The 72089-nt window shown below is 36.2% G+C and overlaps 4 protein-coding genes across 4 annotated transcripts; all 4 read left to right on the top strand.

Annotated features, from left to right (window-relative positions):
* Positions 1 to 30164: 30164 nt before the first annotated feature.
* LOC142349865 (CDP-diacylglycerol--inositol 3-phosphatidyltransferase-like) lies at positions 30165 to 31248 on the top strand. The gene has a single exon (XM_075401685.1). It carries the CDS (start codon positions 30513 to 30515, stop codon positions 31167 to 31169), a length of 657 nt encoding a protein of 218 aa, XP_075257800.1. The 5' UTR covers positions 30165 to 30512; the 3' UTR covers positions 31170 to 31248.
* A 3845-nt stretch (positions 31249 to 35093) lies between these two features.
* LOC142349140 (uncharacterized) lies at positions 35094 to 36226 on the top strand. The gene is made up of 2 exons (XM_075400555.1): positions 35094 to 35612; positions 36131 to 36226. The coding sequence occupies exons 1-2, from the start codon at positions 35094 to 35096 to the stop codon at positions 36224 to 36226; spliced, it is 615 nt and encodes a 204-aa protein (XP_075256670.1).
* An 11409-nt stretch (positions 36227 to 47635) lies between these two features.
* Positions 47636 to 49684, top strand: LOC142349182 (protein CFAP20DC-like). The gene has a single exon (XM_075400595.1). The coding sequence runs from the start codon at positions 47704 to 47706 to the stop codon at positions 49555 to 49557; it is 1854 nt and encodes a 617-aa protein (XP_075256710.1). The 5' UTR covers positions 47636 to 47703; the 3' UTR covers positions 49558 to 49684.
* Positions 49685 to 53632: 3948 nt separating this feature from the next.
* On the top strand, positions 53633 to 66245 carry LOC142349843 (serine dehydratase-like). The gene is made up of 7 exons (XM_075401651.1): positions 53633 to 54089; positions 54460 to 54484; positions 54561 to 54703; positions 58773 to 58861; positions 59396 to 59632; positions 64960 to 65090; positions 66028 to 66245. The coding sequence occupies exons 1-7, from the start codon at positions 53898 to 53900 to the stop codon at positions 66186 to 66188; spliced, it is 978 nt and encodes a 325-aa protein (XP_075257766.1). The 5' UTR covers positions 53633 to 53897; the 3' UTR covers positions 66189 to 66245.
* Positions 66246 to 72089: the final 5844 nt, after the last annotated feature.

The following is a 72089-nucleotide window of genomic DNA, read 5'->3' as shown; positions in this document are numbered from 1 at the left end:
ACCCACAAAACTCCCTATCTGCTTTCCCCATTTTTTTACTCGATCAAACTAATCTTGAAGGCAACTGGGAAGTTTCTTTGCTCAAAATAACATATCCAAATCTGATAAACAACATTACAAGGGTAAAATTCTGGTACATTCATAAGAATGAGAAGTAACAGAAGACAAACAATTTTATTACACAAACAGAATTTGAACAATTTATTCCTTGTAGGATTGAACCGGGTCTCTATCAATCGACAGACCAGATTTTTATGGCTTTGAATGAAAAATTGAAGAAAAATTGGAAAGGAAATAAAAAAATTTTTAATCTCAATTGTTGTTAATCAAGTGAGCAGAATAATCGATTTTGAGCTTCCTCACAAAGATTCGCTATTGGTTCTTGAAGCCCCGATTTTAGCGCGACATTAGGTTTCCCAGTGAATTATTGTCTGAAAAAACGGTCACAAAAATCTTGTTTCCAACGGACGTCCTGAGATTCCATTCTATCATGGTTTACACTGACATTATAGAAAACTCGGTAATTGGAGACACCAAAGCTCCAATTTTACGAGGTTTCCTTTTGTAGCAACGGCTTTCTCATGACGAATTTCCGTCACAAAAGTCTTGAACAACTCGCGATTTGATAACTTACAGTTTAGAAGATTACTCAAAAGCTCAATCAATTCCATTAGATTTGAATTGAGATCACAAACTGGGGAACTCATTCCCTTTTTATCTGTAGGAGTAACGAGGTTAACTTTAGTGCTTCGTCAACAATAAAATCGTTAACTTGAAACGAAAATTTTGAAATGGTTGTTTACAACGCTTTGCCACATTTAAGTGGTGGATCCCACCAACGGGCTGATGATTTGGAGCATTTGCTGTTACAGTCACGCAAACAGTTCGGCCGCTCTGATATTTTTCGAAACTTAGAAGATTGATTATGTTGGCTTCTCACACTTGTCTTAACTTATTCGAAAAATTTCCAGTTTTGGAACCATTTTTCTTGTCAAACGCTCAACAAACATTTCCAGTAAACTCTCTTAATGAAGCAAGTATCGACTTTCAAATCGAAACCAATCGGAAAGTTTTTTCAGACCTCTGCGATACGTTTCTCTCTTTAAAGTTCAAACTCTTTAAAGATGCTAATCAACCTATTGTGGATGGAGACAACACATATATGGTGAACACCATAACGGATTCTTTGTTTTCAAACCTCGAAGTCCATTTTAATAATATTACACATCAATTGGACAATACGCTCACAAATCTTTTTTATCGAATGAGTTTTCTGGTACTCAAGGTACAAAAGATTCAATATCAGTTTGCCAAGGCTATCCTTATGAAAAAAATCCACATGATGTTGACGATGAAGCTTTCCAGGAACGGAAAAAAGTTTGACTGACTAAGAAATTGTTTGCTACGGAAGACTTCATGCGGAAGTCTTTACATGTGATAAGTTACTACTACCGAACGTGAATGTTAGAATGAAACTCATTCGATCGAGACCATCTTTCTATTTAGTCTCTGGCTTGGATAACGTACAGGCAAAATTAATTGAATTTTCAATTTTCACTCGACAAGTGGCAGTTGATGATGCTTATTTCGGAAAAAAATCAATTTTAGCCGTTGAACCCGCCCGATATAATTATTTTCAACAAATTCCAAAAACCTAATTTATTCCACGTAGACAGAATCAATTTATTCAAGAAAATGTTTTAAAAACGGTCCAATTTGATCCCTTGGAATTGTTATGAATGAAAACAGTGCACTCACTGAAGATAAGAAGGAAAATCTTTTTTTATTTTCAAAAGTTCGGTCTTAGAAAAACTCGCATGTGCGGGGTAACAAAACAATTGTAGAGATGAATTGTGTTAATGATTTCTGTCCCTACGTTATGACAATGGAAGCTTTAAAGTTTAAGGGAGATGGTCCCAACCTTAAACTGGAGGATTATCAAAATCACTACCTTCCTTTCTTTGATTTGACATCAATGCAGGAATCTAATGTTGAGTTATACTATCCAGATATTGATGCTTTCGGATTACGTTTAAAGTTGTATTTCAGTGACAACTTGAAAGAAACAGTTGAGCTTGTGATTACTGGTGAAAAGCTGAGTACAAATTTGATCAAAAAGACGGAAGAAATAACTAAACATGATAGTACTCAACTCGCAAAAATTACTTCACAAAATGGTCAAATCAACTTCAAATTTCTAGGATTTTTCCCTGCTGATATGGTTCCAAAAACTATTCCTTGAAACAGGTTTTGCATAGTTAATTCCGATAAGTTGACTAGTTCAGGAATCCAATGGATCATACTTGCTAACCTAAACGATAACCTATACTTCGGAGAAAGTCTGGGGAACAAGATTTCTACATATAAAAAAATTCGAATATCTCAACGGTTTCTTCAAACTAATCATCAAACTCTTCAACAATCAGACTTGTGTGGTTTATATTGTATTTATTTTGCATATATATTGTACTGTGGTATTGAAAACATTGTTGTAAAAGATAATATTATTATGAGATGTTTTGCTTGTTATTTATAAGTACTTGTAATTTAATTATTTTGAAAAAAAAACATTGTTTTACTTAAAGAAACAAACTTATGGTTAAATCCAGAAGTAGAAATCACAGAAGAAACTTATCTACTTATCACATAGACACATACATAATTCAAATATGTAGTTCCTTCAGTTTATCAACACTCGCTGTCTGAATCAAAGGTGAGTACTCTTCACAGTTTTGGTCGCTTAGCAAATAATTTTTCTTCGTTTTTTCCCATCTTTGTCGTCTTCATCCGCGCCGTAGGAGGAGTTCAACTGTTGCGTTCGATATTTTCTCTTGAAAAATCTTTTTTAGGGGCATTGAGTAGTGAAAACGGAACATTGTTTTCTGCATCAATTGAGCCAGAAAAATATGGCTCTAAAATCAGTTTAATTGTCAAAACCTCGCATTTGAAGGAGTGGATTCATTGTGGTTTGGACTAGCAAGTGTTTGCTCTTGAGATATCTCGATGTCGTCCTGCGTATAATTAGGATGGTGATTTTTTTCTCTGAGTCTGCACTCAATGTAACGACTGTTACAACATCGGTGTTCGGCAATGTACTGTGCGTAGTGGTTTTTGTATCAACCTCGTCCTCCTCTTCACTATCACCAGTCAAATCATTGACAACAGGTTCCGTTTTCTCAACTACTTCAGCGTTTTTATCCAATTTTAGATCTAACCATAGCCTGTCTAAATCGTTTACGCTATCAAAACTCAGACAGCGTTGAACCAGTCCAAAAGAAGCATTTGAAATTTGATCTCCAAGTAACTTTTTTGGAGCACTGGTAAGAGGTCTTTCGGAATAACTACTAGGAGTTTCCTTTGCTTCACATAAGTTTCCTTCGTGTTCTACTTCTTCGTGAACATTTAGGTTAGCAAAGAGACTAGGCGATAAGAATCGTCAGCCCAACGATTATCCATGTCTTCACCTTCTTCTTCATTAAGACGCCAGCAATACCTAATGAATTTGGCATCTCGGAAAAATCCTTCCTGGTTCTCTTATAAGTGGTGACAACTGAGCTGATAATCGCAGAAGTGAGCTGTGAGCTTATACGGCTCTACTAAGAGGTATCTTGTCCGATACCTGCAGTTGAAGATCAGTCTGCCTATTCTGGTTGAAGTCTACCACAAACTGCTTATAATCGAGAGAGACTTCATCTGTCAGGCATACGGCTGTGACATTCTCCAACAGAATACGTGGTAATGCAATCATTGGTTCCACTTTCCACATTCTCTCCGTTTTCCTCTCCTTGATGATTGCTACATCCTCATTTAAATCGGGAAAAAAAGTGGATGCGTTCGATCTCGTTGACTTGGACTGATCTAGTTGCTATTTCTGTAAACAGAGCCAAAAAATATAGCCAGATTTTAGTAGTTTTCAATAGCTTAAGATCGAATAGTTGTCGTTCTTTAGTTCCTTATTTACTTCATACGACGGAAATTTGGGTATTTTGCACTCAAAATTGAGAACAGTAGATGAGATTCAAGAATTCGTTTTAATTTCAAAAGGGATTAAAAACAGAACTTTTCGTTTGTTTTTACACGAACTTCTTCTTTGAGATTAAGTTTATTAACAATACTCATGAGAACCTATAAAGCTAACCTACCCGCCTACCAGCTAACAAATTAAATTTTTTGGAGTAATTGAAAGGATCTTAATTAAATCTTAATACTACTTTTCCTAGGAAGTAGGAAGAAAGAAAGAAGTTATTCCTCCAAAGAAATATTATACATAGACAAATTAACAGATTATCTCGGAGAAGTCAGCCGATGTTGCACTCTAGATTCCTATTCTAGCTAAGTTGAAAGCAATTCGATAAGTTGAAAGCAGTTCGATGTGACAATATCGATTTTTTTTGTTTAAGCTGAAGTTTTAAAAGTTCCCTAACTTCTTCAGTTTTGAGAAAAAAAGTTTCTTGATAATTTTTTGAGGGTGAGGACCCTTCAATCTGTTCATTGTAAGCAAAAATTCACATGGTATCTGAGTGCATTCCATAACATGCACATCGCTGCCTTAAAAATGAAATAAAAGTTTGTTTAAAAATAGAATTCGCCATGCACACAATATCCCGGATGACCGATTCTCTTAATTTTTTATAAAAGCCGAGAAATCAACAAAGTACGCTTTATCCAGGAGAACCGGATCTCAGCTTTTGATAGTATACACGGTAGGGAAATAAGACTAGCAATTTTTGTGTGAATCAGCAGTATGAATCAGAGCAAAAAGAACTTACTACTGAAAATGAGCTGACAGTGAAGTTGGAGCTGATGAGATATCTGACTCTGTTCACGTAATCGCTGATCTGAAGAGTACAATTAAAGTCCTTTTTTAAAGGAGTAATCTGATAATCTATCGTAACCAAAATTGTTTGTAAGAATTGACAGAGAAAAGAACTAAACAAAGGTTGAAGTTGCTGTTTGTTGCTGAGATTAAACATGAAGTAAAAAATTTCGAATCATGTTTACTGAGAAACGACGTTTAATGAAAAATCAAAAACTGAGATTTTCCGAAACAATAAATTACCAGAGTCAGATTTCTTCAGTTAAACTAGAAAGTGAATCAGATATCCAAATTTGAGATAATAAAACTGGGAAAGGAAAATGACGAAAAACTAGTGAGTTATGTGAAAGTTTTTTAGTTTATCAGAAAACCTTAATAAAATAGGAAATAAGCAAATTCTACAATAAGAAAACTTAAGCACAAAAATCTGTATTAGAAACATGAACTGATGTAAACTAATTTCCACTCAGGAATTTTTTTCAGGTTCAAAAATTCGAATAGAAGAACGAGTCAATGTCCAATGTCGTTTTTCAATTGTGCAAGCAACTGTCTGTTCGAGAACAATCAAATTTGAAAAACAATTGTGAATTCAAAAGAAGTTTGGATCAACAAAAATCGGAAAAAATTAAGTTTTAGGAAATTTTCAATTTTGGGAAAAATTGTTAAATTCAAGGTTTTGTTAGAAGTTTGCTAATTCAGAGAGAACTTTGTCAGTAAAGAGTAAGCAACTGGAAGAAAGAAGCAAAAGTGATTCAATGAAAATTACTAAGCAGGAAATACTTCTAATCTAAAAGTAATCAATTCCTTTCACATTCCTACCCCCTAGGGAAGCAATTATCCTTTTACAATTTTCATTCCATTCAATCCTTTTTCAGTCTCATTGACAGCTCTTGTCACATACTTCAGCTTTTTTTAACAGTTCAATTATTATTAGGGATTCAGATCATCTTCCTGTGTAAAAATCTACAATAAATATCCATTATGAAATTAGGTTAATTACCGGCTCCAAAAATGGGGCCTGATCTGCTCAAATTATACCACTAGTAGGTAACACTCTCTTTGAGATCCACATATCCAAGGAACGCGGTCTTTTGGAAACCTTCAACATGATCTTGAAAGTTGGATCTCGAGAGTCACCTTTTTCCGTGTTAAACACAAGTTTTGAGCAAGTACTTAACTTGGTTTGTTTTCTTCAGTCTCTATTACACTTGCAAGTTCAAAAAATGTAAACTAAAATGTCCCCAAAAATACATACGCAATGTGAAGAGAAACTTACACTCAGGTATTTGTCCAGTCCAAAGAAAGAAAAAAGTTGAATGCAAAACTATCAAAAAACTAGTGGGGGTCTAATGTAGGTCCCGCTCTCCAGTGCAGGCAGAAACTAGCCGGTTTAATGTGCACTTCGCTACATCAATCACGCACTGTTCCTGTTTTAATTTAATTAATATAGACTTACCACACCTTTGAGCATCTGGCAAGCTCTTCGGACAGGATCCTACCAGCCGGTTGAAGGTTTATAATCGGAAAGTTCGGAGAAGGGAGTTCTCCCATGGACATGTGGCTTTGATGTCAAACAAGGATCAAATTTGGACTCTACAGGTCCTTAACTTTTTGAGTGATTTTGTATGGTTTCGTTTGCAAGAACTGAGCTAAAGCAGCTTGAGAGTTTGCAGAAGAAATCTGTCAAGTGGATCACTTGACTCAGAGATATCAGTCATGAAAACGAACTTAGACTGCTAAATACCCTCCAACTGCCGAGGTTTCTGCAACAAAAAAATCTCTTGCTTCTTTCAAAGATGATGAACAAACATTCAAACTGCATTCAGCTGCCGGAAATTCTGAAAGAAAAAGGAAAAAACGACATCATTACGCTCGATAAAAAAAGTATCGAAGAATCCCGAGGAGTTTGTCTTATCGTATCGAAGAAGCTCGAGGAAAACTGTGGACTTGTGAACAGAATTGACATTTACGTTGAATCACAGAACAAGCAGGACTGAAAACTAGAAGAATCGCTGCAGAGAAGGGATTGTTATATTAAAATTAAAATGATTTTAAAAAAACGAACTTTTTCTAACATTACGTTACGTTCGTTGTCAGGTTTAACAATCGAATAAAAGTCGTTTATAAAGTATTTAACCTTGTCGTTGTCTCTTCCTATTGAAGTCTGAGAGATGAGTTAACATAGCAACAAATTTTTGAAATTTTTAACAGTTGAAAACACATTTACAACACATCATTTCCATTGATTACAACAAAATTATTTCAATCACTATTCCGGAATTTTGAAATTCACGTGTATATCGTTTTCTATTCTGGACAAGAAGTTTTTTCTTTTAGTCCTATCTGTTGTTATCCTTTAATTGTTGCGGTTAACAAAATTTTGAATTAAAATGTACAAGAATAATTTTTGAATTTCAAAAGTCAATTTTTTTGCATTTGAAGAAAACTTAAAATTTTCTGGAATTTTACAAAATTGATGATACATATTTTAGCAGCGAGTTCACTCCATCATGCGGAAAAGAGTGTTCAATATAGTGAAGAGAAGAAATTTTCATCATGCGGTGAAGAGAGTTCAAAATAGTGAAGAGAAGAAACTTCTGACAAAGATAACAACAGTCCGTTGACTTATTTTTAACCCCAATAGTAAAAATTGGCTGAAAAGTGCACAGAATCTTCTGGTCAAACGCCAATTGAAAAAAAGGACTGACTTAATTTGGTGGCATGATCTAATCAACAACATCATTTCAAGCGACAAATAAAAAACTAAAGACCAAGTAACGTTCAAGAGCTGACAAACTACTTGATCACGATTTTTAACAATATTAAACCGCCGCTAAACTGCTAGCGCAAAGGACCCCTTGTTAATTTAAAAGAATTTTTGAGCAGTAGGATAGCCATGGGTGCCTTGCTGGCGGCATTTTCAGGCAAAATTATGGATAAAAACTATTGAAAAATTTTTGCAGAACGGAAATGAAGGAAGGGAAAACAAAGCTCTTGACACGAAGGGAATGTGCATTGGTTTTAACCGATGTGTTACTTTCCGAGGGAATGGAGTCAAGCGCGAATCATGCAACAAACTGATTTTAAGTAAAATGCCAAGGTATCATTGACCCGGAGCACAAAAAATTTGCAGTGAATTGTATTGAGCCGCTCAAATTGTGCAGAAAAGTGTACAACACAGGACACACGGGAATTAAAATTACTATCTGTACCATTTGATGATGGGTGTGGTTTTTGTGTTATAAAAGAATTCACTCTTGAGACACGCAATGGTAATGAAAGCTTGGAAACTATAGGCGCACAAAGGCGAGACGTTTTCGAGTAAGGCAGCCAGTGTTGTTGTTGTTGTTGTTTTTGTTTTCGTTTCGCGACTTTCTACGCAGGATTTTTGGTCCCAGTCATCAATCTTCAAAATATTGACCACTTATTTCTACAGAGATGGCAATAACTGAACAGTTGCCATGTTCAGACCTCCCTTTCAGAGTAACTTACTTTTGTAAACGAAACGCCACATGATTGCTTTTATTCTGTCTATTGAACTTTACGAAATGAGTTCAAGTAACAACGAAGGTTCAAAATTTTATACATTTAAACTACAATTGAAAAGCTTCGTTCTCAATTAATACACCAAACTTATTTCAATTTTTATTCTGGAGGTTTTGAATTTCCCGAATACATTATTTTCTATTCCTGAAAAAAATTTTTACTTTCATTCCTATTTTTTGTTATTTTTACTCTCTGGGATTAACAAAAGTTTGTATGAACATGTACCAGAAAAATTTTTGAACTTCGGAAGTTATTTTATTGCATTTGAATCAATACTTCAATATCAATCCCGCCCCCACTACTCGTCGCGCTTATTTAGTTGCTGATTCAGCTTTTTAATGTGGATCGTTTCTAATGTTTCTAAATTTTTAACCTCGGGACATTGATCTACACTTTCCCATTCAACTTTTTGTGCTATACCTCAACACTCAACGAGCTCTTGTCCCACAGGGGAACCAGATGCTCCAAAACTCCAGTGGTAACGTGTTGATTGCTTTGGCCAACATAGGTGGAACTGCATCCATTACATATAAATTTACACACCACATGCGATTTCAGATTTTTATGAAAAGATGATTACAGGGTGGTCAAGCAAGTTCTTAGTTTTCTCGTTGTATAAAAGATCTGAATATCACAAAATTTGTCAGTCCACTTGCAAAGATTTTTTTAATTTTCCTGTGTTTTGAACAAAAACATTGTTTTAAGCTCATTTTTGTGAAATCTTTGCCTTGTTTTGAGGTGTTGTTCATCTTTGAGAGATTTTGTTGTCATTTTTTCCTTTTTGGCTATTTTATCCAATGTCACTTTAACAATACTGGAAGACCACTCAATTGGATACTGATTTTCAGTCTAGATCTCCCGATTTTCCTTAGGACTACATCATAGGACTGCCAATCTTTAGTTGCATTAAAAATCTTATGTATCAAATTATTATTATGTTATAACGGTGCACAATAACGAAAAAATAACATTTCGCCAGGATCTGTCAGTTTTTGATATCAACTACAATTAATTTTTTCTTGCATCGTTTACGCTTATGATCAGATATAGAAACGCCAAGCTTTCATTACCATTGCGTGTCTCAAGAGTGAATTTTTTTTAACTCATAAACCACACCAACCATCAAATGGTACAGATAGTAAATTTAATTCCCGTGTGTCCCGTGTTGTACACTTTTCTGCACAATTTGAGCGGCTCAATACAATTCACTGCATGTTTTTTGTTCTCCGGGTCAATGATACCTTGCCATTTTACTTAAAATCTATTTGTTGCAAGATTTGCGCTTGACGCTTTTCCCTCGGAAAGTAACGCATCGGTTAAAACCAATGCACATTCCCTTCGTGTCAAGAGCTTTGTTTTCCCTTCCTTCATTTCCGTTCTGCAAAAATTTTTCAATAGTTTTTATCCATAATTTTGCCTGAAAATGCCGCCAGCAAGGCACCCATGGCTATCCTACTGCTCAAAAATTCTTTTAAATTAACAAGGGGTCCTTTGCGCTAGCAGTTTAGCGGCGGTTTAATATTGTTAAAAATCGTGATCAAGTAGTTTGTCAGCTCTTGAACGTTACTTGGTCTTTAGTTTTTTATTTGTCGCTTGAAATGATGTTGTTGATTAGATCATGCCACAAAAAAGTCAGTCCTTTTGTTCAATTGGCGTTTGACCAGAAGATTCTGTGCACTTTTCGGCCAATTTTTACTATTGCGGTTAAAAATAAGTCAAGGGACTGTTGTTATCTTTGTCAGAAATTTCTTCTCTTCACTATATTGAATACTCTTCACCGTATCATGAAGTGAACTCGCTGCTAAAATATGTATCATCGATTTTGTCAAATTTCAGAAAATTTTAAGTTTTCTTCAAATGCAAAAAAATTGACTTTTGAAATTCAAAAATTATTCTTGTACATGTTAATTCAAAATTTTGTTAACCGCAACAATTAAAGGATAACAACAGATAGGACTGAAAGAAAGAATTTCTTTTCCGGAATAGAAAACGATATACACGTGAATTTCAAAACTCCGCAATAGTGATTGCAATAATTTTGTTGTAATCAATGGAAATAATGTGTTGTAAATGTGTTTTCAACTGTTAAAAATTTCAAAAATTTGTTGCTATGTTAACTCATCTCTCAGACTTCAATAGGAAGAGACAACGACAAGGTAAAATACTTTATAAACGACTTTTATTCGATTGTTAAACCTGACAACGAACGTAACGTAATGTTAGAAAAAGTTCGTTTTTTTAAATCATTTTAATTTTAATATGACAATCCCTTCTCTGCAGCGATTCTTCTAGTTTTCAGTCCTGCTTGTTCTGTGATTCAACGTAAATGTCAATTCTGTTCACAAGTCCACAGTTTTCCTCGAGCTTCTTCGATACGATAAGACAAACTCCTCGGGATTCTTCGATACTTTTTTTTATCGAGCGTAATGATGTCGTTTTTTCCTTTTTCTTTCAGAATTTCCGGCAGCTGAATGCAGTTTGAATGTTTGTTCATCATCTTTGAAAGAAGCAAGAGATTTTTTTGTTGCAGAAACCTCGGCAGTTGGAGGGTATTTAGCAGTCTAAGTTCGTTTTCATGACTGATATCTCTGAGTCAAGTGATCCACTTGACAGATTTCTTCTGCAAACTCTCAAGCTGCTTTAGCTCAGTTCTTGCAAACGAAACCATACAAAATCACTCGAAAAGTTAAGGACCTGTAGAGTCCAAGTTTGATCCTTGTTTGACATCAAAGCCACATGTCCATGGGAGAACTCCCTTCTCCGAACTTTCCGATTATAAACCTTCAACCGGCTGGCAGGGTCCTGTCCGAAGAGCTTGCCAGATGCTCAAAGGTATCGTAAGTCTATATTAAAAAAATTATAACAGGAACAGTGCGTGATTGACGTAGCGAAGGGCACATTAAACCGGCTAGTTTTTGCCTGCACTGGGAGAGCGGGACCTACATTAGACCCCCACTAGTTTTTTGATAGTTTTGCATTCAACTTTTTTCTTTCTTTGGACTGGACAAATACCTGAGTGTAAGTTTCTCTTCACATTGCGTATGTATTTTTGCGGACATTTTAATTTACATTTTTTGAACTTGCAAGTGTAATACAGACTGAAGAAAACAAACCAAGTTGTGTACTTGCTCAAAACTCGTGTTTAACACAGAAAAAGGTGACTCTCGAGATCCAACTTTCAAGATCATGTTGAAGATTTCCAAAAGACCGCGTTCCTTGGATATGTGGATCTCAAAGAGAGTGTTACCTACTAGTAGAATAGTTTGAGCAGATCAGGCCCCATTTTCGGAGCCGGTAATTAACCTAATTTCATAATGGATATTTATTGTAGACTTTTACAAAAGAAGATTATCTGAATCCTTAAAAATAATTGAGCTGTTAAAAAAAGCTGAAGTATGTGACAAGAGCTGTCAATGAGATTGAAAAAGGTTGAATGGAATGAAAATTGTAAGAATATAATTGCTTCCCTAGGGGGTAGGGATGTGAAAGGAATTGATTACTTTTAGATTAGAAGTATTTCTTGCTGAGTAATTTTCATTAAATCATTTTCGCTTCTTTCTTCCAGTTGCTTACTATTTACTGACAAATTTCTCTCTGAATTAGCAAACTTCTAACAAAACTTTGATTTTAACAACTTTCCCAAAATTGAAAACTGTTTAAAATTTAAATTTTTCCGGTTTTGTTGATCCAAACTTCTTTTCAATTCACAATTGTTTTTCAAATTTGATTGTTCTCAAACAAACCGTTGCTTGCACAATTGAAAAACGACATTGACTCGTTCTTCCAATCGAATTTCTGAACCTGAAAAAAATTCCTGAGTGGAAATCAGTTTACATAAGTTCATGTTTCTAAAACAGATTTTTTGTGCTTAAGTTTTATTATTTTAGAATTTGCTTATTTCTTATTTTAGTAAGGTTTTCTGATAAGCTAAAAAAACTTTCTCATACTTCACTAGTTTTTCTTCATTTTCCTTTCCCAGTTTTATTATCTGAAATTTTGATATCTGATTCACTTTCTAGTTTAACGGAAGAAATCTGTCTCTGGTAATTTATTGTTTCGTAAAATCTCAGTTTTTGATTTTTCCTTAAACGTCGTTTCTCAGTAAACACGATTCGAAGTTTTTTATTTCATGTTTAATCTCAGCAACAAACTGCAACTTCAACTTTTGTTTTGTTCTTTTCTCTGTCAATTCTAACAAACAACTTTGGTTAGGCTAGATTATCCGATTAGTCCTTTAAAAAAGGACTTTAATTGTACTCTTCAGATCAGCAATCATATCATTTTTGTGCTGATTTATACTGCTGATTCAGAGAAAAATTGCTAGTTTTATTTCCTTACCGTGTATACTATCAAAAGCTGAGATCCGGTTCTCCTGGATAACGCGTACTTTGTTGATTTCTCGGCTTTTGTAAAAAATTAATAGAATCGGTCATCCGGGATATTGTGTGCATGGTCAATTCTATTTTTAAACGAACTTTTATTTCATTTTTAAGGCATCGATGTGAATGTTATGAAATGCACTCAGATATCATGTGAATTTTTGCTTAAAATGAACAGATTGAAAAATTGTAGCGTCCCCGGCTTCGCAGGGTCCGCACCCTCAAAAAATTATCAAAAAACTTTTTTTTCTCGAAACTGAAGAAGTTAGGGAACTTTTGAAATTTCAGCTTAATTAAGAAAATCGATTTTGTCACATCGAACTGCTTTCAACTTATCGAATTGCTTTCAACTTGCTTATCGAATTATATTGCAGCTAGAATAGGAATCTAGAGTGCAACATTGGCTCGTCCTCCTGACCTCTCCGATATAACCTGTTAAATTGTCTATGTATAATATTTCTTTGGAGAAATAACTTCTTTCTTTCTTCTAACTTCCTAGGAAAAGTAGTATTAGGATTTAATTAGGATGCTTTCAATTACTGCAAAAATTTTAGTTGTTAGCTGGTAGGCTGGTAGATTAGCTTTATAGGTTCTCTTGAGTATTGTTAATAAACTTAGTCTCAAAGAAGTAGTTCGTGTAAAAACAAACGAAATGTTCTTTTTTTAAATCCCTTTTGAATTTAAAACGAGTTCTTGAATCTCATCTACTGTTCTCAATTTTGAGTGCAAAATACCCAATATTCCGTCGTCTGAAGTAAATAGGGAACTAAAAAACGACAACTATTCGATCTTAAGCTATTGAAAACAACTAAAATCTGGCTTTAATTTTCGGCTTTGTGTACAGAAATGGTAACTAGATAAGTCCAAGTCAACGAGACCGAACGCATCCACTTTTTTTCCCGATTTAATTGAGGGTGTAGCAATCATCAAGGAGAAGAAAATGGAGAGAGTGTGGAAAGTGGAACCAATGACGGTATTACCACGTATTCTGTTGGCGAATGTCACAGCCGTACGCCTGACAGATGAAGTCTCTCTCGATTATAAGCAGTTTGTGGTAGACTTCAACCAGAATCGGCAGACTGATCTTCAACTGCAGGTATCGGACAAGATACCTCTTTGTAGAGCCGTATAAGCTCACAGCTCACTTCTGCGATTATCAGCTCAGTTGTCACCACTTATAAGAGAACCAGGAAGGATTTTTCCGAGATGCCAAATTCATTAGGTTTTGCTGGCGTCCTAATGAAGAAGAAGATGAAGACATGGATAATCGTGGGCTGACGATTCTTTATCGCCTATTCTCTTTGCTAATTTAAATGTTCACGAAGAAGTAGAACACGAAGGAAACTTATGTGAAGCAAAGGAAACTCCAAGTAGTTATTCCGAAAGACCTCGTACTAGTGCTCCAAAAAAGTTACTTGGAGATCAAATTTCAAATGCTTCTTTTGGAGTGGCTCAACGCTGTCTGAGTTTTGATAGCGTAAACGATTTAGACAGGCTATGGTTAGATCTAGAATTGGATAAAAACGCTGAAGTAGTTGAGAAAACGGAACCAGTTGTCAATGACTTGACAGGTGATAGAGAAGAGGAGGACGAGGTTGATACAAAAACCACTACGCACAGTACATTGCCGAACACCGATGTTGTAACAGTCGTTAAATTGAGTGCAGACTTAGAGAAAGAAAATCACAATCCTAATTATACGCAGGACGACATCGAGATATCTCAAGAGCAAACACTTGCTAGTCCAAACCACAATGAATCAACTCCTTCAAATGCGAGGTGTTGACAATTAAACTGATTTCAGAGCCATTTTTTTCTGACTCAATTGATGCAGAAAACTATGTTCCGTTTTCACTACTCAATGCCCCTAAGAAAAGAGCTTTCAAGAGAAAATATCGAACGCAACAGTTGAACACCTCCTACGGCAGGGATGAAGACGACAAAGATGGAAAAAAACGAAGAAAAACCATTTTGCTAAGCGACCAAAACTGTGAAGAGTACTCACCTTTGATTCTGACAGCGAGTGTTGATAAACTGGAGGAACTACATATTTGAATTATGTATGTGTGTATGTGATAACTAGATAAGTTTCTTCTGTGATTTCTACTTCTGGATTTCACCATAAGTTTGTTTCTTTGAGTAAAACAATGTTTTGTTCAAAATAATTAAATTACAAATACTTATAGACAACAAGCAAAACATCTCATAATAATATTATCGTTTACAACAATGTTTTCAATACCACAGGACAATTTATATGCAAAATGAATACAATATAAACCACACAAGCCTGATTGTTGAAGAATTTGATGATTAGTTTGAGGAATCCGTTGAGATATTCGAATTTTTTATATGTAGAAATCTTGTTCCCCAGACTTTCTCCGAAGTATAGATTATCGTTTAGGTTAGCAAGCATGACCGATTGGATTCCTGAACTACTCAACTTGTCGGAATTAACTATGCAAAACTTGTTTCATGGAATAGTTTTTGGAACCATATCAGCAGGAAAAAATCCTAGAAATTTGAAATTGATTTGACTATTTTGTGCAATATTTTTTTTGAGTTGAGTACTATCCATGTTTAGTTATTTCTCCCGTCTTTTTGATCAAAACTGTACTCAGCTTTTCACCAAGAATCATAAGCTCAACTGTTTCTTTCAAGTTGTCACTGAAATACAACTTTAAACGTAATCCGAAAGCATCAATATCTGGATAGTATAACTCAACATAGTTCCTGCCTTGATGTCAAATCAAGGAAAGGAAGGTAGTGATTTTGATAACCCTCCAGTTTAACGTTTGGACCATCTTCCTTAAACTTAAAAGCTTCCATTGTCATAATGTAGGGACGGAAATCATTAACACAGTTCATCTCTATAATTGTTTTGTTGCCCCGCGCAATGCGAATTTCTCTAAGACCGAACTTTTGAAAATAAAAAAGATTTTCCTTCTTATCTTCAGTGAATGCACTGTTTTCATTCATAACAATTCCAAGGGAACGAATTGGACCGTTTTTAAAACATTTTCTTGAATAAATTGATTCTGTCTACGTGGAATAAATTAGGTTTTTGGAATTTGTTGAAAATAATTATATCGGGCGGGTTCAACGGCTAAAATCGGTTTTATTTTTCCAAAACTATTTCGGGCGGGTTCAACGGCTAAAATTGATTTTATTTTTCCGAAACTATCATCAACTGCCACTTGTTGAGTGAAAATTGAAAATTCAATTATTTTTGCCTGTACGTTATCCAAAGGAGAGATTAAATAGAAAGATGGTCTCGATCGAATGAGTTTCATTCTAACATTCACGTTCGGTAGGAGTAACTTATCACATGTAAAGACTTCCGCATGAAGTCTTCCGTAGCAAACAATTTCTTCGTCAGTCCAACTTTTTTCCGTTCCTGGAAAGCTTCATCGTCAAAATCATGTGGAGTTTTTTCATAAGGATAGCTTAGGCAAACTGATATTGAATCTTTTGTACCTTGATTACCAGAAAATTCTTTCGATAAAAAAGATTTGTGAGCGTATAGTCCATTTGATGTGTAATATTATTAAAATAGACTTCGAGGTTTGAAAACAAAGAATGCGTTATGTTGTTCACCATATAGGTATTGTCTCCATCCACAATAGGCTGATTACCATCTTTAAAGAGTTTGAACTTTAAGGAGAGGAACGTATCGTAGAGGTCTAAAAATCGTTCCGATCGGTTTCGATTTGAAAGTCGATACTTGCTTCCTTAAGAGAGTTTAATTGAATTGTTTGTTGAGCTTTTGACCACAAAAATGGTTCCAAAACTGGAGCTTTTTTGAATAAGTTAAGACAAGTGTAAGAAGCCGACATAATCAATCTTCTAAATTTCGAAAAATATCAGAGCGGTTGAACTGTTTGCGTGACTGTAACAGGAAAAGCTCCAAATCATCTGCCCGTTGGTGGGATCTACCACTGAAATGTGGCAAAGCGTTGTAAACAACCATTTCAAAATTTCTGTTTCAAGTAAACGATTTTATTGTTGACGAAGCACTAAAGTTAACCTCGTTACTCCTACAGATAAAAAGGGAATGAGTTCCCCAGTTTGTGATCTCAATTCAAATCTAATGGAATTGATTGAGCTTTTGAGTAATCTTCTAAACTGTAAGTTATCAAATCGCGAGTTGTTCAAGACTTTTTTGACGGAAATTCGTCATGAGAAAGCCATTGCTCCAAAGCGAAACCTCGTAAATTTGGAGCTTTGGCGTCTCCAATTACCGAGTTTTCTATAATGTCTGTGTAAACCATAAAAGAATGAAATCTCAGGACGTCCGTTGGAAACAAACTTTTTGTGACCGTATTGTCTAGACAATAATTCACTGGGAAATCTAATATCGCGCTGAGGTCGGGGCTTCAAGAACCAATACCGAATCTTTGCGAGGAAGTTCAAAATCGATTACTCTGCTCACTTGATTAACGCTCCAATTAAGATTAAAATTCTTTTTGTTTCCTTTCCAATTTTTTTTCAATTTTTGATTCAAAGCCATAAAATTCTGGTCTATCGATTGATAGAGACCCGGTTCAATCCTACAAGGAATTAATTGTTCAAGTTCTTTTTGTGTAATAAAATTGTTTGTCTTCTGGTACTTCTCATTTTTATGAATGTACCAGAATTTTACTCTTGTAATGTTGTTTATCAGGGGTGGATATGATATTTTGAGCAAAGAAACTTCCCAGTCGCCTCCAAGATTAATCGTTCAAGTAAAAAAAAATGGTGAACGCTGATAGTGAGTTTTGTGGGTAAATTTCAGACGAAGTTGAAGACATCAACTCGACTATTGAACTACTCATTTGTAATGACTCTTTGCACTTCTTCCTCGTAGTACTTTCCTTTCATTTGTTCACATGATTGTAAATTTTCCAAAAAGCAGGTAAGAATCGGACGAAGTGTAGCTGTTTTGATCACTCTAAAAATATCATCTGTGTACTGAGATTTGTAGCTTTTTCTGAATTAAAAATTCTCAAAATCGAGCCTCACTTTCTCTCCTTTTTTAAACTTAGGTTTCCTGTTTTTCAGAGGTTTTTGACTATTATAAAGAAATTGCAGGAAATTTTCCTTTTTGACCGATTCTGGTCGTAATCCCGTACTGGTGTTTTTACGCTGACTCCTAGCTTTTACAAAATTTTCTGAAACCGGAAGATACCTTTCTGTTTTCTTCTCTTCCCTGTAACGATACAAAAAATTTTTCAATGATCTGATGTATCGTTCGGCTAAGAGTGCTTTCTTCTCACCATGTATACTGTACACTTTTATACTGTCACCTTCACAAAAACCTCTGCAATCAGCTAAAAACTATTTTCCCTGATCGATCCAGAGTTTTTTGAGAAACACAAGACTAATTTTATCTGAGCGCAGTTTTATAAAACATGCTTTGGAAGCCTCTGCGCTTTTATTTCTCATTGGTCCAACCCGAACAATCTGAGAAAAAAAATCCACCACTACAATGAGATACTTTATCCCTGATTTATCCCTTGAGAGTTTGTCTTTTTTGGGCTTTATCCAAACACCAAATTTCCTTTACATAGCGTGAGTGAAATGAAAGTCTTTTGTGTCGACGCTTAGCTTCCTTGTGCTCAGTCTAGGTGTCTTTTGAACTCAAGAAAAACTCAACTTTTGCTCGAAAAACTCAACTTTCGAGAAAAACTCAACTTGAGAATCCGCTCTCTTTCTGTAGGTTTCGAGCTAATCCAAACACTGCCTTACCGTCTTTATAAAGTTTTGTTAGGTGAATTTGTTCAGAAAGAGAAGGATATCCATTTTTCTCTCTTCTGTTTTTCATTTTTGTTCGTGATAAGAGAAGTTGGCAGATTTAATTCTTTCAATATAGTTTCGTGTAGAGATGTGATGTCCTTTGTCTGAGATCGTATTGCTTTGATGAATGAGATCACTCCAATCGCTGTATCCACGTTGTTTTCAATAATTGTTCGGGCATTAGATATTTCTATAATTGGACACTTCAAGATTAGAATAAGGATCTGTTTTTTGTAGTAATTTTTTCCAATTTGGGATCCAAAGAACGATTCAATGTTGTTTGAGTTTTTTGTATAATTCGAAGAATAATTTCCAAGTGCGTCAACTTTTTCACTCTCGGCTTTTGTTTGAATTGTTTCACCCTGTTTAAACGCTAAACAATCCCTCCGTTGGAAAAGTGGTTGTTTTTTGTTCAATTTTTTCTCTATTATCTCGAATATTTTCCCAATAATTTTAGGGTATTAGTACAAACTTCTGGATTTTTCTATACATTAACTGAAAGTGTTCATCAAAATTACAGATCAGCTGATTTGTAATAAGAACAATGAGCTGCAGTCCTTAAGCGGATGCTAATAAGAACCTTCTTTCAGTCAACAAAGTTGTTTTTTATAAGAGTCTTTGCAAGATCTTCTCGTAGTTTTTTAAATCAAATTTGCGAATTTATGGGCAATGACCTCGGACATAGTTCGCACAACACTCACAAAAGATCCTAATTCGTTCCTTGGAACAATTCTGTAGGACAATGTTCTGGAGTTTGAGTTTGAATTCTAAAAAGGGCTTCAGAGTAAAGTAATTTTGTTTTTTGGTCATTGATCTCAGTGATTCGAGCGCTATTATTCCGTAGGAAAAACGTAGCAGGAGATGGTCAACTATTAGTGCAAAAGCGCAAGGTTTCTGGTGTTCTGAGACTATGATCAATTATCAAATGTCCGTATGCTTGGCGTGTTGACTCAGTATACCATTCTACTAATTGCTTTCCCAACCCTAAATGCTTTGCTAGAAACCCAATCTGTTGCACATCGCGAGGTAATTTTAAAAAAATTATGTGAGTGGTTTGCAGCTCGGCATCTCTTTCTAAAGGACTTTTGTGAAATAACTTATGCTTCACATAAATACAGCTTATTTTTTGTGTCTTCCGGCCGTTGCTGTTTTGTCAAAACCCTTGCTGTTAGTAATCTCTTTTGCAAGAGTCCTCGAATATAATCAAGTAGTTTGTTCCATCTTTTGGTAAGGAGTTTATCATTTCAAAGTCTAAGCAGGCAGCAAAATTCAGCTGTCTTCTGGTCATAGAGTGTTTGATACTGTTGGTAGAAATAAAAAATTTTGTTAAATGCAGGATAAAAGGATTCATTTTTCAGCAACTGATAAATAAAGTAGCTCTTTCCAGATCCACTGGGACCCAACAAAGTCAAAAAACTCTTTCTTTGTGAGAAATTACATTGTTCATTGTTCACACTGTCGCCGGCCATACTTCAAAACCGGTTTGGATTCAAATTAATGACGTCGGTGGTACCGCCGTAGTTAAATCAACATTGGACGGATTTTAACTTTTAGGGTCTTGGTTGTGGAATCAAGTATCCAGTACACCATGTTAAAACTGAATACCACATGGTTCGCTCGTCATAACTATCTGCTAAGATTAATCTCGTTGTGCTAGTAGTACAGAGGCCGGTGACTAGAGGACAGTTGAACAAAATATACAGAACAGATCGCTGAAAATTTTGGCCTATTATCGTCCGAGGTTTTCGCTCTTTTGCGTCGTAATCAGAGACAATTTATTGCACTCCACCAATATCGGGAGCATCAGACATTTTATTTAAGCAACTGTATAAAAACATTCAAAGAGTAAGAATGAATTAATTTGTTTCGCTAATACATAAGAAAGTTTATGAAGTTTCTTTACAGTTACGAGTTTATTTTTTTATATTGATGTTTTAACCACAATCCATACAGGTGGGCTCTCTTTTGTGCACATTGATCTATGATGCGGAATTTTCTTGAGGATAGGACGAACATTCTCCAATATAGTCGAATGTTTTCGAGAGTTCTTTTGCAATTTCTTTGGCTTCTGGACATTTGATAATAATGAGATCGTAAAACTGTCTGTTGAAAATTGTTTCGAGTAGGGTACAGTTTTCACTTCCTTTTGCGGAGAATTCCAATTGGTTTTATGGAAAAGGTACTCATTTTTTTTTTGCTTACTTACATCTAAATAAATTATTATTAAAATAACCCGAGCTGCGTTAAAGAATTTCTGCACATCGTAACTTCTGTACTCGCAAATTAAATCCAGGGTATGAGGAAGATAATTGTACGGTACTGTCGCTGAGTTCCATTCAAGCATATGAACCTTCTCAGTCAAATATTTGCAACTTTTTGTCCCATGATATGATATTGGAAAAAGAATACGGTGGTTTGAATGCAATTCCGATGCATATCCCGATTCCATATAATCCAATTAGCTTAACAACACCGCTGGTAAACTTTTCAATTTCCACAGCAACAACTTGACTCATTGTTTAAAATAAAATGAATACTTCAGTTTGAAACTTTCATATACTTTCTTGTAGACAAAACTAAGGTAAATGAAGTAAATGATCCCACTCACGTGAACGAGTAAGCATGAATTCAAGCGATGGAATTGGTTCGAGAATTATACATATCCAGGTCCCTTAGAGTAATTCGTTTTCATAACACCAGCTGCATTGTGCAGGAGAGCATGCAGCTTGATTACTTTAATTTTTCCAATTACTTTTTCCAATTTTGAATCTCCAATACATATGATTCCTCCAAAGGGCGCCTTTTCGTTAATTAATTTAAGGTCAACGCTCGGATAATGAAAATAACACACTGCTAGAAAAGAATTCTTTCCCTCAGTTTCATCTTCAAAATCTTTTTTCAACCTTATGTTGTTTTGTATTTCAGATATTTTTTCAAGATTCATTTTCAGATAAATTTTCTGTTACAGGGGGTGATAATTTAACGTCCGAAGTTGGAATTTTCAAGAATTTGACAAATTCAGTCAGTTGGTTGTACTCAATTGTTTTAAGTACCAAGGATTGTTTGAGCTCGAATTTATTGTTTCTACATTCAAAGAGTAAGAATGGATTAATTTGTTTCACTAATACATAAGAAAGTTTATGAAGTTTCTCCACAGTTACGAGTTTATTTTTTCAATTTGATGTTGTAACCACAGTCCATACAGGAGGGCTCTCCTTTGTGCACAATGATCTATGACGCGGAATGTTCTTGAGGATAGGACGAACATTCTCCAATATAGTCGAATGTTTTCGAGAGTTCTTTTGCAATTTCTTTGGCTTCTGGACATTTGATAATAATGAGATCGTAAAACTGTCTGTTGAAAATTGTTTCGAGTAGGGTACAGTTTTCACTTCCTTTTGCGGAGAATTCTAATTGGTTTTATGGAAATGGTACTCAGCTCTTTTTTGCTTACTTACATCTAAAAAATTTATTATTAAAATAACCCGAGCTGCGTTAAAGAATTTCTGCACCTCGTAACTTCTGTACTTGCAAATTAAATCCAGGATACGAGGAAGATAATTGTACGGTACTGTCCCTGAGTTCCATTCAAGCATATGAACCTTCTCAGTCGAATATTTGCATTTTTTGTCCCATGATATGATATTGGAAAAAGAATACGGTGGTTTGAATGCAATTCCGATGCATATCCCGATTCCATATAATCCAATTTCCTTAACAACACCGTTTGTAAACTTTTCAATTTCCACAGCTACAGCTTGACTCATTATTTAAAATAAAATGAATACTTCAGTTTGAAACTTTCATACACTTTCTTGTAGACAAAACTAAGGTAATTGCAGTAAATGATCCCACTCACGTGAACGAATAAGCATGAATTCAAACGATGGAATTGTTTCGAGAAATATACATATCCAGGTTCCTTAGAGTAATTCGTTTTCATAAAACCAGCTGCATTGTGCAGGACAGCATGCAGCTTGATTACTTTTATTTTTCCAAATATTTTTTTCTATTTTGAATCTCCAATACCTATGATTCCTCCAAAGGGCGCCTTTTCGTTAATTAATTTAAGGTCAACGCTTGGATAAAGAAAACAACACACTACTAGAAAAAAATTCTTTCTCTCAGTGTCCTCTTCAAAAACTTTTTTCAACCTTATGTTGTTTTGTATTTCAGATATTTTTTCAAGATTCATTTTCAGATAAATTTTCTGTTACATGGGGTGATAATTTAACGTCCGAAGTTGGAATTTTCAAGAACTTGACAAATTCAGTCAGTTGGTTGTACTCAATTGTTTTAAGTACCAAGGATTGTTTGAGCTCGAAATTATTGTTTCTACATTCAAAGAGTAAGAATGAATTAATTTGTTTCACTAATACATAAGAAAGTTTATGAAGTTTCTCTACAGTTACGAGTTTATTTTTTCAATTTGATGTTGTAACCACAGTCCATACAGGAGGGCTCTCCTTTGTGCACAATTATCTATGACGCGGAATGTTCTTGAGGATAGGACGAACATTCTCCAATATAGTCGAATGTTTTTGAGAGTTCTTTTGCAATTTCTTTGGCTTCTGGACATTTGATAATTATGAGATGGTAAAACTGTCTGTTGAAAATTGTTTCGAGTAAGGTACAGTTTTCACTTCCTCTTGCGAAAAATTCCATTTGGTTTTATGGAAAAGGTACTCAGCTCTTTTTATGCTTACTTGCATCTAAAAAATTTATTATAAAAATAACCCGAGCTGCGTTAACGAATTTCTGCACGTCGTAATTCTGTCCTCGAAAATTAAATCAAGGATATGACGAAGATAATTGTACGGTACTGTCGCTGAGTTCCATTCAAGCATAAGAACCTTTTCAGTCGAATATTTGCACCTTTATTGTCCCATGATATGATATTGGAAAAAGAGTACAGCGGTTTGAACGCAATTCTGATGCATATCCCGATTCCACATAATTAAATTTCCTTAACAACCCCGTTTGTAAACTTTTCAATTTCCACCGCAACAGCTTGACTCATTATTTAAAATAAAAAGAATACTGCAGGTTGAAACTTTCATATACTTTCTTGCAGACAAAATTAAGGTAAATGCAGTAAATTTTTCCACTCACTTGAACGAGTAAGCATGAATTCAAGCAATGGAATTGGTTCGGGAAATAGACATATCCAGGTTCCTTAGAGTAATTCGTTTTCATAAAACCAGCTGCATTGTGCAGGACAGCATGCAGCTTGATTACTTTAATTTTTCCAAATATTTTTTTCTATTTTGAATCTCCAATACCTATGATTCCTCCAAAGGGCGCCTTTTCGTTAATTAATTTAAGGTCAACGCTTGGATAATGAAAACAACACACTACTAGAAAAAAATTCTTTCTCTCAGTGTCCTCTTCAAAAACTTTTTTCAACCTTATGTTGTTTTGTATTTCAGATATTTTTTCAAGATTCATTTTCAGATAAATTTTCTGTTACATGGGGTGATAATTTAACGTCCGAAGTTGGAATTTTCAAGAATTTGACAAATTCAGTTAGTTGGTTGTACTCAATTGTTTTAAATACCAATGATTGTTTGAGCTCAAAATGATAGTTTCTACATTCAAAGAGTAAGAATGAATTAATTTGTTTCACTAATACATAAGAAAGTTTATGAAGTTTCTCTACAGTTACGAGTTTATTTTTTCAAATTGATGTTGTAACCACAGTCCATACAGGTGGGCTCTCTTTTGTGCACAATGATCTATGACGCGGAATGTTCTTGAAGATAGGACGAACCTTCTCCAATATAGTCGAATGTTTTTTGAGAGCTCTTTTGCAATTTCTTTGGCTTCTGGACATTTGATAATAATGAGATCGTAAAGGTGTCTGTTGAAAATTGTTTCGAGCAGGGTACAGTTTTCGCTTCCTTTTGCAAAGAATTCCGTTTGGTTTTATGGAAAAGGTACTCAGCTCTTTTTATGCTTACTTACATCTAAAAATTTTATTAAAAAAATAACCCGAGCTGCGTTAAAGATTTTCTGCACCTCGTAACTTCTGTACTCGCAAATTAAATCCAGAATATGATGAAGATAGTTGCACGGTACTGTCCCTGAGTTCCATTCAAGCATAAGAACCTTTTCAGTCGAATATTTGCACCTTTATTGTCCCATGATATGATATTGGAAAAAGAGTACAGTGGTTTGAACGCAATTCTGATGCATATCCCGATTCCACATAATTAAATTTCCTTAACAACACCGTTTGTAAACTTTTCAATTTCCACAGCAACAGCTTGACTCATTATTTAAAATAAAAAGAATACTGCAGGTTGAAACTTTCATATACTTTCTTGCAGACAAAATTAAGGTAAATGCAGTAAATTTTCCCACTCACTTGAACGAGTAAGCATGAATTCAAGCAGTGGAATTGGTTCGGGAAATAGACATATCCAGGTCCCTTAGAACAATTCGTTTTCATAAAACCAGCAGAGTTGTGCAGAACAGCATGCAGCTTGATTACTTTAATTTTTCCAAATACTGTTTCCAATTTTGAATCTCCAATACCTATGATACCTCCAAAGGGCGCCTTTTCGTTAATTAATTTAAGGTCAACGCTCGGATCATGAAAATAACAAACTGCTAGAAAAAAATTTTCAGTGTCATCTTCAAAATCTTCTTTCACCCTGATGTTGTTTTGTATTTCAAATAGTTTTTCAAGATTCATTTTTAGATAAATTTTCTGTTACAGAGGGTGATAATGTAACGTCCGAAGTTGGAATTTTCAAGGATTTGACAAATTCAGTCAGTTGGTTGTACTCAATTGTTTTAAGTACCGAGGATTGTTTGAGCTCGAAATGATTGTTTCTATGTAGAGAAAATAACCTTTCTTTTTTGCAGCTGTAGTATCTTTCCAATTTTCAGAAGTCTCCTGCTTTTGAAATAGAAAAGTCTTCTGTTGGGAGTAAAGTTACTGGTAAAAATTTTCCCTCGATTAAATTTATTTGTAACTTTTTGTACTTTCTCAGTGTTCCAAAAAACGTTATATGGGTAGTATAGTATGAGCAGATAAGACGCAATTTTCGGAGCCGGTCATTAAGATATTTTCCTAATGGATATTTATTGTAAATTTTACAAAAGAAGGTTATCTGAATCCTTAAAAATAATTGAACTGTTAAAAAAAGCAAGAAAGCAAAAAAGCTGAGGTATGTGACAAGAGCTGTCAATGAAATTGATAAAGAGTGGATGCAATTTCATGTGGAGACGAAACTTGTTTTCCAGATTTTTATCAAAAACATAATTGCAATTCAGTTCTTATTTGTTTTGAAGCAAGTCCGAATTCAAAAACTTTGGCGTCTTTCGAAAACATCGTTGTATCGAGAAAAAAAATGATTTACCTAATCTTCCAGACGGAAGCCGTTATCAATTACTTATAATCGACAGTAGATTGCTATTACTTGTTTCCAAAAATTTTATAAACATAAATTACTATTTTCAACGAATAGACTGTCTTCTTACTACAGTTCCATTTATTTCAGAGACTCAGTTTACGACTCTGGACCAGTGAGTAGTCAACTACTATCGGCAACGCAGTTCCATCAACAACTCCTTTTCCAATTTTACAACGACCAAGTGTAGCTAGGAAACTTTTACTGAGAAAACGATTCAAATTTGTAAAACAATCCCAACAAACAGAAGAAAGACATTGCTAGGAAACTTTGTTTAATCCTCATCTTCTGCTCCGAATCGAATCTATTTTACATTCTTCCATAGGTAGAGATTTCTTCTATTTGGTGCTTTCGTTGATTGAGCGGAATCTATAGTTTTGTCCAAAATCGATGGAGTTGCAAGTTTTTGACAATGAAGACTCAAAACTGTCCGAAGTTCATCAGAAGAAATTAAAGAAACATATATTCAACAAACATAAGTTCCAGTGTTCAAGGTGTTCAATATGACGAGTTACATTGTTCTGTTAAAATCAATTTGGCGCTTAAATTTGTTCATCAGAGCAGTCAAGTCGGCTCCACGTTTCAATAATTTTATCCGGCAAATAACAACACAGTTTTTGAAACCCCAAAAATTCTTTCAGATGAAAGAGATTTACACAATATTCTGAATAGTCTCGAAAAGACAGTGAAATATGGGGACAAAGTTTCACTCGGGGCGTTAACAAGAAGGTCGCCCAAAAATTATGAAAAAATAATCAATTTGTTTTAGTATGACAGACATATAAGCTGGACTTCTGACATTAATCAAGTTCTCAAGAAATTTTGTTTTAATAATTCTAACCAGTTCATCACCCGAACGTTTAACCTCAAACGCCATATCAAAACCTGTAATGAACTAATTAAACACCGCTATCCTAATGGGCCTTACTTTCTAAGAACAAAAATATTTGATAAGTTAACAGAACTGGACATATCCTTTGATGAAAGTTTACGTTTATATTCCAACCTGGTAGTATTTGATATTGAATCTATCACTGTACGTGATGAGACGCTAAGTGATTCATATTTAGTTTCTTGTGTCGGGAAGCATGTTCGAATTAGTGTTTCATTGACTTCAAATCACTCAGCCGAAGCAATTTTTCTGTGTGGTCCTGATCCCATGCAATTGACAAGAAGTTTTCTGGATAAACTTCTGGATAAACTATCGCAACAATCTTCAATTCAAATTAGATCATGGTGCGAAAATGTCTTCAATGATTTCGACAAAAAGTTAAATCTGATTACTCAAACACTACCAGATATCCAGCCAGTTGATCAAATAGAGGCATTAAGCATCTTATTTTTAGAAGCTGAAGCAAACCTTGAATTCTCAGAAGATGGCGAGATTGATTACGACTCCAAAATACGAAAACCTAAATTACGAAAATTCAGTCAGATCAAAGAGGAAGTCTCAAAATACTGTGATGATTTACCCGTTTTCGGATTCAACAGTTCCAGATATGACTTGAATCTGAATAAAGAATTTCTACTCAAAATTCTGCTAATTGAGCAAAACTGTTCACCATCCGTGATCCGCAGGAGTAACAGTTTTATTCGAATGAATTTTTTGGGGTTGCAGTTTCTCGATATTTTGAACTTCTTAGGAAGATCTGTGAGACAAGTTTCGAAAGGCATATGGGATGGAAGAACAAATTGAATTTTTTCCATACGAATGGCTCAACAGCTCGGAAAAACTGAGTTATACATTGTTGTTTCACATCAATAGATTCTTCCGTAAGCTGAACAACTGCAACATTCTCTGCAAAGATTTTGAAGATTACCAGAGTTTATTAGAAATTGGAATAAGTGAAGACGTTGATCAGAAAAAACTAAAACTAAAATGTCGACATAATACGGCAGAAGAAAACTACGAAGATCTTAAAATTGTATGAAACAGAAATGGAGTGCAAACCTTTCAAGATTTATTGTGGTACTATAAAAACAAAGACGTGGTTCCTACTTTGAAGGCCTTAAAAATTTGGTAAAATTTTATCATGACAGAAAATTGATATGCTCAAGCTGTGTTTGACACTTCCGAATTTAGTCACAAGAATACTGCTTTCTTCAACTTCTACAAAAATTTTCTCCTTCACTAATGAAGATGCGCATTAAGATACTTATCTACGAAGTTGGCTCACGGATGGATCTTCAATAACGCTAACGGATCGATCTTCAATAACTTTTACTAGATACGCAAAAGTTGATACCACCTTCGTTGGCAGGTCACTGAATGTTTGTAATGTTATTGTAGAGTTTGATGCTAGCCAGCTCTATCCGTTTTTCATGACAACGTCTATGCCAGGTGGACCATATACAAAATGGGAGTGGTCCAATAGTTCTGAAAAGTTTCGATCTAGAAGAAACACAAAGAGCTTCTTCGAATTGATGGTTACTTCTTATCTTCATGGCACGGGAGTTGACTTTCAATACAAACCCAATTTACTCATGGTAAGCAGAAACAGTTCAGTCCAGTTTTCGTGGACGGTTATTGTGCACATTGTCAGAGCGTATTTGAGGCCATGGGTTGTTTTTTCCACTTCCATTGTTGTCAAGACATAACAGTACGAGAAAACACTCTTGAAGAAGGACTGAAACGACGTGAGAGAAGTGTACGTCGACGTACTTGGAGCAACAAGGCTTATCTATTATCGAAATCTGGGAGTGTCAGTGGGAAGAGTGCACGTACCCAAATCAATTTGGCATTAGAGATTTTCTTAGGGTACATTTCCCTTACTGCCCACCTCTTAGTCGCAATAAGTTACTGCAAAAATATTAGATGGAACATTGTTCGGAGATGTTGTCTGTGAGCTGCAGGTACCTCCTCATCTTGAGAAAAAGTTTGAGAAAATTCCGCCAATCTTCAAAAACTGCAAAGTGAGTAAGAATGACATTGGAGAACATATGAGGAAGAAAACGATCTGCTTCGTATGCCACAAAAATTGTTGATCTCTAGTATGAAACTGGAAAGAGGTCCAATAATTAGGCCACTGCTGATTTTCTATTTGACTGAAGAAGTGATCATTAGAAGAAATCACTTTTTCTTCTATACATTGCGGAGACATCTTTCAAACACTTCGTACATTCATTCGTGGAAGCACGTCGACAAAGAGATCTGAATTATCAATCTACTGTTGTTGATGAAATCATAAACTGGTAGAAAACAGCTCATACGGCTATCAGGTCATGGACAACACTCGCCACACGGAAAAAATACGCTATTGTGCCTTCAGTATCGAAATTAGTGAACAACAAATTCAATGAATTAGGTGATAAAATTTTCGAAAATGATCTTCAAAATAGCACTGTTCACAACAAAAAACCTTAATTGTTGGGTTTTTTATATTACAAAATGCTAAGCTTACGATGCTTGAATTAGTATACAACTCTTTTGATCGATTTTGCTTTTCCGAAAAATTCGAGTTCCTTGAAATGGACACCGACATTCTATACATTGCTATGAGCAAAAAATCCATTAGGGAAATTATCAAACCGAGCATGAAAGAGGTGAAGAATTCACTGCGTTCTAGCGACTGTAAAGATACTTTCCAAGCAGACAATATTGTAATTTTTTTCCACGGAAATGGTGTACTTCTCACAATAAACACGATCAAAGAACTCAAGGGTTACTCAAGGAAGAGTTGCGTTATGTTCGAAAAATACTGCTGTTTTAACGAATCATACAAAAACGTTAAAATCAGCTGCAAGGGTTTGAATCAGTGTAGTCTCCTCAATGACAATCCTTTGGGTCCGGGGAAGGTTTTTTCCATTTTCAACAACTTTATTAGGTGGGGTAAATGAGACAACTGATTTTTCCTCTGAACGTACCTTTGAATCAAGTTATCATTATAACAATGAAGTGGCGGGAATTATTTCTTGCGTCCATTCATTTCTCCAATTGAATAGTCTATTCAGTACTTAATGGAATCTTTTGTTTGTATACAGACAGACAGTCTCTACAATCTGTCAACAAAAATCAATTTAATCCCGTCAAGTTAAGTCCTTAAAAACAATATAGGTTAATGACCGGCTCCGAAAATGGGGCCTGATGTGCTCACACTATACTACTCCTACTAGTGTAATTGTGATTGACATCTCACATCTGCCTCTCTTCATTCAAGCCAACAACACCTTCACTCCACTCTCATGTCTGTGAATTCGAGACAATCAAGTGATTTCGTGAGATAAAATCTGTGCGATCCCCAGGATCAAGGAACTTTCATTTTCCGAAATATCTAAAGAATCATGAGATCAAAGATTAAGTTTGTTGAAAAAAAATTATCTCAAATCAATGTCTGCTTTTGGCCGCTACTGTGTGAATGTTCCAAATTCAGAAACAAATGGACAATTTTCTAGGAAACTGCCAGGAAAAAACCCCTTGGAAAATGGCTTTAAATCCTCAGCTACAACAAACTAGCATGTGCGTGCATAAATGCAGTAGTTTTTAAACTATTTGCAACGTATATAAGAACTTTTAGCATTGAAAAACCTGGAACTGTGTTGTGCTGCTTTGGATTATACACATTTTTTCAGGAGTACGTTATGGCCGCCTGCACAGAATATAATATTCTTTTGTTTGTCCCTAATTTGATTGGGTACGTGCGAGTTATTTTGCTCGTTATTGCGTGCTATACTATGCTGAGTGATCATGTTACCACTGTGTGCTGCTACCTTCTCAGTCAACTACTAGATGCCCTTGATGGTCATGCAGCGAGGGCTTTGGGGCAGTCATCTAAATTCGGAGCGTTATTGGACATGCTTTCGGATCGTGCTTCAACTGCTTGTCTGATGATGGGCTTGTGCGTACTGTACCCCAATTATGCATTCTTATTTCAAATGAGCATGGCTCTCGATATTGTATCCCACTGGATGCATATGCATGTTTCAACTATAAGCGGCAGCTCGTCACACAAAGCAATTTCACTAGAGGGCAATCCAATCTTGAAGATCTATTATACATCGAGACCAGTTTTGTTCTCAATGTGTGCGGGTAACGAACTGTTCTATTCCATGCTCTATTTGATGGCGTTCACGCAAGGGCCAATGCTGAAAATTATCAATGTTTCTCTATTCAAATTCATATTTTATCTCTCTGTGCCAATTTGGTTCTCTAAATCTTGCATCAGTTTACTTCATTTGGTTGTTGCCTCTTTGAACGTTGCTAAAATTGACGCCACTGATAGAAGCAAAGCTTCATGAACATAACAAATTTGCCCTGATGTAGTGTTTGCCTACAATTCTAGTATGTATATTGTGAAGTATATGGTAGTAAGTTTAATGGAGCTAACATTTTGCGGGTTACCACGGTAGAGACAATTTCCCTGAGATTTATTTGATTTCATTAGTTTGTAGATTTTGAAAAGAAAAAAACCATAGATGCAGGAAGAAAACATTAGGAATTACTCACCGAATTTACCGTAAATAGTGGGTCAAATCCTGAATCTTTTGACGAAGCATTTCTATGCGTAATTCTTGAGACCACAATGCTGTCACCCTTTTCAAATTTTGAATTTTTGAGGGATTACGAGGCTTTGCCATCTCAATTTAATTTGCAGTTAATTTTACATGGCGTTTTCAGTTCGTACTTTAAAAAATTGAACTTGGCTTGTGACAGAGCACACACTTTGTGATCTTAACATATATGGTAGTCTAATGTAACAAGAGAAACAAGTCAAAAGACAGATATATACTTGTATAAACATATGATTATGCATTGATGCATCAAAAGATTTCTGACTCACTCAAATGTATCGATTTGAAGCAGTTCAGTAAACAAACCTAATTTTCCCGCTTATAAAAACGCTTGCTATTTTGCCCAATTGACATTCATTTTCAACCAATCAATTCTAGTATCAATGCATATCTTTGTTTATCTAACAATGAAGGTATCGCGAACGTGCATTATTCCTTTTACAATTCTTGCGACAATAGCCAACTACAGGCAGATAGAAGGAGGCGTGCCCATTTGCGCCAGCTCACAGAGCTCTTCTCAAGGTTTCTGGAAACGGTTGAAGCTAATCAGTTCAATACAGAATTTGATCTGATCGAGGATAAGGATAAAGCAGACCGCACAGAGCTTCTTCAATCGGCAGAGCCATAGGATAAGCTAGAGAAATGAAGGGTTTCTGAGAATGGGACCCCAAATACTTTTCAGGTGCAACGAAAACGCAGCCGCAAGTTGCAAAGCCGCTACAAATAGAGGTACCCAAATTTTACGTTGATTTCACTAATTTGACGGTAGACAGATTTCATTGACTATTTTGAAACAGCCGTGCACATTAATACCAAATTGTCAAATATCAATTTCTCGGTCTATTTGAAGAGCTGCCTCTCTGGTCACACCAAAGAACTTATCAAAAGTCTCAACAGACCACAACTACGAGACAGCAAGAAACCTGCCTGATTAACAGTGCGAAAATGATAGCTTAATATTTCGAACACAAGCCAGAGCGGTCGACATCAAGCGTGTAAGGGCTTAGAGTAAATAACAATTGCGCGTACCGCTTAACACTTGCAATGAAGTAGCCCAGTGGATTCATTCACTTGGCTAAAAGGTTCACGACAGATGGTACTAACTTTTCGTAGAACTCGATGCTGAATTTGCTGTAAATGGCTTGGGTGCTCAAAATGAAGAAACTTATTGCCTGAAATTTGACGAAATGTTTAACTCAGTGCAAAAGATATCAAGCGCCATTGGCATTGACGAAGTTCAAATAGTTTTCAGCAAAAAACAATCAAGCGGCCATATCTGCTAGCAAATCATGTCAAGAATGCCTAAGATATAGTCATAAAAGTGACCTCACAGTTCAGAGACAAAAAGATGCCTGGGTAAGCATTATGCATTTTTACATGAGACCTTGGATGCTGCACCAGGAACACACGCTTGCAACAATTCAGCGGTCATCTCAAATGACTATGTTGAAGCCTACATAATGTGAAATATTCAATTTGATTACACGTGCCATTTATAGAATCATTTTTGACTTCTTCGACGTAAATTTACGCTAAAAAACGAACTGATTTTGAGTCTAATTTAAATTCAGTAATCAAGAATTTTAAACAAATAGTTAATCACGACATTTTGGTGCAACGCAACCACGTGAAAAAACCAAGAATGGAAACAGAAGTGCAAGCGTCAAAAACCCCTGAACAATTGAAACGCTCTAGAGCAGCAAACATGGGAGTAGTAATAAAGAACGCTCCAAAGATTCAAGAGCTGCTGACCAAGGTTCAAGCGGGGCGTTCAGTGATGTCGATCTTGACACAACCAATATCCTTCTTGAAACATGAGAAAGCCGACGCAATCTCATCAAAGATCTAAATGAACAAATCATTGAAAAGATAGAGGACAGTGACGAGGCAATGGCAAAAGAAATGGACGACTCTGATGAAATGTTCTTCCGAGTCCAGTCTCAAGTGAAGGAGCTACAAAGGCTTTTGGCCCCCTCAACCAGCCTGACAGAACTGCCTCACCAGTCAATGAACCCCATTATTCGAGACAGGCTACAAGCAGAATCAAAATTTCCAAATTTGATCTTCCTAAGTTCGGGGAGGAAGTACAAAGACTGGTCACCATTTCATGATAGCTTCATAGCAGCCGTGGACACCAATCACACATTGTAAGACGTTCTGAAGCTAAGCTACCTCAAGGCCTGCCTGAACGGGGAAGCTGCACAATTCCTTACACACCAACCTCTTTCCAGTGGCAACTATGCAGTTGGATTCAAATTGCTAAAAAAGAGATACGCAAACAAACGTCTAATTCTTCATTCACCTCTCGACGCAATTTTCAACATACCCCGCGTTGAAATCAGCGGAACAACTGAAAAAACTCATCATCACGTTTGATGAAACCTGTGTTGCCCTGGAAGCATTGAACTTCAAAGTGCAACCTGACTACATATGGGTTAACGTCTTGACAGAAAAGCTGGATCCTGCCTCCAGACGTCAATGGGAGCGGGAAAGCAGCGGTTAAACAGATCGGAAGTCAATCGATGAACTACGCACAATCATTAAATGTAGAGTGGAAGACCTTGAAGCAGCAAACAGCTACAAGACAACAAACAAGGAAAAGGTAGCAGAAAAGCAAGTCCATCATGCAGAAAAACAGCTTCAGAGCTACAATTCCTCACTTTTACAATGCATTTGTTGCTCAGCAACTGATCATCGACTAAATCAATGTTCAAAGTTTCTAGCAATGGACGTCAATGCAAGAAACGAACTTGTACGCCGAAACAAACTATTCTTTAACTGCATGAGGAAAGGCCATGGCACAGAAGATTGCAAATCAAAGGGCTCACGCAAGCAATGTGGGAGACGACATAATTCAATTTTGCATGATGAACAAAGACAACAGAGTCTTCTACTGCCAACAGCCATGATACCCGTCAAGCTACCAAAGAACGAATTCAAGTACTGTCGTGCAATGCTTGACAGTGGTGCACAAGTAAGCATGTACTCAATTTCTCGGACTTCGCAAACAACAATGCACAACCGACATGAGTGGCATCATTTCAAAAATGTTGAACAAATCCACAGTAAACCTTCTCACATTACCGGAGAACAAAGCATTCAATGTTAAAGCAGTTGTCATGCCAAAATTGACAGATCTACCAACAGTGCAGATTTATGTCGAATCATGCATTCAGATCAACACAGTGAAAATAGCTGATCCCAGTTTCAACACTCCAAAACAAGTTGACATCATTCTTGGCTCACATTTTAGAAGACGCCATCCTCAATGGCAAATGACAAGATTCTAATGGACTTCATCTGCGAAATACAGTTCCTGGATGGACAAATTCTAGGAAAACTGGAAAGAACGCAAACAGCAGTTGTAGTTCTTCAAACAAACATTGATCTACGTTCCTTTTGGGAAACAGAGGAAGTTCCGATGTACAAACAACTTTCCCCGGAAGAACAGATCTGTGAACAGCATTTTACTCAGATAACAACAAGAGGTCGAGAAGGAAGATTTGTTGTGAAACTTCAATCAAAGAAGAAATTGGAAAGCTAGATAACAGCTACAAGGGACAAAAACGGTTCTTCTCGCTCGAGAGACGACTCGATAAAGACCCAGCATCTCTGAAACAGTACCGTGAATTCATCAAGGGGTTTCTGGACATGAAGCATTTGGAAGAATTTTCCCCAGAAGAGGTTCAAAGGCCGGAAAGTGAAAGCTACTACATTCTACATCATGTTCGGAAAGAAGATTCAGTCAGAACAAAGCTACGAGTAGTTTTCAATGCATCGGCTAAGACAACGTCTGGATTGTCACTTAATGACTGCCTTATGGTTGGAACAACAGTGCAACCTGATCTCTTTTCGCATGTTATTCGTCTACGCTTCCATCAAATTCTACTTGCAGCTGATATGCTAAAATTTATTGTCAATTTGCACTTGACGAACATGACAAAGACTTCCACAGAATTCTTTGGAGAGACACCACAGGAACCAATCAAGCATCGGAGAATGACCCGTGTGACGTATGGAATAGCATCCTCAGCGTTTCAATCAACGAGATGCCTTCAAGAAATCGGCACAATGACAGCAGAAGAAGACCAAAAACAAACAATCCAAAACGACTTCTATGTTGAAGACTACTTAAGGGGAGCAGCATCTATTAATGAAGCTTACATGAAGGTAAAAAAACTCATTGCAGAACTTTTGAAGTACGGACTACCATTAGGGAAATGGTCTTTCAGCGAACCAAGCATCGTTCTCTCTCTGCCGGAGGAGCTACGTCAAACTAACGACAGTTCAAAAATCCTCGACAAAGATTATAAAGTCAAGACTATTGGCATAAGATGGACACCGAATCAAGATCTTCTAACCTAAACCGCGAAGCTTGAAACACTCACAGCATTAACAAAGAGAACGCTCCTGTCCTATGCTTCAAAACGTTTTGATCCGCTTGGCTGGCTAGGTCCAATCATCATCAACCACAAAATTCTTCATCAAATTTGGGTACAAGGACCGAGTTGGGACGACAACCTTCCAAATGACATTATCGAAACATGGTTCTCTCTTCGTGAGAATCTGAGATAACTTCATGACCTTAAAATTCCTAGATGTGTGACACCAAAAGGAATAATCCAGAAGTTCGAACTCCATCTCTTCACTGACGAAAGTGAAAAAGCATTTGCTGGTTGTGTGTACAGCCGGATAACAACCATGGATGGCGATGTAGCAGTTCACCTTATCGCTGCAAAAACGAAGGTCACACCAGTCAAAACACTAAGTCTACCCCGTCTTGAACTCAGCGGAGAAACGATTTGCGTGAAACTACTTCAGTCAATAAAAGCAGATCTGAGAACCAGCTCGATGGCAAAATGTGATAGTTTCGCGTGGACCGATTCTACGATTGTCCTACAATGGCTAGCACAATTACCCCAAAAGTGGACAACCTTTGTAGCAAACAGAGTTTCACAGATACAAGAAACAATGCCAAGAGAGAACTGGAAACACGTCCCTTCAAAGGAAAAACCTGCAGACAGTGCACCAAGGGGAACACGTGTTCAAGAGCTAGTCATCAGTTCTTTTTTGTGGAAGGACCAGATTTTCTTCATAGAGAAACAATCAAATGCCCACCACAACCAGAGTTCACAAACAATGCTCCTGAAGAACGTACAACAGCGAAAGTTCACAAGGCGATGAATAACAACAAGTCATTATTCAATTTCGAGCGATTCTCACAATTAACTCGTTTACTCAATACAGCAAGTAAAATAACGCAAATAACGAAAGCATCTCAGATGTTTCTGAAACAACCATGGCAATATGAAACTAACGCAAATACACTCGCCCAAGGAAAAAGATTTGTAATTCGTGAAAATCAGAAAGAGGACTACCCCGAAAAATACAGAATTCTACGCGATGGTGAGAAACTCAACCAAAAGAGTTCTCTACTCAATCCGACTCCCTTTTTTGACCACGAGCATCAAATCATTACAAGTCGGAGGAAGATTATCACAAGGTAAATTCAGTGAAGACAAAAGTTTCCACCTATCATCAGCAAAAAATCAAAACTGGGGGCACTTTTTCCCGATTACTTTCATAAAGCAACGCTTCATGTTGGGGGCCTCCTCACTCTCAATGCAAGTCGTGAAGAAGTTTGAATAATCAATGGACGAAACTTGGCGAAGGACGTCATCAAAGCTTGTATTCGCTGCAACTAATTCAATTCAAGTCATGGCTGACCTACCGTAGGAATGAATCACTCCAGGAATCCCATTCACACATACAGGACTTGATTTTGCCGTACCAATCAAGACAAAACTGAAAGAGAAGACATATGTTGCTATTTTTGTATGCTTCTCTACCGAAGCAGTTCATATAGAAACAGTCACCGATCTAACACAAACTGCATGCATTGCTGCGCTGAAGCGATTCACACACTGAAGAGGAACACCTGAACGACTGTTCACGGAATTTGGTACAAATTTTATTGGTGCTCGAAATGAAATCATGAAACTACAAGCCCTCCTCGAACGCAAAGAATCCGATGAATCAATCTTCAACTATGTTTCGCAGTGAAGCATGGACTGGGTAACGATCACCTCTCGTTCTCCACACTTCGGAAGATTATAGGAGGCGGCAGTTAAACGGATGAAGCATCATCTTAGACGTGCAGTTGGCACACAAGTACCAACCATGGAGGAATTCAACACATACCTCGTTCAAATAGAAGGAATTCTCAATTTCCGAACTCTCAGTGAGATGTCAAGTGATCGATGTGATATGAAAGCACTGACTCCAGCCGCTTCCTTTCTGAAAACCCCTCCTAGGACTCAACAAACGACGAAGTGAGCCTCAAGATGAAAAAAAGTTACCAGAACGTTACAGACTGCTGGAAAAGATGAAACTCTCATTCTGGAAATCATAGTCTAGAGGCTATCTTGAATCCCTTCAGATCAGGAAGAAATGGTATCGAGGGACTCAGGGATGAGCAAAGATGACCTGGTACTCATTACAGAGGACAATCCACCAACCTTACAATGGAATCTTGGTGGAATCATTGAATCATACAGTGGGAACAACAACTTGATTCGAGTTGTCAACTCTAAAACAACAGGTGGAGAGCTGATGCGACCAGTAGTGAAACTTCGGAAGCTTCCACTCAACAGTCAAAGTCCGCAAATAATTGCAAATGGATTAGAAGAACCCAGTACAGTAGAAGTTTCTACTTTATTATGTTTCAAGAACTAGGAAAAGAGCCAAATTATTAGAAATTTTACTCCATTTTATTGCAAAAATTTTCGAAGTTATGGAAGTTATTCAAAGTCTTAGTTCAGCGGCTACCTGGTTTTAATATCAGCCCGTAGGCCAAATAGACTTAGCTTATGTTAAGAATTCAAAAGTTGACACAAGTTTTTCCGAAAAGGTCGAATTTTAAGGTATTAAAATGGCCCCCAACTTAAAGTGGCCACAAATTTCAAGTTGTCACAGTGGATAGAATTCTCTTAAAAATGAGTATTTAGTTTACGCTCACAATCACTTATTTCAGAGTTATTCGCGTGTTTTTATTGCTCTTACTCCTTTTCCAATCATTTGACTGACTTAATTCCTGCAATAACTCACCTGCAATGGTGTCTAATTGCTTACTTGCCGCCAGCGAGCAACGTAAAAATAGTTTACTTAGTATACAGAGATAATTACCTTAGAAGCAAGATGGCTTATAACGTTGGTTGAAGTACAACCGTCTCCTCTCTTCATCTTTATCAGCCAGAAAGCTCGCAGAAATCATTATACTCGCCAACCAGGGCAAGTACAATGTTTCGCCAACTCGATGCTCAGCAAAGAAGATAGTTCTTCTCTGCTCTTTGTAGGTATCATCAACCAAATCTTCAAGTCGACTCGACATCCTTGTCTTCAAGCGAGAAAACTTTGACCTTTGGATAACAAACCAGATCTTGAAACTAGCAAATAGCGTTGCAGCGACAGACATGGGTGGCACACCATCTACATGCCACGGCGCAAGAGTCCTGCCATCAGTCACAATGAGTCAAGGATCATGGATATCAAGATCTGATTTTACCCAACATTGATGTCCATCCTTCTCTTTCCTTTCTGCATAGTTGCGTGGGTATACACGCTCATACCTCATCGAGCCAGAGAAGGTGGGAAAAGGCTTCTTCCAAGGAATTGAATCTCCAGACGACTCCAGCAAGTCGCCTGAAGAAGTGCCCTCCTCTCGTTTTTGTCACTGTACTGCATACACTTTCCTTTACTATAAATGGCTGATCATACTTCAAGGAAGGCGGAATGTTGAAGCCTACATAATATAAAATATTCGATTTGAATACAAAGTAATTTGATGTCGCATAATTTAAAGACACGTGCCGTTTGTAGAATCATTTTTGACTTCTTCGACGTAAATTTACACTCTCTCAAAAATCAAATTTATTTTCAGTCTAATTTAAATTCAGTAATCAAGCATTTAAATCAAATAGTTAATCGCGAAAACAGACTATGTTACCGACGGCTCACGTCCAAGTGGTTGGTATCAGGGGCTCATCAATGCAATCACCTATAAGGCCTGTAAAACCTTGGGTGTAGTTCCTGAGCCCTAAGAGAAGCGATTCTAGGAATTAGTTGAAAATACTTGATAGACAGTGGTTCTCTAAAAGTTTATCACAAAATAAGTGCAAGAAAAGATTTTGAAGTTGTTTCGTGATGGCAACTATTGCGTTCTGTGAACATGACAGCCAGACCACCTCAGACAACAATTACACTCACCTAGTGAACTAAAAGTTAGAGGATAATCATCTTTGGCAACCAATCAAAATTAGTTTTCTAGTTCTGCATACACCCAGATTATCGAAGGCTGGATACTAAAACAATGATCCTTGTCTTACCAAAACCGCACTGGTTAAGAAAGTGGTACACTAGCCAGCGTTATTTTATCAAAGTTAACAACCCTAGAGCTGAATGGCAACTAACGTATGCCTTCGATTGATATCGCAAATAAATATCCACATGGCTTCAACTGTTCTTTAATTTTCTGCCTGTTTAGTTCTGTTAAGTTTTTCAGGATTCCGAGAGGTGAAAACAGTTGAACCTGGGTTGAAAATCTTTAGAGTTTTTCTCTCAGAAGTGCTTTTTTAGATATAAAAGGAAGTATTCTGATTTTCAAATTCTTAACTTTACTGTAGAAAGAATGTTGAAGCCTGCATAATATGAAATATTCGATTTGAATTCAAAGTCAACAGATTATCGAAGGCTGGATACTAAAACAAGGATCCTTGTCTTACCAAAACCGAACTGATTAAGAAAGTGTTACACCAGCTAGCGTTAATTTTATCAATGTTAACAACCCTAGAGCTGAATGGCAACTAACGTATGCCTTCGATTGATATCGCAAATAAATATCCTTATGGGTTCAACTGTTCTTTAATTTTCTGCCTGTTTAGTTCTGTTAAGTGTTTCAGGATTCCGAGAGGGGAAAACAGTTGAACCTGGGTTGAAAATCTTTCAAGTTTTTCTCTCAGAAGTGCTTTTTTAGATATAAAAGGAAGTATTCTGATTTTCAAATTCTTAACTTTACTGTAGAAATACTATCTGAGTTAGTGATTGAGCCTGGATTACTTAATATACCTTCCTTAACATAAAATTCCAATTATAAACCGATTAACATTTGTTTTTGGAATAAGCGTTGCAACGACAGGCATGGGTGGCACACCGTCTACATGCCACGGCGCAAGAGTTCTGCCATCAGTCACAATGAGGCCAGGATCATGGATATCAAGATCTGATTTTACCCAACATTGATGACCATCCTTCTCTTCCCTTTCTGCATAGTTGCGTGGGTATACAGGCTCATACCTCATCGAGCCAGAGAAGGTGGGATAGGGCTTCTTCCAAGCAAACGAATCATTTCTCCAGGCGACTCCAGCAAGTCGCCTGAAGAAGTGCCCTCCTCTCGTTTTTGGCACTGTACTGCATACACTTTCCTTTACTATAAATGGCTAATCATGCTCTTCATTCAACTCGCTGCTATATCCAACACGCATCTCAACAAAGTTTGGGGACTTTCGGATCCTTTCCAAGGGTTGATTGACCCAATGAAAGTTGGCATTGACACGACTTATACACACTTCTCGAACATCTACTACTACTCATCATGGGATCTGAAAAGTTGGATATACTTCATGGGAGGCGGAATGTTGAAGCCTTCATAATATGAAATATTCGATTTGAATACAAAGTCAACAGATTATCGAAAGCTGGATACTAAAACAATGATCCTTGTCTTACCAAAACCGCACTGGTTAAGAAAGTGGTACACTAGCCAGCGTTATTTTATCAAAGTTAACAACCCTAGAGCTGAATGGCAACTAACGTATGCCTTCGATTGATATCGCAAATAAATATCCACATGGGTTCAACTGTTCTTTAATTTTCTGCCTGTTTAGTTCTGTTAAGTTTTTCAGGATTCCGAGAGGGGAAAACAGTTGAACCTGGGTTGAAAATCTTTCAAGTTTTTCTCTCAGAAGTGCTTTTTTAGATATAAAAGGAAGTATTCTGATTTTCAAATTCTTAACTTTACTGTAGAAATACTATCTGAGTTAGTGATTGAGCCTGGATTACTTCATATACCTTCCTTAACATAAAATTCCAATTATAAACCGATTAACATTTTTTTTGGAATAAAAAAATTTTGGATAGTTCATTGCGTCTACATGACTCTCCGCTTCTTCTGAGAAAAATTTCGGGACTGCTCTGCGTTGTTGTCCATCTTTGGGCCAACCTTTTTTTAAATTTGTTCTTTGCCACAATGTGCTAATCCAATTCAGTTTACTCAAAAATTGGTCCATATGAATACTTTGAGATTACGGTCCAGAATATTTTGTCCTTATAAAACTTCAGGTGTTATGGTTAAATACGTCAGTATTGTGAACTTTTTTAATTAATTTTTGATGGAAGGAGAACTGGAAAGGGATTGCATTGATTTAGTCATGGATGGAGTGATAGCATTGAGGTCTATGTTATCAGCAATCAAGTTAAGATTTGATTCTGGTCTCAGTCGAAATGATTGAATTTGGTCAGAAAATATGAAACTTCTTTTTCTGTTTAGATTTGATTTCCTCTTCAAATTGGACTTTAACGCACGCCAATAACTGTTTTAGCAACTTTTTGTGTTATTGTCATATTTTAAGGATAAGGGAACAAGCTGTCTGATAATACGAAGTATCAATTTTGTGAGAAAGACAATGACAGTCAGCCTGAGTGATAGCTGACTCAGGATATAGGAACCTAACTAATTCATACAAGGTTGTTGGGACATGGTCTTTTTATGAGCTTTAGTCTTAGCAGAATTCCGGAGGTTCTGATTTTGTTACCACAGGATTAAATATGATTTTTCTGACTGTAAAAGTTCAAAACAGCTGTCTTTCTTGCTTCAAAGTAAGCCGAGCAGTCAGTTGATGGTACCTCGCTTCGCATAAACTCACAACAGGATCCGCAAACTTCACTTGAACTCTTTTTGCTAGTATTTCGTTGCGATTTGAGATTTGCGCGGAGTTTTCTTATATGGCCTGGGAGCTGGTAATCGCTTTCGATGGTCATAATACAAATCCTGCATCCTGGGAAAATCTAGCTCTCCGTTGGATCGGCTATGTCTATGGAAGTTTTTCGGAGACCACAATTTTCTGTTGCTGAAGTTGCCATATATTGTACCCTAGGTTTCGTGCTGGAGCTTGGTTCGGTAGGAAGTTCACTTCAGTCTCACATTCTCGGATGGCTTCAATTGATGCATCGAAAAACAAATTATCATGTCGAGACCCATTGATGGGCTGCGTAGCTTCTGCTGGATGGCAAACTTGGTGTCTTGACGATTCCAAACATTGCTCAAACTGGCTTGCAAAAAGCGTAATGGAAATAATTTGTTCCACTTAATTGCCTTCCGATGCTCAGGATGTGGCATGGTTTCTTTTGCACACTATATACGGAAAAAACGTTTTGAAGCCATGCTAATGGTATGATCAACCATGATCTCATCTCTGAGACAACTTGCGTCATAGTTAGCCAGTCACAAATCGGTAATGCCATTGAAAATTTACAAGCAGCCTTGTATTGTTTACTTCCTACATCGAGAATTGCCACTAGTAAATCTTTGGGGAATAGCGACATAGGTAAAAGTTTCTGTCAGAGTCGGTATAGATTTCTTTAAACTGAACCTGCAGCTGGAGAGTGCATCTATGTGGCTCTTGACAGAGTAGAGTGAGAAAAGAAGAGCTACTGCGGTGTCAAAGTCAAAATTGATGGTTTAAGTGAAGCTTTTAATCACAGTCTGTCAAAAAGCGAATTGTATACTCTAGGATGTCAAATTGTTCCTGGACTACTGCACAGTTCTTGTTTTGGGTCTCACTCTTTTGTCTCTGCTTTACTATGATTTCTGCCAACTCGTTGCTGACCATGAAAAAGTTGCTTCTTTATTTCAATAACGTGTTCGTTTCAATAACTCGTATTGTTCCAGAATTTTTTTTGTTCCAAATTCACATTTCTTGCGGCCGGACAGTTCTAGGCCTGAACTTCTGATACATTCAAAAGTTTTCTCAAAATGGGAATGAGTTGATCAAAAGTTTTTTTCTGCACTGCCATTGTCATTCATATTTGTGTATAAATACTTGCTGCTAGGCAAGGAGCCAATTAGTGTCTTATAAAGAAAAGAAAACCTGTGACTGATTTACCTTATTCTTTATCAGAGCTTTTACTTGCATGAGTTCATGATGCATTAATTTCCAAAAGTTGTACTGACGGTTCATCTGCCATTTGTACTCAATGGTAAGCTTGAGAGCAATGAAATTAGTTCATCAACGTTTTTACCAGCAAAGTGATAAGATGCCTTGTTCATGTTCGATATAGGAAAACTACTATTCATCTAGTCGTTTCTGAGTCTGTGGTTAATGTGTTGTAAAGAAACCAAAACCTGTGACTTAAATCGTAAGTTGGGCCTTTATAGGCGTAAGTTCTTGTTGCATTTAATGCTACAAGTAATATTTTTGCTCCAACCGCCATTTGTACTCACAATCGTAGGCTTGATGGCAATAAAATGTGTTTATCTTTTTTTTGACCAGCAAAGCGATCAGATGCAGTGTCCACGTTGAATGTAGGAAGGTTACTGTTCATGTCGATTCTGAGGTGTGTTATACGCCTATGTTCAACTAACATTCTTAGTTGGCCTGATTATATCCGTTAAACAAATACTAGACTACTATATTTTGAATGTGGTAGTGTTATGATCTAATTATAATTGTGCGTCAAGGCTAGTTCGATACGCTCATTTCAGGTGAAAGGGAAATCTTGGATTTTTCTTATCTAGCGAATTTGACCTTTAGCTCAGAAAACCATCATCGAAGCTATGTTCGGCAAAATTTTTGAAGGACTTATTCCATTTGTTTACGGTAATTTGGATTATTGAGCGGGATCTGATTTTCTGAATTTGTGAATGTTTCCGGCTTAGAAAACCACAATTTATCATACTTTGGTTTTGGACGAATTTTTGGATCTCCAAATATTTCTGTCTGAACCGACTGATCAATTTCCGCTTTTCGTGGCTTCTGCCAAATCAATGAGCTTTGGATCACTAATGAAAGTTTTCGGCTTATGCAGTTTTTAGAGTTTCAAATTTGCTATTATGCTTTAAGGAACCGTTATTGGATGATCAGTTAGATGAAGAACCTGAATGCATTTTTTTCCGTTTTAATTTTTGCTTGAAGATGAGGTTAGGGTGATATCAGTAATGTCCTCAAAGCTTTTATGAGGAGTAATTATTTCGCTACATTTTTCCTAGTTTTTGGCGTTCTTGAAGAGTTTGCCTTCCAAGACTGTTTGAGACAAAGATTTCAATATGTTTTCCTTTCTCCGAAAATCGGATTTTTCCATTTGGAATCTCTTTCAGACCCTTTTTCTGATTTTATCTTACTTAATTGATAGGTCTTTTTGGGTAACTAAAAATGTTTGCTGCGGAATGATGATAATATGTTTTTTGAAGAGTTGATATCCAAAACTTCTGGGAAAACAATTGAAGCTGGGTTGAAAGTGTTTCTCTCTTAAGAGTTTTTATAGATATAAAAGGAAGTGTTCTCACTTTCAAATTCTTAACTTTACTGTAGAAATACTATCTGAATTAGTGATTGAGACTGGATTACTTAACATACCTTCCTTAACATAAACTTCCAATTATTAACCGATAAATTTTGTAATACAAATTTTTAGATAGTTCATTGCGTCTACATGACTCTCCACTCCTTCTGAGAAAAATTTCTGGACTGCTTTGCTTTGTCGTTCATCTTTCGGGCAACGTTTTTTGAAGTTTGTTCGCTGCCACAATGTGCTAATCCAATTCAGTTTACTCAAAAGTTAGTCCATATATATGAATACTTTGAAATTACTGTCCAGAGTATTTTGTCCTTATAAAAAGTCAGTTGGGTAAATACATCAGTATTGTAAACTTTTTGTAATTGATTTTCGATGGAAATAGAACTGGAAAGCGATTGCACTGATTTAGTTTTGGGTGGAGTGATAGCTTTGAGTTCTATGTTATCACCAATCAAGTTGAGATTTAATTCTGGTCTCAGTCGAAATGATGGAATTTGGTCAGATAAAATATGAAACTTCTTTCTCTGTTTAGGTTTGATTTGCTCTTCAAATTGGACTTTAATGCACGCCAATAACTGTTATAGCAACATTTTTCTGTTATTATCATATTTTAAGGTTGAGGGAACAAGCTGTCTGATAATACGAAATCGGTGATATAGACAAAGCAAAACGGCATGAAGTATAAATTTTGTGATAAAGACAATGGTTCAGCCTGAGTAATGATAGCTTACTCATGGGGACTTAATTAATTCACACAAGGTTGTTGGAATATTGTCTTGTTTTGAGTTTTAGTCTGGGCAATATTCGGGAGGTTGTGATTTTGTGACCAAAGGATTCAATATCATTTTTCCTCTGACTGTTTTAAGGGTTCAAAACAGCTGTCGTTCTTGTTTCAAAGTAAGCCAATCGGTGAGCTGGTGGTACCTCGATTTGTAGAAACTCCCAACAGGATCGGCAAGCTTTACTTAAACTCTTTTTGCTAGTATCTCGTTGCGATTTGAGATCTGCACGGAGTTTTCTTATATGGCCTAGGAGCTGGTAATCGCATTCGATGGTCATAATACAAATCCTGCATCCTGGGAAAATCTAGCTCTCCGTTGGATCGGCTATGTCTATGGAAGTTTTTCGGAGACCACAGTTTTCTGTTGCTGAAGTTAACCATATCGTACCCTAGGTTTCGTGCTGGAGCTTGGTTCGGTAGGAAGTTCACTTCAGTCTCACATTCTCGGATGGCTTCAATTGATGTATCGAAAAACAAATTATCATGTCGAGACCCATTGATGGGCTGCGTAGCTTCTGCTGGATGGCAAACTTGGTATCTTGACGATTCCAAACATTGCTCAAACTGGCTTGCAAAAAGCGTAATGGAAATAATTTGTTCCACTTAATTGCCTTCCGATGCTCTGGATGTGGCATGGTTTCTTTTGCACACTATATACGGAAAAAACGTTTTGAAGCCATGCTAATGGTATGATCAACCATGATCTCATCTCTGAGACAACTTGCGTCATAATTAGCCAGTCACAAATCGGTAATGCCATTGAAAATTTACAAGCAGCCTTGTATTGTTTACTTCCTACATCGAGAATTGCCACTAGTAAATCTTTGGGGAATAGCGACATAGGTAAAAGTTTCTGTCAGAGTCGGTATAGATTTCTTTAAACTGAACCTGCAGCTGGAGAGTGCATCTATGTGGCTCTTGACAGAGTAGAGTGAGAAAAGAAGAGCTACTGCGGTGTCAAAGTCAAAATTGATGGTTTAAGTGAAGCTTTTAATCACAGTCTGTCAAAAAGCGAATTGTATACTCTAGGATGTCAAATTGTTCCTGGACTACTGCACAGTTCTTGTTTTGGGTCTCACTCTTTTGTCTCTGCTTTACTATGATTTCTGCCAACTCGTTGCTGACCATGAAAAAGTTGCTTTTATTCCAATAACGTGTTCGTTGCAATTTACCGATGAGGGCCACGAGCCATACATTCTCCTTGAAATCTATCAGATGGTTTGATGTTATCAGGACTCTGTTTTTAGCTTTTGCCTGCAATATTTTGGAACTGACGATATAGTGTCAACATGCAAAGGGTGCATACATTTAGTGAGTTGTTCATTGAGTTTTTATCTAGATTCTATCGCTACTTTGTCACCTAGTATCTTTGTGTTAATAATACTTATTCAGCAGTATTTTTGAACTCAACTTAAACGTACTTACTAAAAACTACTGTACAATATCACTCTTAGATGTAAAAAGATGGGAATGGTGCTCTCTTTTATCAATATGTATTGTAGTCATAACGGTATCAATTCAAGCTTGTTATTTGAAAGGTTGTTCTTCGTGAGAGAACAATTCGCTCAATATCGATTTCGCTTATAGTTACATTAACCATGTACTTAAGAAGCAGAAGTGCCCAATAACTCAAGTTTTCAGCCAAAGATTGACCATGCTAGGGAGCTATCGGTTCCAGGCACTGTTCGAAAATTACTCCAAGTAATCATTAAATGATATCTGTAATGTTCGAGTTTGTAGTGTGCAATCTTGAGGCGCAATCATACATCATAAACAAGATTTCATAGCTGAAAAACGTCAATTTCTTCATTTTCAGATGTGTTGGATTCATACTATTATTTCCAATGTGAAATGTTTGGGGACACATTTCAAGGCGGCGTCTGTGTTGATGTATTAGTCGCACAGGGTAATGTCCCCCTTCCCTCTGTTGTCAAGTCGACCTCCAAGTGTCAACTGACAAGGTCATACGAACGGGATGTCAAAGGCAATGTCTTCATGCTGTCTTCCAAAACGGGTTCCGTGCCTTGCCTCAATATTCCGACCGAGAAATCCTCCTCTTTAAAAATTGTTCAGCCTGTTTTGTGTCTTCAACTAAACATATCTCTATCGTCTGAATTCTCGCTTGATGTAAATATTTTTGATCAGTCAAATTCGAAGCGCAGGTTGAATTTCGCAACTGCTCATAAAAGTCTCGCAATAACTCCACTGCATACAAAGATACCTCTGAAAAACATTCCAAAGAATGTTTGGCTATCGCTCAGAATCGAACTCGGGTCACTGACTTCCGGTCTCTATCCTGGTAATTCGTTTAAGTTTCTGGATTCTCTAATAATCAACTCGAAGTGCAAATTGAGACGAATTTTCACAACACGCGATTCAAATTCAACTTTTGATCTTCCGAAGAATGTGGACTTTCCACCTGGCGTTTTGCATGAGGGCAAATTACTAAATTTTGAAAGTTTTGAGAGTAGCTTGGTGTTATCTCAAAGAACAGTGCATAGCGCGCCTAAAAAGTTCAACCAAACAGAATCTAATTCAACCAAAACGAATGTTAAGGAGATAGTTAAAAATGAAAATGTCAAAAACGGGTCTTTCGAATCTCTAGGAAGTAGTCACGGAAGTGATGATTTGAATGTTACGGGTCGGCAGGGGATATCGTCAGCTCCTGTTGGAAAACGGCCAGGGCACTTGTCCGTGAACCCGCAACCCCCAGCACCATCAAGGAGTGGCAAAACTTCCAGCAAGATCAGAGCCAGAGTTTACAGTAACGAAAAGGAATCAAAGCTTAGCTTATCACCAGACCGGAATTGCGGTAATCAGGAAACGAAAAATGCGGAATCTATTCCAAGTAATGATAGTGGTTTGTTCACATTTTCCTCCATGCCCAGGGTCGCACCGGTTCCTGAATCACTTCCCGTGAAACCAATATCACCATTTGGAGCCAACTTTGATCAGCCGAATGAAAAAATGGCTGAAATTGCTGCAAAAGAGACTAAGTTTGTTCCTCAGATATCAAAGAAATTTGCCAAAGCGTTAAACGTTCCCAGAAATGGGGAACAGGTGACTTTTGACATTGGGAGCGAAAACGAAGACGAAAAAGAGAATAAAGTTGAAAGTGATAATGAACTTGATGCTGGTGAAGTCACAGCACGAACTAATGTTCACACGCCATCGGATTATGACTGGAGAAACTACGCGCCTCCGGATACGGGACGGAGTGCAAGTTCTGTAGAACAGAGTATGTTGAACTCAATTTTGGACCCACACTATCAAGACGCAGCAGATACAGACGTACACAACCCTTTGTCAGCGATGGAGGATCTAAGCATGCAATCTAGCAAGTACAATCTATCTTCAAGGCTTGACTACTTAAACAGCAATAAATCCGGTCAACTCAACGCCGCTATGGCTTTACCCAATTTTGCCAACTTTGATGAAACTTCTTGCCAAATTCCGTCGCTAGAGAACTTCAGAAAAGGGAGAAACGCTAATGCTTTAAGGTCAAGTCCGCCTTTATTATTGCCAACAGATGTCGAAGAAATTTCAGCAAACCATGAGTTTAAATTGTCAGTAAACGGTCAAAATGTCAGTCCGGCTAAAAGTCAAAGCGGAGAAACAGACGAAGAATTAGAACTAATTTATGACCCTGACTTGAATTGCTATTATGATCCTCTCACTCAAAAATACTACGAATTGAGGACATGAAAGTGATACGAAATAGTTATTCATAACAACTAAGTTGCCTTAGGTAGATCTATAGATATAAGTTTTAGTGCCTTAGATTTCATACAGAGTTTTTCTATTTATATCCGTAATTCAATCTTCCGATCTCTTCATTTTTAACATAAGACGCTTGAATATTAACTCTGCAAATGTCAAAGTAGAGGTCTCATTCTGATTCAAAAATTGCTGAGAAGACAACTCGTGCGAGTCTTTGCTTAGCACAGAAAGTTCCACTCAACCGTGTAAAAGAAAACTTCTAAATTATCTAAGAATGGGTTCCCTGCGGCTGCTGCTTAAAACAGCTTCTATTGAAGCACTTTGTTATAACCAACTAAAAACAGAACTAATTTTTGAAACTATTTCAAGAAGTTAAAAATGAGGTGAGTGGATGATCAACATAGTCAATCGCATCTACATTTTTGCAGAATTTTCGTTTTCACAGAGTTTTTGTTTACCAAAAAAATGATTGTCGGTTTCCTTTTTGATTTCCCATTAACGCCTGTTGGAGTGGAAACAAGAATTGAAAGAAATAATTTAGGAAGATAAAATCGAAAGCACATGTTATTTTGATTGAAATTGGTAGTTAGGTTTGTTCCTGTTTCTTGAGGTTAAGATTTCAAGTATCAAAACATTTAGCGTTGGACCTCATAAAGGTTTTAAATAAAACAAAGTTCAAAGGGTATCTAGATCTGATTTCCTTAGGTTCGTCCCGTTTCTTTTCTGTTCCAATCCCAATTTTGAGAGTTGAAAGTTAATGCCAGGTATTTTATTGAGACGCTGTCCGATTTTTTGTCTTTTGCCTGGAGAATTGAAGGTGATATCAATCAAATGCAATTTTCCCCCTTTTTTACGCCACTAATCGAAATGAAAACCTGTCGTGCATATTCTACCAGCAATGGCAAAGAAATTCAGTTTGCAGAAACGTTTAGCTCCAATTGTTCTTAGTAGTAGTAGTAGTAGTGCTGGTCTTTATTTATCTACCCTTTCTGTACACAAAGGTGGGGTGTGCTGAGCATCAAGGAATGTTCATCTTCTGCCTTAACCAGGCAATTCAAAATACTAATTCTGACTCAACAAGACCTGGAATATCGTCAGATTGGTCGAACCGCATACATCTTGAATAATTGATTTAAAACGTTAAAAGGATTAAAATCTTCAGCACTAACCGTGCTCTTACTGAAATAGTTTGGCTGTGTAATAGAGTTCAGTATGCTTTACAGCTCGTCTGAAATCGGAGGCAAGTTCTCGAATATCTCGCGCATTTGGATGGATTCCATCTTTGCTTAAGTGCTTCACAGCCTTAAATTTCTTAAATGATACAAAGGGGACATTCAGTTCTCGAGCAAAGTCTTTGTAACAATAGTTCACTCTAGCACATGTTTCCGCTTTCCCTCGTCGACTTATTAGCTCAAGAATTGAAACATGCAAACGATAAAACTTCAATTTCTGAATAAGATGGAACATTTCATCCGATGTCTCTACGGGGCCCATCAATCGTTCATTTTTCTTTTCAAATAGATTATTCGTTCGTGCAATCACAATAACTTGGAGTACATTTCTTTCGAAATTTTCTGTAAAGACGCTTTCTGAGCACATAGTAGATATATTACCACACCCAACACAAGAGATGATCCCAAAATGCAGGTACGCTTTTGAAATTGTTGTTCATTATCAACCATAACTCGTCGATACGGACAGGTTGAATGTTCTGGTCAGGTTGAATTTCGAAAATCTTAAAAAATTTAATTGGTTTTTGACATTGAAACGCTTTCTTTCATCACAATTATTGCAAATTTGGCCATTTTTAATTTCTCCGCCAAATTTCAGCTATTTGCTAATTTTATCCTTTTTTCGCACAAGCAGTGCCATTAAAAAAGTGCTGAAAAAATTTTGAGACTAAGAAATGCTATGTGGGATCTGGCTATCCTGAAGAGCGATCTGGAGTTGCTATTTTGTTTTTTTTTGCATTTTCAGATTCATTTTTCGTTCAATATACCTGGATTGTGACCAAATTTTAATCTATGCAGATTTTCAGTCAGTCTCTATGACTGGCTTCTGTTAGGTGCGTTCAGTTGATACTTTGTTTTGATTCTGGGTTCATCAATCTGTCAATAATACAACAAAGTTCTTAATTTCATCAAGATTTATATTTCATCAACATCAAGATCGAGGCTTGGATAGGCAAAAGTTTTATAAAATTTTTCCAGTTTTTTTTTGAGGTCTGATCGAACCTTTGTAACGTTTCAATAATTTCTTTGGTACAGTTTCTAATCGAAAGCTAAGTGTCACTTCTCATATTTTTTTGAAAATCATTGAAAACTTTTGTTGATCAGAAATGGGAACGTTTTCTCGACAATTTTTAGACTCGAAAAGGCGTTATGGTTTTCTGTTTTTTGATAAGTGAGTGAGCAATGAAATCGGAAGTTCGGGGAGTGAATAAAATTTTATAAAGTTAATTCAGTGATAAATTCAAAGGGCGTAAAAAGTGAGGTTATTTTGTTCATACATTCTTTTGAAAGAGTGAGGAATGTAGGTGTGAAAAATTTAGGTGTTTATGTTGTCTGAGAGGTTATTGCAGACAAAAGTATTAATATTCAGATTGTTTTGATACTTCTTGAAGTTTTTTGCAAATAACCGGAGTTTAACGCTAGTTTTAAGGTTTTTCAAATATTTTGTTGATTTTCAGCCTATTTTTGGCAGTTTTTGGCTCATGGTATGATTTTATTGAATTTATTGGTGAATGAGTTAAAGCCCCATGCCCATAGGCTGTGATAACTACAAAGGAAAAAAGTTTCTTTTGCTACAAGGTTTTCTCTTTCTATGGTTTTTGAAAAAATTGAGAAAGTTTACAATTTTTTTTTTTACTTTTTCTCTTCTTTCTCCTTTTCTTCGAAAACAGATGATTCTGAGCTCATATTTTGTGGCTAGATTACAAGATTTCATGAAACAAAATTTCATTGTTCGTTTTTATATGTACTTGTACTATGTGAAAATTAAATTGAATTCTACTAGTTTTTCGTGTTTATTTTATTTTGCTGAATTTTTCTACTGTTTGACTCAAGATTGTGGCTTTGTCTGCAATTTGAAAAGACATTTCTTTTAGGGGATACTACTTCGAGTCGTTTCCGGATTTCTTCCGTCGATGTATTAATTTTCTATTGAAACTTGAGTTAATTTGAAAAGCATCTAAATTTTGATATTCAATTGTATTTAACTTTTTTATTAAAGTTTGTGGATGATAAGTGTCGGTTAATTGTGTGCGAACGTACTGCGCCTCTTGTTCTTCTCTGTATTTATAATCCGATCAAAATCTATGAGCTTGATACCAGACAATGTACCTGTTTTGTAAATTCTCGACTGCAGGCATAAGAGTCTTCTTTTACTTGATCCATAAGGCGGTTCTAACCCTAATTTGGAAGCTGTTTAGTTGATGGTAATCGGGCTACTTACTGTTGTTCGATTTTGATTTTAGTAAGCTTTCTATCACATTTTGAATTAATTGCAAAGTGAACAAGGTGAGACGTGTAACCATGTTTTTTTTTAAAGAAAATTTAAAATTCAAGATTTGGTTTCTGCAGCTAGCTTGCAGTGCTTTCTTTGTACTGGTTACCAAAACACCAATAGGACGGACATCTTTTGAATACTAGGCTTAAGGAGAAGGTGATATTGATCGTTAATTAAGTATAGGAATGTTTTCCAAACTTTTCTCCCGTTTTCTGTTAGCTCAAAATGCTGCGACTGCTTAAGATGCCTTTGGTCGACAAAGACTTGCATCAATTAAAACGTCACACCATTTCGGCTGACCTTTGTGTACTTAGAATTCATATACAAACAAAATTATTGACTTGCAGCTGTCAGTGATTACGCAACCGCCCATAAGGCGTAAAAGGGCAATGAACGTTTTAGTAACCGAAATGGTTTACTCCATTCCTTCGCTATTGCTGTTAAATTCAAATTTTAGGGCGTTTCCTAGAAGATTAAGCTTGCTTAGATCATGATGCTTGAAAATTGCTGTGTTCGTCGTTAAAAGGCGTTTTTGTCAGGTGGGTTCTTTTCGACTCTCTCAATTTAATACCTCTGACTTCTTTGAGGTTGTTGCTAAACTATATATAGGCGTCTCAGAAATAATTTGGCGCATACTGCCTAAATATTCTGTTATTTCCAGCTCAGTTCAATTCTGAAAACTTGAGAACTTTAGTTCGTCAAATATCAGAGCAGTTTTTTCTCAACGCCTTGAATTGTCTTTAGATCTTCATCTTAATTCATCTTTAATTTTTGCTTTGTCGAAAAATTGTGGCAAAGTTTGTATCGGATCTCCAACAATGATTGAAAAAAAGCAGAATAGCGAATCAGGTCAACTGCACGTAGAAACGCTTTTAATGCGATCCACTACTCTTTCCAGTGAAAATGGGTTTGAAGTTTTGCTTAAATTGGACAATTTACAACTGCCCGGATCATTCAAAATTCGAGGAATTGGTAACATGTGTGTTAAATCGTTGAAAGAGCGACCTGAGGTAAATATTAAAACCTAAGGTGTTTTTTAATACTATTTAAAGAAATTTTTCCATCGAGTTAAATTGGCATTAATCAATCATCTCTAGACTACGATTAGGCTCGTTTAAATTCAGACTGAATTTGAGCTTGTTGAAATTTGTAGAGATAAGATAACGTTCAAATTAAAAGATTTATCTTGAGATATCTAATTTGGAATCGATGTTTATCACGTTTTCAATTATTGGTAAACATTTTTTTTTCGCATTTGCTTGACTTTTTTCAATCCATACGATTTTCTGAAATTTTGTGAAGACCCTTGAGTCAGTTATTACCTCTTGGTTATCTTTTCGTAGTTCAAAGTCATATTAAACAGGAGTTTTGTTTTCGCAGGCAAAATGCTTCGTCTGTTCTTCAGGTAAGCTGAAAAATTCATAGTTACCTTTTTTCTAAAGCGCCTGAAAATTGGAAATAGTTAACCTGCTCATGTTGAGGTGGAAATGCGGGCCTAGCTGCTAGCTATGCCGCTGCTCAGCTGAAGAAACCCATTCACGTGTTTGTACCCAAGACTACGTCAGAGTTTGTGAGGGAACAGTTCAAACTATATCCGGGTAGTCAAGTGCACGTATATGGCGAGGTAAGTTACAGTTAAATAATTTCGACTAATTCGAGGTAAACTAATTTTGGTTAATTCGAACAAAAGTAGAAACTAAGCTCGTGCTTATACAACGCTACAGTAGGTTTCGTCAGAGGTTTTGAATCGATTCTTCAAATTAGTAAGCTAGACGTCGGTTTGTTGGTCTTGGCGGCCTCAAGAAATTGCCCTGAGATAACAAAAAGGATGCAATCATGTAAATAATGAAAATGACATTAAAATGAGCTTTTGAACTGCACTCAAATATGCACCAATAGAAAACTTGCAATCAATTGCCTCCAATATGTCGTTTTAAGCAACTATCGGGCAGTTTATTTTTACTATTGGGCATTTTATTTTTTACTATTGGGCATTTTATTTAGTTTGACTATGGAAAGAAATTCTGTTTCAGCTTAAAAGTATACTTTTTGCATTTATGTATGTTCCTACCCCACTTAGTCGGGGACTATATGCTCAACTGGGTTTGATTTTTTTGTTCAGTCAATTTTGGCCGATCGAAAAATTAGATGTATAAAGACATGAGTGGTATCATTAAAAAGCCCATTGAGCGTAGAAAAGAACCAAAAAGAAACGTTCAATTTTCGTGTTACAAGGAGTTATCTCGGTTTAACTTGGTGCCAACATTTGGCATTTTAGCGTAATTTTCATATTTAGCGTGATTTTAGACTGATTGCTTATAATTTTTGCCCGCATATTCTAATGTAAGCAACAATATCCTGTTGATAACCAGTCGACATAATAGCCAGAACGTTGGCAGTCTCCCTGCTGTCTGTACAATCGAAAAGAGAGATCTTAAGATCTTCACATTTTTTTCATCTTTTTAACGTTTTGAGTGGTTAAAAATATTGAGTGGTTTTGTAGCGTAAAATTCTTTCAAATGGCTTTGAAAATTGAGAGAATTTTTTCGTTTGAACAAAAGATTTGAGTTTTTTTTTCATTTGAGGCAATAACTGCTCTTTTCGTATTTTTAACTGGGTAAAAGGAATAAGTGAACTTTTCTATTTTTTTGAACAGTTTAATTATTTTATTGGTTTGGACAAATGGGTGTTCTAAAATTCTGGCGAGTTTTTGTTTTCTGCCTGTTTTTTTTTATATATATTTTTGAAGTCTGATCGCTAATGTCGCTAGCGACATGACTGTTGGTGGAAAATTTAGTTGTTTATGTTGTCTGAGAGGTTATTGCTGACAAAAGTATTAATATTCAGCTTGTTTTGATACTTTTTGAGGTTTTTTGCAAATAACGGGAGTTTAACGCTAGTTTGAAGGTTTTTCAAATATTTTGTTGATTTTCAGTCTTTTTTTTGCAGTTTTTGGCTCATGGTATGATTTCATTGAATTTATTGGTAAAAGAGTTAAAGCCTCATGCCCATAGTCTGTGATAACTACAAAGGAAACAAGTTTCTTTTGCTACAAGGCTTTCTCTTTCTATGATTTTTGACAAAAATTGAGAAAGTTTACAATTTTTTTTACTTTTTCTCTTCTTTCTCCTTTTTTTCGAAAACAGATGTTTTTGAGCTCATATTTTGTGGCTAGATTACAAGATTTCATGAGGCAAAATTTCATTTTTTGTTTTTATGTGTACTTGTACTATGTGAAAATTAAATTGAATTCTACTAGTTTTTCGTGTTTGTTTTATTTTGCTGAATTTTTCTACTGTTTGACTCAAGATTGTCGCTTTGTCTGGAATTTGAAGAGACATTTGTTTTAGGGGATACTACTTCGAGTCGTTTCCGTATTTCTTCCGTCGATGTATTAATTTGCTATTGAAACTTCAATTAATTTGAAAAGCATCTAAATTTTGATATTCAATTGTATTTAACTTTTTTTGGAAGTTTGTGAATGATAAGTGTCGGGTAATTGTCTCTGAACGAGAAGGGTCGGTTAATTGTGTGCGAACGCATTGCGCCTCTTGTTCTTCTCTATATTTATAATCCGATCAAAAGCTATGAGCTTGATACCAGACAGTGTACCTGTTTTGTAAATTATCGACTGCAGGCACAAGAGTCTTCTTTTACTTGATCCATAAGGCGGTTCTAACCCTAATTTGGAAGCTATTTAATTGCTGTTAATCGTGCTACTTACTGTTGTTCGATTTTGATTTTAGTAAGCTTTCTATCACATTTTGAATTAATTGCAAAGTGAACAAGTTGAGACATGTAACCATGGTTTTTTTTTAGAAAATTTAAAATTCAAGATTTGGTTTCTGCAGCCAGCTTGCAGTGCTTTTTTTGTACTGGTTACCAAAACACCAATAGGATGGACATCTTTTGAATACTAGGCTTAAGGAGAAGTTGATATTGATTGTTAATTAAGTATAGGAATGTTTTCCAAACTTTTCTCCCCTTTTCTGTTAGCTCAAAATGCTGCGACTGCTTAAGCTGCCTTTGGTCGACAAAGACTTGCATCAATTAAAACTTCACACCATTTCGGCTGACCTTTGTGTACTTAGAATTCCTATACAAACAAAATTTTTGACTTGCAGCTGTCAGTAATTACGCATCCGCCCATAAGGCGTAAAAGGGCAATGAACGTTTTAGTAACCGAAATGGTTTTCTTCATTCCTTCGCTAATGTTGTTAATCAAATCAAATTTTAGGGCGTTTCCTAGAAGATTAAGCTAGCAAGTTTCCAAGCAAGTATAATTGAACTGTCAGCGTGTTTAGTATTTAATGATTTTGGACTAAATTTTATTTTTTTGTGAATTTTTGAGTTTTGCCTCTGTTTGTTGTGATTATTGGTTCCTTATCTTTAAATCCAATCTATGAAAGTTTCCACTTGGCTTTCTAAGGAACCGTCAATTAACTCTTATTTTGTGTGATATCAGTAGTCCAGGCTTTCTACGTCTCTGAAGTTGTTTGTCCAAGAAGTTTTTAATTGATTCTTTAATTCTGCTTCTTTATCGTTCTGCCTTTCGATTTTCAGATTTGTCTCATTGATGACGGCTCCCAGCTTTTTTGTTAAATCTATTTGGGTCTGATTATCGAGCTTATTTTTTATGTAAATTAAGCAAGGTGGATAACTAAGCTGATTTCATGAAGGACATAAGTGTCTAAAGTGTGCTATGAAGTTTGGCTACACTTTGAGCATAGAATCTTGTTTCGCTGTCTGACAAATTTTGTTTCTTCACCAGATCGTCTTTTGCTCGTGAAATTGTTTTATTGTTGATTTCTTTTTCAATTAACTATGAAGTGAAAGGTGTTACTCGGTTCATTTTTGTCCATTCTTGTAAATGAAAAAATGACCAGACCTGTAGTAACCTTAAAGATTTATATATCTGCGTATTTGGGAATACATCAAGTTTTGAGTTTCTATTTTTATTCTGACTATAGTATTTGTGCTTGATTTGATTTAAGCCAAGAGTTCGGTTGAGCGGGGTCGGAACATTGTACAAAAGCACATTATCGAGCCTCCGTGTTTGTATTTGCGTTGGAAAATTTTTAAGTTTTTTTTTGTTTCTGTTCTTGGAATTAAATCTAAATATGTTTTCTTGAGAATCGATCTCGTTGAAATCAAGTCCATGTTCAATTAACCTGTTTGAATACAACCAGTTGGCTTTGAATTGGTCTAGTTCGCAGGAAGCGAACACATTTTTCTAGAATAAAATTTTGAACGAAGCTATATATGCAATTTTTTTCATCGTTTTTGTAGGCTATCAAACTTCAAAAGGAAGAATCGTTGACTTATCTCAGTTGTCCAGTAACTTCAAACATTGGATTGTATGGTGAAGATTTTTTTGTCTTAAGAAAAACTCCAATTTGAGATTCTTGAAAGCTTTGACAAAAAGGATTCCGTCTTCAACAGTACAAGTCAAAATCTTGACTAATCGTTAAGTTTGAAAAAAATTTGTACATTGTTTGACTTCTTGACGGGTGGGAGCTTTATGTGCCTAATCATATTACCAATCCTCCTTTTTCGTTTTTATTTTAGCTGTTTTAAAATATTTTAGGATAATAATCTTGTTTGCATCCCGATTGTTTTACTTGACGCATGATGAAGAAAGCATCTGCTTTCATAGTAGTGTTCATAGATACAAACTGTTGTTGTTGTTTCAGGTGTGGGATGAGGCGAATGAGAAAGCGGTGGAATTCTGTGAATCTGTTGGTGGAATTATGGTGCCTCCCTATGACCATCCTTACATATGGTAAAGATCCGGCATTTACCTGTAGCATTTCGTTTTTTGTTTTAAATATAACAAAGTTGTCCTATAGAGCACGTGGCAGTCTGCAAGCATAGCCTTTTAGGCCATCTTATCAATTATTTGAAAATATCTGCCGCCAGGATAAAGTGCTGTTGTACAAAAGAAGCTTTGATTTTTCAGGATTTGGTATGATTGTATAAGATGTGGTAAGAGATCATATTTCAAAAATGATGTTGATTGCAAAAAAAATTGGCGAAAATTTCAGAAAAAAATAATGCACGATTTACGATGAAAATAGTATGAGTATCTTTTGAAATCATGCAAAATGAAAATTGTTGAACTTTTGAGGATTAAGCTCTTGTTGTGAGCTTGAGGGGGAATTCTAGTTGAGATACAAGTGCGAAAAATCGCTAAGCGGTAAAATAAAATCTGGAAAAGCAACGCGTATAAGATATTGCGAGGGCAGATCCGGTATTTTAAATCCGGTATTTTAATCCAATTTTCACAATGCTTGTAAACATTTCACAATCAATTCAGGGAAGGCAACTCGACATTAATGGATGAATTGAGAAACCAACTTAGCCCAGAGACTATTCCCAGCTGTATTGTGGTATCAGTTGGGGGTGGGGGTCTCTTGTTGGGAATTATAGAGGGATTGAAAAGGCATCCTAAGTGGGGTGCAGTACCCATTGTTGCAGTTGAGACCTTGGGTGCTGACTGTCTTTCACTTAGTTTACAAACTGGGTCCAGTTTCAGACTCCAAACAATCAGCAGGTAGTACAATGCTGCGTTTTATTTGAGTGGTGGAAAAAATGAACTACAAATGAGACAGTTTTTTGAGCAAATAAGGAGAAACGCATCCTGGGGAAAAAGAATGGTACACTTGCGAGTGCACTTTTAAATGCAAAGAGAAAAATTTGAAGAAATGGAAATGGGATTTTTTTGGAAACTCCCTCCAATCAAAAGATCCAACCTACTAATACTGCGTAAACTATCTAATTTGTTTTGTACGCACTTTATCTGCAGAACTATCAAAAAATTGAAAACGGAGGATCAACAACAATCAATAGTTATCAAGTAGATAGGCTAGTAATTTATTAATTAATTACTCTCAAACGAAGTTTATAGCTATTATATTAGTCCTGCAGTCTTTTTTAGCAATTTTTTGCTTGACCGATTTTTCGTCTGACCCATTTGACTTCTGGTACTAAAATACACGATAAACAGATAGCGCGCGGAGGGCATTAAGGGGTCTTATAGCCTCTCGTCTTACTCAATTCAATCTATTCAAACTTTTCAATCATTATGCAGTTTAACTATAAAAGGTTTTGGAGACATAAGTCCATGGCGTAAAGGGAGGTTCTTAGAGTTTGACGCCCCCACTTCACTCCCTCGCCAATTGGGCTAAAGCGAGTAAAAGAGAAAGTGACTACTTTCGAAGCCAACCACTCGCCAGGCGTTTGAGAGCAATTAGCGGTTATGTTTCGAAGTTTGTTTATCGAGTTTTGTAGCAATTATGTTAGTCCTATTGGTCTTTTTTAAGCGATTTTCGCTTGACCGATTTATCGTCTGACCCATCTGAATTTTTGTCTTCAAAAATGGGATAACAGGTAGCGGCCAGCTGGCATTCAGTCCCCTTAGAGCCTTTCAGCTCAGTAGTCTCCAAGTATACGATTCACAGAAACCGTTCTGCAAAAATTCCGACGGCTGCACATCATTCAGGCGCGATAAGAGCCCCGTGTAGCCAAATACCCCCTCCCACCGTTGCCCCCTCCCACTGTTGCCCCCATCAGCCCCCCTTCCCAGTGCCCCCCTCCGCTGCGCTCACCTTACGCCCCTTCAATTAAGCTAAAGCTAGCATCACTAAACCGTGTCTAGCTACTATGGAAGGCGACCGCTCGCCGGTTGTTTTAGAGCAAATCGCCGACGTTAGTCGGTTATGTTTAATATTTTTAACAGTTTGTGTAAATGTAGATTGCATTAGAATTAATTTGGAAATGTGGTTTAGTGAAGGCAAATTTGCTGAATGTTTTTCAGATCTTGAACTTATAGCTCCCTATATCACCCCCATTCGTTCAATTGAAAATTTTAAATTTTTGAAATCCTTTGAAATCTAAAATTCTAGGCGAATTGAACTCAGGCATATAAAAGAAACATCGGTTCTGGTTATTTAGATTTTCTGCAGTATTAAAAGGCTTTTTGCGGGGGGTCTAAGGAGGAACAAATTGAAAATTGAAAATGTGCTATTCCTGGGTGCGGACCAGCATCTTTTACTTGCAAACCTGGGCTGATGATCATTACACCAACTGGTTTTAGCTCTCGAACGGGGCATCTCTTATAACACTCTTATTTTCTTTTTTTTCTGTTTTCCTCGAGGCTTTACCTCTGCAAGAAAATATACGTTGAACAAGTTGAGCTTCGTGCCAGGCTAGTTCAAGCTTATATGATGCAAAATTTACATTAGGTTGTTCTCTCTCAACCTTCTAACAGATTTTAAGATTTTTATCAACTTTGTAAGTGGCCTAAAAAACCCATTTTGGACGCTTGATTTACTGTGCGTCTAATGGCATTTTTTTCTTTTATTTTCCATTGAAGCAATTATTAGAAAAATTTCTGATGCAAAATTTCGCTGAACCTTTTTTCTAGATTTTTAGTTAACTCGCTTAAATGATTTCACGGATCATTTCCGTTGGTGGCACCGCATTACATTATTCACCTCCCAGTACATTATGCACTCAGTTACAGAGCACGTGTTAGTACCCTTAAATTGTTATGTAAAAATGTAGCCTGTGCCTTGTAGAGGTGCAAATAATATGCACCCACTAAGCTGGGAGCACAAACGGAAAAGATGGATTTTATTTTTTTGAGTAACTTTTACGCGTTTGACTTCTTGTCCTTTTGGGCGTGATCTAAATTGTGTTTTTGTAAATTGGCCGCTAACTTAATTCGCGGCAGTTATCACTGAAGGAATTCTCATCAGACTGCTATCGACCTATAAAGCATACTCGAATTCGATACAGCCCCGGAGACTAATTCAGCCGTCGAGCGTTGGTTTATATTTTTTGTAGTAGAGCACTTTTAACGGTGTTTTCTCATATTAGGTGAAAAAAGTGTTAAAAAAACTGTCAACTTAATTTAGAGTACAGAATCGTTGAGAAAAGTCCAGCAATAATGAGACAGAAATGAGAAAAGTGCTTTTTTCTAAGCGCTTTTAACATGCAAAAGTACAAATTTGGTCAATGGAATTAGCTATCTTTTCTCATATATTTTTGAAGTGCTAGTGATCCATCTGTTAATAGGTAAAATGTGACTATCAAATTCAATTAACAACTGAAAAATAACCGACTAACATCGGGTGAATTGCTCTCAAACGACCGGCGAGCGGTTGGCTTCGTCAGCAGCTAGACACGGTTTAGTGACCTCGGGGTGCTACCTCTTTATCCCGTTTCTGAAGACGAAAGTCAAATGGGTCAGACGAAAAATCGGCCAAGCGAAAAATGCAAAATAGAGACAAACAGGATTAATGTATTTGCTACGAATTGCTTTTGAGAGCAATGAAAAATGATTTCCTGAAAAGTAGCTGTTGGATCATTTATGATAAAAAACATTTATACTATAACTCATTGTTAATGGGGATCAGAGATGATGACATTACGCCACATAACAGCAGCTGAAGTGCGGCATCAACAAAAAGAGAGAGAGATAGTGTGTGAGAGAGAGAGAGAGAGAGATAAAAAGTGAACGAGAAAGAGACGGAAGGGAAACCCAACCGAACGAGAGAGGAGACAGGATTACCTTCCACGATTGGATTCGACTCTGCAACTTATGGTTTTCTAGCCTTGTGAATAAAAAATCATAAAAAAAGTGAAATGGCAAAACCCAAAAAAACTCTTCAACTTTGCAGTAAAAAAGTTAAAAACCATTTTTTTCGGAAAGTCTGTGAAATAACCCATCTCCGAGACTTGAAAGGTTTCGTTGGCCAGTAATGGTTGTCCAAAAAGGACAAAAATTGATAATTTTTGGAAAAAATTGCAAATTTTAACAAAATCTTGCTAAAACTCGAGATGTTAATATCTTAGGAACCATTTCATTGTCTCAAAAGACTATCCGGTATCCCTTTTTTAAGCCTGAAATAGTATCACTGGCTCATAGAGATCCATACACTGGGAATATAAAAATTTTCCAAAAATTTGTAAAGCTTAAATTTTATCCAAAAATTACTAAAGCTGGATTCATAAAAAATGTTGACCAGTATCCCATTAACTCTGAAAACTATGAAGCATCTTATCATCAAACCTTGGAGGTCCCAAGGCCTCTGGTGCCAGAAAAGTTCAAAAACATTAAAAAATTTCAAATATTTTAAAAAATTGCTTAATTTGTGATATTAAAATCTTGAACATCCCATGACATCTATAAACTGTTCAGTAAAATATTAATAAACCCTAGAGGAAGTTCTTTGGCTCTAAAATGAAAACTAAAAAACCTAAAAAATGACAAAAAAATTAGTCCATGACCAACGAATTTTTCCAACAATTTGTCGAACCCTAACGGAGGTTTTCTGACACTTGAACCATTGCACCACCACTAGAAACTATGCAGTAACCTATTATAAAACCTTCGAGGAGGTTCTTTGACACTTAGGGCTGAAAGAACTCAAAAAAAAGACAAAAATTTTAAAACATTTGAGTGATTTTAGTGATCGGTTGTAAACCAATCTTTGGCCAAAAAAATTTGCCAGTATTTTTTTATCAAGCCCTAACGGAGATTTTTGGTTTGGCCGATAAACTTGAATAATGACAATAAATGTTTTAAAAAAATTTAAAAAGGTTTAAGTTTTGTAAAAAAAATGCTAAAATTCGTGGTGTTGAAATCTTGAAAAACATTCCATTCTTTTTAGAAACTATACAGTATCCTATTATCAAAACCTAGAGGGGGTTTCTTGGTTCTTGAGGCTGAAAAACCAAAAAATGACAAAAATTTTCAACTTGAAAGCAACGAGTTTTATCAAAAAATTGCTAAATTTGTGACATTAAAAAGTTGAGAAACTATTCAATGGCCGATAAAAATTTGTTAGCAACTTATTATTAAACCCCTTAGGATATTTTCTGGCCCCTGGGTCTGGAAAGACCTGAATAAGGAAAACAAATGACAAAAAATTTGAAAAAAATTGCTTTTTTTGTCAAAAAATCGCTTAAATTCGTGACCTTAAAATGATGAAACCATTCCACTACCACTAGACACTATGCAGTAACCTATTATTACCTGGAGATTCTTTGACACCTAGGGCTAATAAAAAACAAAAAATGTCAAAAATTTTCAAAAAGCTTGAAAAAAATTGCAAAATTGTATGAATTTGCGTTTTTAGCAAGCGGTTGTTCGTCAGTAGCTAACCACGGGGGGGGGGGGGGGGGGGGGGGTGTCACTGGGGGCTGATGGGGAGCGAGGTGGTGGTGGGGCATCACTGGAGTCGGGGCAACAGCGCGGTGGGGGGTTGGGGTCAACATTGGGGGTGTCTTCAACCTCTCAGAACCGCCCTTTACACCATAAGTATAAGCTCCAAAACAGAGTGAGCTGAAACAGAGCTGAAAGGCTCTAAGAGCCTTTAATGCCCGCTGGGCGCTCCCGTTTATCCCGTTTTTGAAGACGATAAGTCAAAAGCGTCAGACGAAAAATCGGTCAAGCGAAAAATGTCAAAAAAAAAGACCGACAGGACTAATATAATTGCTACAAACTTCGAGCAATTAATTATATATTTCAACTAAAAAATTATTCGAAAAATTGTTTTGCCGAAGTGGAAAAACTCGGAAGTAGTTAACAAAAATTCGTCTTTTCGAAAAAAGATACAATCATTTTTGCGATAGAAAATTGTTCTAAAATTTGAGTGGTTTGTAGAATAGTATTGTTAAACTGTACGAAGAAACATAGCATACGGTTCCAGTAACTGTGTATTAAATGCAAGAACAGTAAGTTCGCACAATGGTTCTGACTAGAACAATTTTTTAAATAATATCGACAGCAATTATTAGTATCTTCAAGTATCAATTTTTAGTGTCTCAAGTATTCTTAAATAGAAAACAGAATTATGTGAAACCTTGTTCCAGCATTGCGAAGAGCTTAGCCGCACTGGAACCATGCCCAGAGTTGCTTGGTCGAATCGAGAGAAACGAGGCCAATATTCTGTCTGCTGTTGTCACAGATGATGAGGCGCTTGATGCATGCAAAAGATTCCTTGGTACGTTTTTGATTGCTCTTGAACGAAGTTCATAGCAATTATTTTAAATGTGTGTCTTTTTATGCAAAATTTTTGGTTGAAAATTTTGACTTTTCGAGTGACTTTTATGCCCTTGACTTTTTGCGTTTCGCGTGATCAAAAATTCTCTCACAGTCACAATTTCAAGCAGCTGAACTCAATTAGCGGCAATTTAATACTAAAAGTCAAATGAAAAGTGCGCCGAAACTGGTGCCATTTTTTACTGGAAATCTTAATAGTGGTTAATATATTAACCTCTAATGTGGTTATTTGAAGCCCACTATTGAACTTCTTAGACCCATTTAGGCTCCCCTACCTCCCCCCCCCCCCCCCCCCCCCCCCCGACTGAAGCAGGCTGCAATTGATTAGAGCTCCCACTAGTCGTTCGAGAGCAATTTTTCCGACGTTTAGTCGGTTATGTTCATTCTGACCTTGTCAGTCTGTTATATTTCTTTCTTACAGTTGTTTGTGCGACGCTTTATACTTACAATCATCTCTTTTGCCTTCAATCATTGTCACGCATTAAAAAATGTTCTTTTGTGTAATAATCTAACTGCTATAATCTAGTGATTAGGTATTTAGTGAATAATAATCTAATGATTAGGTATTTTAATTTTAATAGCTTCAGAATTGAATTATTTTTCAAAGGATTTATAAAAGTCTTATTAAACGGGCAGATGAGAAAACTACTTCTGGTAACCACAAACCGATACATTGTTTGTTTGCTTTTCCTACCTGAAAGTTTGCACAAGATTTTTTGTTATTTTTGCAACGCATCCCAACAATTGAATATTGTCCGGGCTATTGTTTTCTACTGATACTGCATTTCTCGCAGATAGAGGAAGCAGTATTGCCTGGATAAATGGAAGGTTTGGAAAGAATTCTTTATGACGAATTCCCGATAATTTTATTTTTTCAGTTGACCATCGGATGTTGGTGGAGCCAGCATGTGGCGCCGCTCTGAGTACTGCCTATGGGAATGTTTTGAGGAAATTTCACCAAGAGGGCTTAATTGACTGTTCACAAGGACCAGTTGTTATTATTGTGTGTGGAGGTGTTAGTGTCCAAATGTTGCTTTGAATTTATTATAAAAGTTGAATTAAATATTTCTTAGTTAATTCAATATAGTACGAATAATTTGCTGTTTAGACTATTTTGACCCCTTCAAAAGTTAAGGGGAGCAGAGCGTTCTAATTAGAGCTAAATTAGAGGTCTAATCCACTGAGAGCAGAATGATGCTACAAAGAAACGTTTTTTAAAAATTTTGTCTCTCGTCGAGGTATAAAGCTTTTTAAGACTAGGGAAATAGTAAAGGAAATTCTGAAAATTAGCTGTGGTTCTATTTTTCTTCTGAATAGAAAGAGGTTTTTTCGTTGTTTTTGCGTTAAGACTTCCACAACATTGCAAACTGTTTTGCGTACATTTCAGCCCCCAACCATTTTATGTAGCGGCAGACATGAGCTTGCAGATGAGAATAAAGGTTACAAAATTGAAGAAAAAATGAGAACGTAAATTTTCGATATTTTTTTTATTCCGAACTAATTTCCAAACTAAAGTTGATCGCCATATGCTTTAAAGTAGAGTCAAATATTGTTCCAGGACTTGAATTTTTATTCAAACTTCAGAATAGATAAGCTTGTCCTAGATTTAAAAATATTGCAAATTCTCATTTCTTCAAAAGGATATTCAAACATTTTTCTTGGGATTTAATCAAATCTTCATCTTTTGCCAGACATAAGAATCAATTGAAATTTTATGGTTGGTCAATTGACCAATTGATTGCAGAAATTTTCAGGTTCTTTCTTTTGCGTCAAAGCTTTTTCTGCTTACATGATTTTTGTGCCTTATGAAAAATTCACGAAATTTGCAGAACGAACGCTGCGCTATAAAAATGACACCATCACAAAGAAAAGAAAAAAGCAAGAAGTTGAGCTAGCGGGTATCCACATTCAGAGCTACAAATTTATGAGAGTTACAAATGGCAAGGTTAGTTATGAGTTACATAAGAGTTACAAATGGCAAGGCATCTGTGCCAATTCAATGGAGGGTGCCCCTTTTTTCTTTGAACTGGTCAATAGAGTTTGCAAGTGACTGACTGAGTGTGCGGATCAATTGAATATTTATGTGCTCCTAGGTCTAACGTTGACACAATTGCGTAGTTCTTGCGAAAGAATCGCTGTTTGAAATGTTGATCTGTCAAACGGATTGCCGAATGCTGTTGAAGTTGTGGTTTATTATTTCGATGCTTCTAAAATATTCTCTGGTTCAATATTTTTGAACATTCGTGAACCCTCATGAAAGCAGTGCTTTGCCCCCGTACTTTGGCCCGGAACAGAAAAGTTGTTCTGATGACTTTGCCGTTACTATAAAATGGTAAAGCTGGAATATTAGCGGATCAAATAGCCTTAAATGGGTATTATTTATCGTTTGCGTTGTTCCATAGAACCTCAAATTGGCATTGTTAATAGCCGCCTCGGCTTCCAAGTCGCTATTGTAGCGCTCCTATTTTTTTACTTGTTTTACAATTCAAAGAATTTAAATTGTATTGGGGCGCTGTTTTTTTAAGATCTGTTCACACATTTTCAAGTCAAATTGGAGTAGTAATTTTGGTCACGCCGAAACAGGAAGTGGAGTGAAAAAGAGAGTGGTTTTGCAGTGTGAATTTTTTTACACTTGAATTTTTAAAGTAGTGAAAAAACGCTGTTTGAGCAAAAATTCGCTTTCTCGATTGTGATTTTTTGTTCGCATGCGGCAATTTGACTCTGATTTTTACTGTTTTCTCATTTTTTTCATTGCTTTTTTCTAAACGGTTTTCCAAATCCATTCATTTTCTATTCTAGGTCTAGTTTTTTTTAGTCAATGAAAATCGTTTGAATTGTAGCTCAGGACTTGTCCTGCTATGTTTTTTCTTTCGTCGTACTAAAATTTTTGCGCTTTACGTTAGTTCACAGATTGTTCAACATTTTGCGTGAAAGCTTTTTGACTTCTCTAGGCGAGTTTAGCCTTTTTCTCATTCTCAGTTTTGTTTTTCTCAGTGTTTTTAGACAGTACTTGCTCAGCAAAGCAATTCAAAATGAACCGTTACTCGAACTTTGTTCTTAGTTACAATCTCTAATGCTTAATGGTGTTTATTTTAGCCCTTGTGTCGTCTCACTACGAAACAGGAGTATGTTCAGCTCCAAAATGACATCAAAATAGTTCACTGTAAAATTGTTTGTGTATAAAAATCATTTTCATTAGTTTTTTCTCTTTAAACCCCAATCTTGGTTATGGAAACCAACGGCGGTTAATGTTTGGTATTCTGCCGGGTATCTTTTGTCGTTTGCAAGGTCGCCAATTGGGCAATTGTTGCAAACTGAGCTTGATTCGTTAAAAGGGCTGTCTTTGAACCGATTGGCCCGAACGATGCTTTTAATATAACTCAACTTCAACTAACTTTTTATTTAAAAAAATTGTTGTGGATGAATTTTCTCCTTTAAGAAATTCAATGGCAGCAATATTAGTAACAATTGTACGTGGTTATCAAATGAAATGAAAAATGCTTGAAAATGAGGAGCATCGTAGATGGAAAAGAACGAGAAAAGTTGTGCACCTTGTTAAATTTAGTGCTAGGATGTTGAGAATTGTTTTGACGATTAGTTCGTTCATATCGAAAACCATATAGTCAGCCAGTTAGTTCTGCGTATAGTTAGTCAATGTTGCTTTATTAAAGTACAGAAGAATTTTGACAAAAATGTACAGAACAAATTTAAATCAAATGACTCTAGTGCAGCCTTTAATATGAAGCCCGGTTTATCCTAAAACAGGTTATTTGCTTTGTTTAAGATTACACTCTGAAATTGGTTTTGTTTCTCATTTTGTATATTCTAAAAAGTGAGTCGGAAAATAGTGCGTAATAGTTTTTTAATTTCATACTATTTTCTTGAGAATTTATTGACCTAATATTATAAATTTAATATAAAACCCGATTATTGTTTAATATGATATTTTAGTGTGTTTGTTCAACATATTCTATCTTTGTAAACAGTTTTATTTTCGAACGCGTCGGGATCATTCGGAAGTCTTGTATGTTAAAAATGAGATTTTTAACTCTATTACAACTTTATGAAGTATTATAATTTGTCCTTCGCCCAGTCAACGAACTTCATTCTGAAAGTAACTTATTTAGAAAAACGCATTTTTGTGTGATAAAAGGAAATCAAATAAAATTGATTATCGAAAACTTTTAGCTTCACTTCTTTGTAAGAAAAAATAGAAAGGCAACAGTTCAGGCTATATAACAATCTAGCCAATTAAAGCTTAATTGATTTATTTATTGAAGTTTCAAGCCAAAGGAATCTGATAATTAATACTGCTAAGTTACTGAATCATATGCCATGTTTCGTTACCATTTTGCTGCCTTTTTGAAGGGTACCCAAATAGGGTTGGTTTCCAGAGAAGTTATGTTACAAAAGAAAAGAAGTAACAAAACTTGCTGTTTTTGTTCTATTTGACCTTGATATGAAGCATAAGTAGCTGCATTATTCGGCTACCTACGACTATATGTCTGACAATTGGCAAAAAAATTCCTGAATTTAATATTTGTTTTCATTCCGTAATTGACTGATGACCAAATGGCAGGATTTGAGGACAATGAGTACCAAAATTTTTTTCAGCAAGTCTCCGTTCCCTGTCCCCCCGCCCCCGCCAAGTTTCATTTTAATTTTGATTTTTTATTTTCTGCTAAAATACTTGGAGAAATTAATTCTTTCTTTCTGTTTGAACAAATATTAATTCACAGAACTCAAAAAGGAGAATTGCTAATTATCTCCTGCACCCTCAGGCTCGAGCTCTCTAAATGTTGTTACAATCGGTGTCCTGTTTTTTCACCCCTATTTTTTTAACCCCCTATATTTTAACCCCGATTTTTTAATCCCTCCATCATTTAACCCCTCCATCATTTAACCCCCAATTATTTAACCCCTATATTGTTTCACCCCGATTTCAAGCTTCCTATAATTGAGGATAATTAAGCCTCAATTAATTCTATTTTAATTAATGGAGATTAAAATCGGGGTGAAATGACTGAGGTGTGAACATACTTTTCACACCTCAATCATTTCACCCCGATTTTAATCTGTAAATTCATGGATCATAATTGTCAGGGACATAGAGCTAACGACACAACAGTTTAATGCAAAACTATAACAATTAGCGAAATAGTTATCTCATCTAATTCTTAATGGGGCAATTAAAAGCAATTGAAAAGCGGATGGAACTAAAGAACATTTCTTGTTTTATTGCATTTTAAATTCAGCATGATAACTGCCGACTTTGAGTTTACCATTTCTTCCAAAAACAAGGAAATATTGGTTGTAGAAGGCCATGAGTTTTATGTTAAAAGATTAAATAAGTTTACCACTGCCTGGAATTGCTCAAAATATCAAAGTTACAAGTTGCTTTTTTCCGCTTTAACACAAGATGACCAACTTATTCGCGTGAACGGTGAGCACAATCATAGTGCTTCGATTGGAAAGCCGGTCACACGAAAAGTTATTAAAAAGATTAAAACCTGAGTGAAAACCTAAGGCGCGCAGCAGCCGTAGCTTCTGCAATTTTACCAGTAGTTGACGTTCTTTCGCCCCAGTATGCGTTGCCGTCAAAACCAAATTTATTACAAACCTCGCAGCGCTTGAGAAAGATTATACAAACAGTGTCAATTCACGAGCCATCGGAACCGGCATTTAGATATGCCTGATAAGTTTCAAGAGTTTTTGCGGTATGACAGCGAAAAAGATGACCACGAGCGTATTTTACTTTTTGGTGATCCCTATATGACATCGGTTCTGGAAAGTTGCAAGTTTTGGCTTGGGGATGGAATGTTTAAACTATCGCCCAAAAACTTCTTTCAAATATACACCCTTCATGTATATGTTCTCGTTGTTGCCCCTGCTTATATGCCCTCCTTCCCAACAAAACGGAAAAACGTACAGCCGATTACTTGATGCCTTAGACACCTTTGCCCCAGATTGTAAGCCGGATAAGGTTCTGTTGGATTTTGAAATTGCCCCTATTAATGCCTTTCAAAAACATCATCCAGCTTCAATGTTGTCGGGCTGTTATTTCCATATAACTCAAAATTTTGTTAGAAAAATTGGAGAACTTGAAGGTCAGTAGTTTCAGTAGTTTCGTGTGATTTAAGTCCTCTGAACTTTAGCTTTGCTAATTGTTCTTTTGGATGCCGAAGTAGATAAAAGATTTCGGTGTTAAACCGATTTCGGGGTGAATAAATTGCGGGGTTAAATGACTGGTGGGTGATTATATACGGGGTTAAATTATAGGGGGTTAAATAAATCGGGGTGAAAAGAAGTAGAACCGTTACAATCCTCTCTACTTTAGATTCTATGAACGATAGATAAAAGGGGGGATTGAATTCTTGCGTACAGGGAACTAACACGTACAGATAGATTACAGATACTTTACCTTGTATTAAAAAATAAATTATCGTAAAATCAATGTTTATACGATATCAAAGGTTACTGTCTACGAAAATAGTAACCTCTCCTTTATTATTTTCGACTAATTTCGATCTGGTGTGGATCTTTTTGCTTCGTCAGCGTGGCCATGTTCATGGAATTGCTGCTACATTAATAGCTAATTAAATGTCTGCTCTCGGGGTCAAGTTCAACCAATATTTTCCCACTTAACCCATTTCTTTACTAATTACTTAGCATCCCAATATACGTTTTTTTCCTCTGTTAATTCGATGTTATTTAGCATCGAATTCATTCTTTCGGAAGTGTTTAAAACTGTGTTTCACTTGTTGGTACAACTTTCGTGATTTCTCATTATTTTTATGGGTTCCTCAAAAATTGCTGTATGGTTAGTTTGAATTTGTTTTTTCGTTTTTAAGCTACACTGATTGTTTTTTTCCGGATTTATAATACCGCTCATATTTTGAATAATTTTGATCAAGTTAATTTTGATGAAGTTTTAACTCTG

This window comes from Convolutriloba macropyga, chromosome 11 (assembly GCF_964194025.1).
Source record: "Convolutriloba macropyga chromosome 11, txConMacr16.3, whole genome shotgun sequence".
Lineage (NCBI taxonomy): Eukaryota > Metazoa > Xenacoelomorpha > Acoela > Convolutidae > Convolutriloba > Convolutriloba macropyga.
The sequence above is the reverse complement of the archived record's forward strand: the minus strand, read 5'-3'. Positions and strand labels throughout refer to the sequence as shown.

What these genes read in the sequence shown, in the direction of transcription:
- LOC142349865 (XM_075401685.1), top strand. Translation starts at nt 30,513, where the DNA reads ATGGCCGCCTGCACAGAATATAATATTCTTTTGTTTGTCCCTAATTTG.
- LOC142349140 (XM_075400555.1), top strand. Translation starts at nt 35,094, where the DNA reads ATGAAGCATTTGGAAGAATTTTCCCCAGAAGAGGTTCAAAGGCCGGAA. An exon ending in TTAATGAAGCTTACATGAAG is followed by an intron (nt 35,613 to 36,130) that starts GTAAAAAAACTC and finishes TTGTGTGTACAG; the next exon opens with CCGGATAACAACCATGGATG.
- LOC142349182 (XM_075400595.1), top strand. Translation starts at nt 47,704, where the DNA reads ATGTTTGGGGACACATTTCAAGGCGGCGTCTGTGTTGATGTATTAGTC.
- LOC142349843 (XM_075401651.1), top strand. Translation starts at nt 53,898, where the DNA reads ATGATTGAAAAAAAGCAGAATAGCGAATCAGGTCAACTGCACGTAGAA. An exon ending in ATGCTTCGTCTGTTCTTCAG is followed by an intron (nt 54,485 to 54,560) that starts GTAAGCTGAAAA and finishes GCTCATGTTGAG; the next exon opens with GTGGAAATGCGGGCCTAGCT. An exon ending in TATGACCATCCTTACATATG is followed by an intron (nt 58,862 to 59,395) that starts GTAAAGATCCGG and finishes CAATCAATTCAG; the next exon opens with GGAAGGCAACTCGACATTAA.